Source organism: Lolium perenne, chromosome 3 (assembly GCF_019359855.2).
Source record: "Lolium perenne isolate Kyuss_39 chromosome 3, Kyuss_2.0, whole genome shotgun sequence".
In the NCBI taxonomy this organism is placed as follows: Eukaryota; Viridiplantae; Streptophyta; class Magnoliopsida; order Poales; family Poaceae; genus Lolium; species Lolium perenne.
In genome coordinates this window covers 87790628-87845384 of record NC_067246.2, presented here as the reverse complement: position 1 = coordinate 87845384, position 54757 = coordinate 87790628, and the positions used below count along the sequence as shown (strand labels likewise).

The 54757-nt window shown below is 45.5% G+C and overlaps 1 protein-coding gene and 1 long non-coding RNA gene across 2 annotated transcripts; both read right to left on the bottom strand.

The window, feature by feature from the left end:
* Window positions 1-25914: 25914 nt before the first annotated feature.
* On the bottom strand, window positions 25915-42757 carry LOC127321228 (uncharacterized). Its single transcript, XR_007863906.2, has 7 exons — window positions 42679-42757; window positions 42169-42285; window positions 41686-41753; window positions 40453-41503; window positions 39073-39171; window positions 38189-38280; window positions 25915-25991 (listed from the first exon to the last, which is right to left on the bottom strand). It is a non-coding gene; the product is annotated as an uncharacterized lncRNA (long non-coding RNA).
* Window positions 42758-45375: 2618 nt separating this feature from the next.
* On the bottom strand, window positions 45376-47573 carry LOC127321218 (cationic amino acid transporter 5). The gene has a single exon (XM_051350259.2). It carries the CDS (start codon window positions 47442-47444, stop codon window positions 45603-45605), a length of 1842 nt encoding a protein of 613 aa, XP_051206219.1. The 5' UTR covers window positions 47445-47573; the 3' UTR covers window positions 45376-45602.
* Window positions 47574-54757: the final 7184 nt, after the last annotated feature.

Below are 54757 nucleotides of genomic sequence, written 5' to 3'. Positions count from 1 at the left end.
CTTCGAAACGACGAGTCTTAGCAACGATGCATACTAAGGACGATCACTTCATGGATATGCGAATATCGTTAGTGCCCCAAAAGTTGGAGGATTGGGACGCCTTGCGTCTTCAACCTTCGTACATTCCCATAAAACTTATAAGTTTATTTAGTCTCACCAAATTATACTCTATCATCTTGCAATAAGGTCTTAGATATCACATATATCTCATACCTTGATTATTTCTGAAAACTAAATTTTCAGCTCCTTACTTTTCAAACAGATTTGAACTTCAAGTTTTATGGAGACAAGATGACTTTAGGTACTAATTGAAACCATAGCTCTCTGAATCAACAAAGTGAGGTTTACTAAAAGTTTGCAAAGAGGACTTAATCATTTCTTGATTCTTTAACAATACGGTACCAGTCCGTAAAGTTTCTTGTCAGACTTAACAATATTTCTATCTCAATTACAAGACTAGCGCATGGTAGAAAAAACGGATGCCAATACTACAAAATTAATTCAAAATACTACTCAGACTATGTTTATGATAATTAGTTCATGTTTTAATCTAATTACTAATGAACTCCCACTTAATACAACATCCCTCATAGTTGTTAAGTGGTACACGACCCAAATCCACTACACCAAAACCGATCATCACGTGAGATGATGTAGCTTCAATGGTGAACATCAACATGTTTATCATATCATCCATATGACTCGTGTTCAACCTTTCGGTTTCCGTTGTCCCGAGGCCATGTCTGTACATGCTAGGCTCGTCAAGCAAACCCAAGTATTCCGCGTGTGCAACATGGCTTACACCCGTTGTTTGTGAACGTTGAGTCTATCACATCCGATCATCACGAGATGCTTCGAAACGACAAACTTTGGCAATGGTGCATACGAGGGGAGAACACTTTATTATCTTGATATTAATGTGAGGGATCATCTTATAATGCTACCGTCGCGTTCTAAACAAAATAAGATACATAAAGGATTAACATCACATGCAATTCATATGTGATATGATATGGCCCTTTAGTCTTTGCGCCTTCGATCTTCATCTCCAAAGCACGGATATGATCTCCATCATCAACGGGCATGATCTCCATCATCGTCGGCGTAGCGTCAAGGTCCATGGCGCCGTCTTCATGGTTGTTCACTTCATGTAGCAACTATTACAAGTACTTTGAAATACTACTCAACATGAAATTTAAAGACAACCATAAGGCTCCTGCCGGTTGCCACAATACAATAATGATCATCTCATACATATTCATCATCACATTATGGCCATATCACATCACCAAACCCTGCAAAAACAAGTTAGACGTCTCTAATTTGGTTTGCATATTTTACGTGGATTAGGGTTTTCGAGTGAGATCTAATCTACCTACGAACATGAACCACAACTGTGATACTAGTGTTGTCAATAGAAGAGTAAATTGAATCTTCACTATGGTGGGAGAGACAGACACCCGCAAAGCCACTTATGCAATACAAGTTGCATGTCGAACGTGGAGCAAGTCTCATCAACGCGGTCATGTAAAGTTAGCCCGAGCCGCTTCATCCCACCATGCCACAAAGATGCAAAGTACTCAAACTAAAGACAACATAAGCATCAACGCCCACAAAACAATTGTGTTCTACTCGTGCAACCATCTATGCATAGACACGGCTCTGATACCACTGTAGGGATTCGTTGCATAGAAAAAAAAATTCCTACCGCAAGAACGCAATCCAAGCCAAGATGCAATCTAGAAGACGGGAGCAACGAGGGGATGATCGAGACTCACCCTTGAAGATTTCCAAAGCCTATAAGAGTAGGCTCTTATTGCTGCGGTAGACAATCACTTGCCGCTTGCAACAGCGCGTAGAAGATCTTGATCACGGTGCCACGATCGGGCAGCACCTCCGTACTCGGTCACACGTTCGGTGTTGATGAAGACAACGTCCTTCTCCCCGTTCCAGCGGGCAGCGGAAGTAGTAGCTCCTCCTTGAATCCGGAAGCACGACGGCGTGGTGGCGGTGGCGATGGAGAACTCCGGTGGAGCTTCGCTAAGCGTGCGGGAGAGGTGGAGGAGAGGGGGGCGGCAATGGTTTGGGAGAGGGGTGGCCGGCCACTAAGGGGGTGCGGCCAAGCTAGGGCTTGTGGTGGCCGGCCCCCTCCCCTATGCCCCTCATTATATAGGTGGATCCCCAAGTGTTGGACTACAAGTCTTCGAATAAGACCCCAACACAAGAACCTTCCATGTAGTAGGGAAACCTACCCAAGGTGGGACTCCCACCTCAAGTGGGATTCCCCTCTTCCATGTGGGAGGGTGGCCGGACCCCTTAGGTGGAGTCCACCTTGGACTCCCCCCTCTAGGGTTAGCCGGCCATGGGGAGGTGGAGTCCCTCCGGGACTCCTCCTTCCTTAGTGATTCCTTCCGGAATTTTCTAGAACCTTCTAGAACCTTCCATAAAATCACCGGATCATTTTCAAACTTATAAAATGACTTCCTATATATGAATCTTATTCTACGGACCATTCCGGAACTCCTCGTGATGTCCGGGATCCCATCCGAGACTTCGAACAATACTTCGAACTCCATTCCATATTCAAGTTCTACCATTTCAACATCAAACCTTAAGTGTGTCACCCTACGGTTCGCGAACTATGTGGACATGGTTGAGTACTCTCTCCGACCAATAACCAATAGCGGGATCTGGAGATCCATAATGGCTCCCACATATTCAACGATGACTTAGTGATCGAATGAACCATTCACATACGATACCGATTCCCTTTGTCACGCGATATTTTACTTGTCCGAGGTTTGATCATCGGTATCACTCTATACCTTGTTCAACCTCGTCTCCTGACAAGTACTCTTTACTCGTACCGTGGTATGTGGTCTCTTATGAACTTATTCATATGCTTGCAAGACATTAGACGACATTCCACCGAGAGGGCCCAGAGTATATCTATCCGTCATCGGGATGGACAAATCCCACTGTTGATCCATATGCCTCAACTCATACTTTCCGGATACTTAATCCCACCTTTATAACCACCCATTTACGCAGTGGCGTTTGATGTAATCAAAGTACCTTTCCGGTATAAGTGATTTACATGATCTCATGGTCATAAGGACTAGGTAACTATGTATCGAAAGCTTATAGCAAATAACTTAATGACGTGATCATATGCTACGCTTAATTGGGTTTGTCCATCATATCATTCATATAATGATATAACCTTGTTATTAATAATATCCAATGTTCATGATTATGAAACTAATCATCTATTAATCAACAAGCTAGTTAAGAGGCTTACTAGGGACTCTTTGTTGTTTACATATCACACATGTATCAATGTTTCGGTTAATACAATTATAGCATGGTATATAAACATTTATCATAAACATAAAGATATATAATAACCACTTTTATTATTGCCTCTTGGGCATATCTCCAACAGTTTCCCCTTAGCGATGGTTATAAATAATCGCTAAGGGGTGATGGTTAGCACCGCTTGGAGCCAACGATGGCAGAAGTCAACGCGGCTCTACCCCGCGCGGGAGCGAGCGTCGAGCGCTGGTGGCGACTGGCGAGCGAGCGGCGCAAGCATGGGTGAGCGGCAGCGGAGCTGGGCTGTGGTGGCCTGCGCGCGGGGTGGCCCATCAAGGGGGCGGCGTGAAGGAGATATGCCCTAGAGGCAATAATAAAGTGGTTATTATTTATATCTTTATGTTTATGATAAATGTTTATATATCATGCTAGAATTGTATTAACCGAAACATTAGTACATGTGTGATATGTAGACAAACAAGAAGTCCCTAGTATGCCTCTTAAACTAGCTTGTTGATTAATGGATGATTAGTTTCATAATCATGAACATTGGATGTTATTAATAACAAGGTTATGTCATTGTGTGAATGATGTAATGGACACACCCAATTAAGCGTAGCATAAGATCTCGTCATTAAGTTATTTGCTATAAGCTTTCGTTGCATAGTTACCTAGTCCTTATGACCATGAGATCATGTAAATCACTTATACCGGAAAGGTACTTTGATTACACCAAACACCACTGCGTAAATGGGTGGCTATAAAGGTGGGATTAAGTATCCAGAAAGTATGAGTTGAGGCATATGGATCAACAGTGGGATTTGTCCATCCTGATGACGGATAGATATACTCTGGGCCCTCTCGGTGGAATGTCGTCTAATGTCTTGCAAGCATATGAATGAGTTCATAAGAGACCACATACCACGGTACGAGTAAAGAGTACTTGTCAGGAGACGAGGTTGAACAAGGTATAGAGTGATACCGAAGATCAAACCTCGGACAAGTAAAATATCGCGAGACAAAGGGAATTGGTAATGTATGTGAATGGTTCATTCGATCACTAAAGTCATCGTTGAATATGTGGGAGCCATTATGGATCTCCAGATCCCGCTATTGGTTATTGGTCGGAGTGAGTACTCAACCATGTCCACATAGTTCTCGAACCGTAGGGTGACACACTTAAAGTTGGATGTTGAAATGGTAGTACTTGAATTATGGAATGGAGTTCGAATATTTGTTCGGAGTCCCGGATGAGATCCCGGACATCACGAGGAGTTCCGGAATGGTCCGGAGAATAAGATTCATATATAGGATGTCATTTTATGTGAAATAAAATGTCGCGGAAGGTTCTATGGAAGGTTCTAGAAGGTTCTAGAAAAGTCCGGAAGAAACCACCAAGGAAGGTGGAGTCCACAAGGGACTCCACCTCCATGGCCGGCCAGCCCTAGTGGGGGTGGAGTCCCAAGTGGACTCCACCATAGGGGGCCGGCCACCCCCACATGGGAGGTGGGAATCCCACCTTTGGGTGGGAGTCCTAGTTGGGCTAGGTTTCCCCTCCTATGGAAGGTTTTGGTTTCGGGTCTTATTCGAAGACTTGGACACCAACACTTGGGATCCACCTATATAATGAGGGGCCAAGGGAGGGGGCCGGCCACCCCAAGACCATAAGCTGGCCGCCCCCCTTGAGTGGCCGGCCACCCCCTCCCAAACCCTAGCTTTGCTCCTCCACTCCATATTGCCCGCGTAGCTTAGCGAAGCTCCGCCGGACTTCTACACCGCCACCGACACCACGCCGTCGTGCCGTCGGATTCAAGAGGAGCTACTACTTCCGCTGCCCGCCGGAACGGGGAGGTGGACGTCGTCTTCATCAACAACCGAACGTGTGACCGAGTACGGAGGTGCTGCCCGTTCGTGGCGCCGGAACCGATCGTGATCAAGATCTTCTACGCGCTTTGCAAGCGGCAAGTGATCGTCTACCGCAGCAACAAGAGCCTCCTCTTGTAGGCTTTGGAATCTCTTCAAGGGTGAGACTCGATACCCCCTCGTTGCTACCGTCTTCTAGATTGCATCTTGGCTTGGATTGCGTGTTCGCGGTAGGAAAATTTTTGTTTTCTATGCAACGTTATCCTACAAAGGGTATCGTAGCCGTGTCTATGCATAGATGGTTGCACGAGTAGAACACAATGGTTTGTGGGCGTTGATGCTCTTGTTATCTTTAGTTTGAGTACTTTGCATCTTTATGGCATAGTGGGATGAAGCGGCTCGGACTAACTTTACATGACCGCGTTCATGAGACTTGTTCCTCGTTCGACATGCAACTTGTATTGCATAAGAGGCTTTGCGGGTGTCTCGTCTCTCCTACTATAGTAAAGATTCAATTTACTCTTCTATTGAAAACATTAGTATCAACGTTGTGGTTCATGTTCGTAGGTAGATTAGATCTCTCGAAACCCTAAACCACGTAAAATATGCAAACCAAATTAGAGACGTCTAACTTGTTTTTGCAGGGTTTGGTGATGTGATATGGCCATAATGTGATGATGAATATGTATGAGATGATCATTATTGTATTGTGGCAACCGGCAGGAGCCTTATGGTTGTCTTTAAATTTCATGTTGAGTAGTATTTCAAAGTAGTTGTAATAGTTGCTACATGGAGGACAATCATGAAGACGGCGCCATTGACCTTGACGCTACGCCGACGATGATGGAGATCATGCCCGAAGATGATGGAGATCATATCCGTGCTTTGGAGATGAAGATCAAAGGCGCAAGAACAAAAGGGCCATATCATATCACATATGAACTGCATGTGATGTTAATCCTTTTATGCATCTTATTTTGCTTAGATCGCGACGGTAGCATTATAAGATGATCCCTCACTAAAATCTCAAGATAATAAAGTGTTCATCCTTAGTAGCACCGTTGCCAAGTCTTGTCGTTTCAAGCACCTCGTGATGATCGGGTGTGATAGATTCAATAAGTACATATGACGGGTGCAAGACAGTTTTGCACATGCGGATACTAAGGTGGCCTTGACGAGCCTAGCATGTACGTACATGGTCTCGGAACACGTGATACCGAAAGGTAGAGCATGAATCATATGGTTGATATGATGAACACTTTGAGTGTTCGCCATTGAAATCACACCTTTTCTCGTGATGATCGGGTTTAGGTGCGGTGGATTTGGTTCGTGTGATCACTAAGACAATGCGAGGGATATTGTTTTGAGTGGGAGTTCACTTAGGTTTTTAATTATGTGAATTAAAATTTGAACTCAATTTGTCATAAACTTAGTCTAAACTATTGCAAATATATGTTGTAGAGATGGCGTCCCCAATCAATTTTAATCAGTTCCTAGAGAAAGAGAAACTTAAGAGCAACGGTAGCAACTTCACCGACTGGTTCCGTCATGTGAGGATTTTCCTCTCTGGCAGAAATCTGCAATTTGTGCTTGATGCACCGCTAGGTGACCCTCCTGTAAGATGAATCCGATGAAGTAAAAGCTGTTTACGCAACTCGGAAAACTCGGTACTCTCAAGTTCAGTGTGCCATCCTGTGCAGTCTGGAATCCGATCTTCAAAAACGTTTTGAGCACCATGATCCTCATGAGTTGATGAATGAGCTGAAAGCTATATTCGAGACTCATGCGGCCGTGGAATGCTATGAAGCATCGAAACATTTCTTCACTGTATGATGGAAGAAGGCAGCTCCGTTAGTGAGCACATGCTCGCCATGACCGGCATGCGAAGAAACTCAAGACTTGGGAATAGTGATTCCTAACAGATCGGGATTAATCGTGTCCTTCAATCACTGCCACCAAGTTACAAGAACTTTGTGATGAACTACAATATGCGTAACATGAACAAGGAGTTACCTGAACTTTTTGGCATGCTAAAAGCTGCTGAGATTGAGATCAAGAAAGAGCACCAAGTGTTGATGGTCAACAAGACCACCAGTTTCAAGAAACAGGGCAAGTCTAAGGGAAAATTCAAGAAGGGTGGCAAGAAAGCTGCCACGCCTCCTATGAAACCTAAGAACGGCCCTAAGCCTGATGCTGAGTGCTATTATTGCAAGGAGAAGGGACACTGGAAGCATAATTGCTCCAAGTATCTGGCTGATCTGAAAAGCGGCCTTGTCAAGAAGAAGAAAGAAGGTATATCTGATATACATGTTATAGATGTTCATTTCACTGGTTCTCGTTCTAGTACTGGTATTTGATACCGGTTCGGTTGCTCATATTTGTAACTCGAAACAGAACTAAAGAATAAACGACAACCGCTGAAAGATGAAGTGACGATGCGCGTTGGAAACGGATCCAAGGTCAATGTGATCGCAATCGGCACACTTCCTCTACATCTACCTTCGGGATTAGTTTTAAGCCTAAATAATTGCTATTATGTACCTGCGTTGAGCATGAACATTATATCTGGATCTTGTTTAATGCAAGACGGTTATTCATTCAAGTCTGAGAATAATGGTTGTTCTATTTTTATGAATAATATCTTTTATGGTCGAGCACCACAAAAGAATGGCTTATTTCTCGTTAGATCTCGATAGTAGTGATACGCACATACATAACATTGATGCTAAGCGAATTAAACTTAATGATAATTCTACTTATATGTGGCACTGTCAGTCTTGGTCATATTGGAGTGAAACGCATGAAGAAACTCCATACTGATGGATTACTTGAATCACTTGACTTTGAGTCACTTGATAGATGCGAAGCATGTCTAATGGGAAAAATGACAAAGACTCCATTTTCTCAGAGTGATGGAGCGAGCTACCGACTTATTGGAAATCATACATACCGATGTATGTGGACCAATGAGCGTAGCATCGCGCGGTGGTTATCGTTATGTTCTAACCTTCACAGATGATCTGAGTAGATATGGGTATATCTATTTCATGAAACATAAATCCGAAACTTTCGAGAAGTTTAAGGAATTTCAAAGTGAAGTAGAAAATCAACGTAACAAGAAGATCAAATTTCTACGATCTGATCGTGGAGGTGAATATCTGAGTTATGAGTTTGGCATGCATTTAAAGAAATGCGGAATACTTTCACAATTGACACCGCCGGGAACACCTCAACGAAACGGTGTGTCCGAACGTCGTAATCGAACTCTCTTAGATATGGTTCGTAGTATGATGTCTCTTACTGATTTGCCGTTATCATTTTGGAGTTATGCATTAGAGACAGCCGCATTCACTTTAAATAGAGCACCATCAAAATCCGTAGAAACGACACCGTATGAATTATGGTTTAATAAGAAACCTAAGTCGCTGCTCCTGAAAGTTTGGGGTTGCGAAGCCTATGTAAAGAAGTTACAACCGGACAAGCTAGAACCCAAAGCGGAGAAATGCGTCTTCATAGGTTACCCTAAGGAAACTATAGGGTACACTTTCTATCACATATCCAAAGGCAAAATCTTTGTTGCTAAGAACGGAACCTTTCTTGAGAAAGAATTTCTCACTAAAGAAGTGACTGGAAGAAAAGTAGAACTCGATGAGATTGATGAATCTATACTCGTTGATCAGAGTAGCGCAAGATCGAAGTTGTACCTGTACCGCCTACACCGGCAACAGAGGAAGCTAATGATAATGATCATGAAACTTCGAACGAGGAAACTACTGAACCTCGCAGATCGACAAGGGAACGTGCCACTCCTGATTGGTATGATCCTTGTCTAAATGTCATGATTGTAGATAACAATGATGAGGACCCTGCGACGTATGAAGAAGCGATGATGAGCCCAGATTCCAACAAATGGCAAGAAGCCATGAAATCCGAAATGGGATCCATGTATGATAACAAAGTATGGACTTTGGTAGACTTACCTGATAGCCAAAAGGCTGTCGAGAATAAATGGATCTTCAAGAGAAAAACAGATGCTGATGGTAATATTACTGTCTATAAAGCTCGACTTGTCGCAAAGGGTTTCCGACAAATTCAAGGAGTTGACTACGATGAGACATTCTCACCTGTAGCGAAGCTAAAATCTGTGAGGATTTTGTTAGCAATAGCTGCATTTTTCGATTATGAGATTTGGCAGATGGATGTCAAAACGGCGTTCCTTAATGGTGACATTGAGGAAGAGTTGTATATGGTACAACCCAAAGGTTTTGTCGATCCTAAAAATGCTGACAAAGTATGCAAACTTCAGCGTTCAATCTATGGACTGAAGCAAGCATCAAGAAGTTGGAACCGACGCTTTGATAAGGTGATCAAAGACTTCGGGTTTATACAAAGGTCATGGAGAGGCCTGTATTTACAAGAAAGTGAGTGGGAGCTCAGTAGCATTCCCGATATTATATGTAGATGACATATTATTGATCGGGAATGATATAGAACTATTAAGCAAAGTTGTTAAGGGTTATTTGAATAATAGTTTTTCAATGAAAGACCTTGGTGAAGCATCGTATATATTAGGCATCAAGATTTATAGAGATAGATCAAGACGCCTAATAGGGCTATCACAGAGTACATATCTCGGACAAGATTCTAAAGAAGTTTAGAATGGACGAAAGTAAGAAAGGGTTCTTACCTATGTTACCAGCAAGGTATTGAGTAAAACTCAAGGACCGGCTACGGCAGAAGAAAGAGAAAGGATGAGTAACATCCCCTATGCCTCGGCAAGAGGATCTATCATGTATGCCATGCTATGTACAAGACCGGATATAGCACATGCCGTTAGTTTGACTAGCAGATATCAAAGTGATCCAGGAATGGAACATCGGACAGCGGTCAAGAATATCCCGAAGTACTTGAAAAGAACTAAGGATATGTTTCTTTGTTATGGAGGTGACCAAGAGCTCGTTGTAACAAGTTACACCGATGCAAGTTGGAACACCGATCCCGATGACTCTAAGTCACAATCTGGGTACGTGTTTATATTGAATGGTGCTGCAGAAGCTGGGCAAGCTCGAAGCAAAGGCACGGTGGCGAAGTCTTCAACAGAATCGTAGTACATAGCGGCTTCAGAGGCTTCATCAGAAGCGGTATGGATGAAGAGGTTCATTGTAGAGCTCGGTGTGGTTCCTAGTGCATTGGACCCATTAATCATTTACTGTGATAACATGGGTGCCATCGCCAATGCACAAGAGCCAAGGTCACACAAGAGGCTGAAGCATATCAAGCTGCGTTACCACTCGATTCGTGAGTACATCGAAGATGGAGAAGTAAAGATTTGCAAAGTACACACTGATCTGAATGTAGCAGATCCGTTGACTAAAGCTCTCCCTAGGGCAAAGCATGACCAACACCAGAATGCCATGGGTGTTAGGTATATTACAATGTAATCTAGATTATTGACTCTAGTGCAAGTGGGAGACTGAAGGAGATATGCCCTAGAGGCAATAATAAAGTGGTTATTATTTATATCTTTATGTTTATGATAAATGTTTATATATCATGCTAGAATTGTATTAACCGAAACATTAGTACATGTGTGATATGTAGACAAACAAGAAGTCCCTAGTATGCCTCTTAAACTAGCTTGTTGATTAATGGATGATTAGTTTCATAATCATGAACATTGGATGTTATTAATAACAAGGTTATGTCATTGTGTGAATGATGTAATGGACACACCCAATTAAGCGTAGCATAAGATCTCGTCATTAAGTTATTTGCTATAAGCTTTCGTTGCATAGTTACCTAGTCCTTATGACCATGAGATCATGTAAATCACTTATACCGGAAAGGTACTTTGATTACACCAAACACCACTGCGTAAATGGGTGGCTATAAAGGTGGGATTAAGTATCCAGAAAGTATGAGTTGAGGCATATGGATCAACAAAGTGGGATTTGTCCATCCCGATGACGGATAGATATACTGGGCCCTCTCGGTGGAATGTCGTCTAATGTCTTGCAAGCATATGAATGAGTTCATAAGAGACCACATACCACGGTACGAGTAAAGAGTACTTGTCAGGAGACGAGGTTGAACAAGGTATAGAGTGATACCGAAGATCAAACCTCGGACAAGTAAAATATCGCGAGACAAAGGGAATTGGTAATGTATGTGAATGGTTCATTCGATCACTAAAGTCATCGTTGAATATGTGGGAGCCATTATGGATCTCCAGATCCCGCTATTGGTTATTGGTCGGAGTGAGTACTCAACCATGTCCACATAGTTCTCGAACCGTAGGGTGACACACTTAAAGTTGGATGTTGAAATGGTAGTACTTGAATTATGGAATGGAGTTCGAATATTTGTTCGGAGTCCCGGATGAGATCCCGGACATCACGAGGAGTTCCGGAATGTTCCTGAGAATAAGATTCATATATAGGATGTCATTTTATGTGAAATAAAATGTCGCGGAAGGTTCTATGGAAGGTTCTAGAAGGTTCTAGAAAAGTCCGGAAGAAACCACCAAGGAAGGTGGAGTCCACAAGGGACTCCACCTCCATGGCCGGCCAGCCCTAGTGGGGGTGGAGTCCCAAGTGGACTCCACCATAGGGGGCCGGCCACCCCCCACATGGGAGGTGGGAATCCCACCTTTGGGTGGGAGTCCTAGTTGGGCTAGGTTTCCCCCTCCTATGGAAGGTTTTGGTTTCGGGTCTTATTCGAAGACTTGGACACCAACACTTGGGATCCACCTATATAATGAGGGGCCAAGGGAGGGGGCCGGCCACCCCAAGACCATAAGCTGGCCGCCCCCCTTGAGTGGCCGGCCACCCCCTCCCAAACCCTAGCTTTGCTCCTCCACTCCATATTGCCCGCGTAGCTTAGCGAAGCTCCGCCGGACTTCTACACCGCCACCGACACCACGCCGTCGTGCTGTCGGATTCAAGAGGAGCTACTACTTCCGCTGCCCGCTGGAACGGGGAGGTGGACGTCGTCTTCATCAACAACCGAACGTGTGACCGAGTACGGAGGTGCTGCCCGTTCGTGGCGCCGGAACCGATCGTGATCAAGATCTTCTACGCGCTTTTGCAAGCGGCAAGTGATCGTCTACCGCAGCAACAAGAGCCTCCTCTTGTAGGCTTTGGAATCTCTTCAAGGGTGAGACTCGATACCCCCTCGTTGCTACCGTCTTCTAGATTGCATCTTGGCTTGGATTGCGTGTTCGCGGTAGGAAAATTTTTGTTTTCTATGCAACGTTATCCTACACGGCGGCCTAGCAAGGGGCGGCGGCCCACTGCGGGGCTGTGGGGCATCTGGCTGGGCGTGGGCTGGAGTGGGAGTTGGGCCACGACCTGGTGGTGGCCTAGTTCGCTGTGAAGGGCTGTGGAGGTGGAAGAATGGGGCGGGCCAGTAGTTCTGGGCCCGGTACCGGTTCGGTACCGGTCCGGATCTAGGGGCTCTGGGAGGCCCGTGCGGTATTGAGCCGGTACACACACGGAAGTACCGCCCTTCTTTTTTTTCTTTTTTGCGACACAGAAACCTCGACAACTTGAGCTAGGAAACTCGGAATGCGGTGAAACCAATTTTGTAGAAAGAGGACGACAAAAGTTGCCTCCACACAAGGTGAAAACATGGGAAAGAGTTGAGGATGATTTTCTATGCATTTAGAGGAGCAACCTCTCAATATGGTAAACTGGGAAAATCATCTAACTCGAACACGCAACATGAGATGCATCCGGAATCCGTTTCCGATGAGTTAGAGCTTGTCATGAGAATGAACACAAGCATTAAAACATCTCGTGGATAAGAACCAACAACAACCAAAAAATACGATGCAATGCATGCAAGATTTGAGCTCTCTCCGATGATGCGACCCAATATCCTATCGAGCACAAACCTTGTCCTTGCACGTTCCACTCGAGTCGGCAAGCTCTGTCTTCACCCTCTTCATCATTGTACATGCCACCATCTTCTTCCAACATACATGCCACCATCTTCATCCATCTTCTACGCACGCCACTGTCTTCATCTCTTCTACACCGTCTTCGTCCCTCTTCATCTTCTACACCGTCTTCATCCGTCTTCCTCATTGTACTCAATCTTCTTCATCTTGCAACCTTGAGACCAACATATGGCTATGAACATGTCCTAAGATAGATTCTCAATACAACCATTAGTCCATAGGAATTATCATCAATTACCAAAACCACACATGGGGGCTCCATGCCCTTTCATCTATGTTTTCCATCGATTTGGCGTCACCAATTTTAGCCATCAAATATGCAACAATTTAATGTCAAATAAATTTATCCTCTCAATTATTTTGATCAATGGGATTTTGCATATTTCTATAGAAAAATTCATGTTCATGTATTTTATACCCTTTCATTTATATGAAAGAGTTTCTTAAAATATTACCTCTCCAACGCGTGGGGTATCCTTCTAGTATCTACATAAACTTCATAAGTCCGGTAATAGCAAAACATAGCACATAATTGTCACCTTTATTCTAAAGGGATGTGAGATTGGTGAAAAATGGATTAATTGGGCATTCATGGTCTTGAACTATGGTACTTCATATATTCTCTTACATAGAGCAAGGATAAGAATTTTACTACGAAGACGATCCTCCTTTTCTCTTCATTTTGTGATGTCTAATGATTTTTACATAGAGCAAGGATTTTTATTTGAAAACTCAAACCAAGTAAAGTTTAACCGAACTTTTAGAACAATCTATCAATTAATATAATATTTTGTAGATACCATAAGAAAATATATTTTATTATCAAGTTTGATGGTAATAAGTTGGCATTCTTTTATGATAACTTCCATCTCGTCATAGACAAAAAGTACCCAATTTCATGTTAAGAGACAATGCAAGGGAGGGTGAGCTCTGGACTCCTCGGTGTCGCTCCTAGAGCTCATGCTTTATTAACATCTTGCCACAGGGGGCTCTTCTCTAATGTTGGTCTTGTTTAAAAAATATATTGATAAGATCATCACCGATGCAAATCGCTATTGACAAATTTAGCACCATACATAATAACCAACTTCCTAAGATACACACATATGTTCATGATTTGCACACCTGAGCATCAGTGTGCCCTTTTTCTTTAAAAATAAAATTTATACTTTTGAGTTTCAAAAAGTTCCAAAAATATTGGGAATAAGTATGCACGACCCGTATATGCGTGCGAAGTTACAAAACTCATTATGTTGCGGTCTATAGAAAAAAAAAAGAAATTTGTGACAGTATATAGGACTTATAGACGGATAATTTGTCCTTTTTCTATATTCCAAAGTACAACGTAATTTCAAACAAATTTGTGACACTATATAGGCGTTATATATACGAAATTTGTCCTTTTTGTATATTCTAGGGTACAACATAATTTCGAACAAAGTTTCCGGTGTACAATATCGATGTATATATGTAACTATACATTCTTTTGGCATAATTTTCTGAGGACCTAAAAGTGTGAGTTTTAATTTTTTAAGGAAAAAATTCACTAGTGCTCAAGATCACCGATGAGTTCTCATCGCACATATCGCCTACTGAAGGGATACTTGGAGCAAGAAGATCCGTACACAAATAATAAAATCATCAAAGGTCATATATAAACTGGCCCCTAGTGGATTATGGAGAGGGTTGGAGTTGATGCCCTCATCCCGCCCCACAAAAGAGAAATTAGAGCAAAAGGAGGAACTAGATTAAATGAGGATAAAGCAGAACTTGAACAAACACGACTCCCGCCTTCCACCCCACTTGAACCTCTAATTGTGGATAGAGTTACCTAAGACGCTCGTGCAACGGGTCCATAAAATATGTTGTTCGGAAACAACCGTTAATGGATCCAACATTCTTTATCAAAAAATGGATCCAACATTACGATAAAAAAAATTACAAATAATACTAACTTCTAAGCCACATTTAACCATTATAACTTGCAAGCCATCCGTGTAGGGTATCATTTTTACCTAGTCATATGCGAGAAACATCTATTTTAATATTTTCTAGGTGGTACGCTTTAGAATATTTACCCCCTCTATATTTGATTATAAGATACCTTTTTTTGTGAAACATCATAATATCCAGTTAATGCCCTTGTGGAATGATGCTTATTAATGTGAATGTTGCAAGAGACACAGCAGAAAGAGCTTCCATTCAACATATTTAATTAGCGTGAACACAATAAAGTTTGCTAAGCATTTGAAAACACACATATTGTTTAGTTTGATTTCTTGCTACCCGAAAATAATATTATGACATTGCATATGTAGACTGAGAGGTAGATAAATTGTGTTGTACATTTGATGCAACTGTAAAAAAACAAGAATGAACCTTTCATATGAGTTAGAATTTAATATTTTCACAATTCAAGTTTATTTGAGTACATACATTTTAATTCTACATATTTTGGAAGCATAACTATGTGGTTAGCAGTGCCAAATAAATAGCAAGTGATGTACTTAGTGTAACATGAAAAAAAATCATTTATAAAAAGTTTAAAATTTCAATACAAATTGTGACCATGAAATTATGCCATCAATCTATATATTAGTTTAAAAGGTGGGCCGAGCAACAAGACAACAACTCTCAGGATTTCATTAGATCATTTGTCCTATATAGAATAGGAAAATATTGACGCCGGATAACACATGGCTATGTTACCCTCAATCTCACCGCCGCACATCACGGGCATGGTGGCACTCCTCAAGGGCAACCACACCCCAACCGTTCTCCTACTTTCATAATATCGACCATCGTGACTATGGTGGACACGGGGGACAACAAAGACGGGTTCATTCTGGAAGCCAAGTTCTTCGTGCGATTGTCAAGTGAAGCGTTTAGAGTGGCACAAGGTTGGAGACCGGCGATACAGCGGCTTGCATGGTGAAGAAAGATGGAGCTGGACGTTTGCTTTTTCCTGTTGAGACCTGTTGCTATTTTGGATCTTTGTACTTCCTTCTTGTCAGGGAGTTTGATTTCACTGGACTAGTCAGCTGTCCGTCCCCCAGTTTTCTGACTAGAAATTTGTGAGGATGTTAGGATTAGTGTTTTATTTTCTTATTTGTCCCGTAGAAGACACTATGGTTTTAACGGAAACCGGGGAGAAATCCTTTTTCTTAACCAAAAAAAAAGAGCTCCATGTAGCTGAGTAGTGGCTTGTTTCATTGTCTCTGTCGGTCGATCGGCGTAGGATAGCAAGCACGGCAGAAATCAAACTGCCCGAGCAAAAAGTTCTCGTAAGATCGTCTTCATGAAGGGATATTAGAGCATCTCCAGTCACGTCCTCCAAACCGTCCCCCAAAGCGCGCCGGATCGAGTGTTTGGGGGACGTGTTTTGTTCGTGCTGCATTTGGGGGACGTCGCTACCCAGTCGCGTCCCCCAAACGCAACCCCCAAACATTAAAAAAAGGGTTTTCGAAGACGCAACCATTTATTAAATATGGCATACAAATAAATATGTTTGCGGAGATTGTTTTCAAATTAAAATACAACGAATAGTAAAACAAAAAATAAATAGGGCTACATCAATGTGCCACGACATTTCCTTTGATCATCCACAAATGCTCAACGAGATCAGCTTTAAGTTGATCGTGAACATTGTTATCACGGATCTCTGTGTGTATGGCTAGGAAATCAGCAAAATCTGCAGACAACTCATGATCAACTTCCGCAAAAGGGCCTTGACACTCATACGGACCAACATGTGACCTGGCCTGATTTTTACGGTCATCCTCGATGATCATGTTGTGCATGATCACGCAAGCCTGCATCACCTCCCACATTTGGTCGTGAGACCAGCTTAGAGCAGGGTACCGAACAATTGCAAATTGAGCTTGAAGCACCCCAAATGCCCGCTCGACATCCTTTTTGCAAGCCTCCTGTCGTGTAGCAAAGTGGAAATTCTTCTGACCTGATGGATTCGAGACCGTTTGACAAAAGTGGCCCATTCTGGATATATACCATCGGCTAGATAATAGCCTTTGGTATATTGGTGGCCATTGATCTCATAGTTGCATGGTGGAGCATGCCCTTCCACTAGTCCGCTGAACACCGGAGACTGCTACAACACGTTGATGTCATTGTGTGATCCGGCCATGACAAAGATAGAATGTCAAATCCAGAGGTCATAATCTGTCACAACTTCATGCACCACACTGCAATATCTATGACGCCATTTGTATATACCTTGTCAAGCAAACGGGCAGTTCTTCCATTCTCAGTGCATGCAATCGATGCTTCCAAGAATTCCAGGGAATCCTCTAGCAACATTTTTTGTGCCATGGTCCTTGCAGTCTCTTACTCAGTTGGCCCTCTCAAGTAGTATTTGCCAAACTGTCCCACCACAACTCGGTAAAACTTGTACATGCACTCAATGACAGTAGTCTCACTCATGCGAAGGTAGTCGTCATGTGTATCGGCAGGTGCTCCGTATGCAAGCATCCTCATGGCGGCGGTGCACTTCTGAATCGACGAGAACCCGACATCGTCTACAACGTCGTGCTTGAGCTTGAAGTAGGGGTCGAACTCTCGAACGCCGTGGAGGATATTCATGAACAGACCCTTGCTCATCCTATACCAGCGACGAAAAGATGTTGAGAGTGAGCATAAATCAAGTGTTCAAGTGGAGCATGTTATTGGTTCAGGCGGCATGTGTTGCGTCATCTACGAAGTAGTCGTTGTGCAGCATGGTATGCCCCTCCATCCTCTGCCGGGGCTTCGACTTCTTTCTCCCCGGCCTTGATCCTCCGCGGCGCGGCCTCTTCCTCTTCTCCGCCTCAACGTTAAGCACGTCCTGGAGGGCCGCGATGATCAGCAAATGCTCCCGGGAGGTCGTCGTCGAAGGCTTGCTCGTCCTCCAGCAGTAGGGCAATCATCTCATTGTCGCTATCCATGTCTGAAGCAAAATCAATGGTTAAAATTGCGCCGCGGCAATGGACAGCGGCCAATCGCGCATACCTGGAAAGTCGTCGAGCACCTTGTGTGCGCGGAGGTGGGGTGGATTTGGCGCCGCGTTCTGGGACGCGCAGGAGAGGCGGCGGCGGGACGACCGGCGAGAGTGCCAGCCGCGACGATGATGCCGACTCTCAGAAGAGATCAATCATCGAAGCGGCTGGCAAATCCAGCGGCGGTGGAGGGGTGGGAGACGCGAGAGGAAATGAGCGACGAGAAAAAAGGCGCAAACCAACGGTTAATGGAAATAGTCCCCGATATGTGGGAGCCCGCCTCTCTTTTCGGTGCGTCCGGCGTCCCCGGTGCGTCCCCTGTGGGGCGGGGACGGCCTCGGGGCGCCGGACACCCTATCGAAATGCGCCGGACAAAAATCGGCTGTAGCAGACACGGCTGAAAACATTTTTTTGTTCAGGGCGCCCAAATTACTTTAAAGAATGCTCTTATTCTATTCACAATGAACAAGCTCTCCCGATCATGACCAACCGTTCGGTCGGGCAAGCAAAAACGTGACGTGTTCATTCGTCCCGGCGCGCGAACGAATCCAAGCGCTAGGAGACGCACCGCGAGCACCCGACGACGACTTTGGGATGGGCGCGTCTTGGACCCTAGCTCGTCTGCCGGGACGTTTTGTTTGAATTCTCGCATCAAGCTCGTGCTTCCAAGGGACATAGAGCCAAGAACCTCAGCTCAGCTGCCGTCGATCCCGGTCGCCTGACATCAAATCACATCCATAACAACTTGTTTACGACTTGCAGGCTTGTCCTGTTGCCCTTACCTTCTCCTCCCCATCTCGCTGTGCGCAGCGTAACAGGATATTCCTGGATTTTGATAGACGACCCATTTACATCTCTGTCACGAAGATACGTGTGATTAGTTACTGTGCTCCTATATATATTGGTGGAGCCATCAAGCAACGGTGCACGCCACATAAAAATTAGTACTGTACTATTTTGGGCCATGCACATGCTGCATCTGTTGATCGGTTAAGAAACATGCCAAGAACATAAAATAGATCCAATCTTGTATTTTAAACCGTGGCGATGATGGAACCCTTCCAATTTTAAATAGATCCAACCTTGTATTTTGGACCATGCTGCATCAGTTGATCGGTTAAGAAACATGTCAGTGTTTTTTGTTGCATCATCATGCATCATGTATCTTTTGTTGCATAGTTTTGACCATAATCTTTTTTGCTAAACCCTCACTATGATTGCTAGAGTATCCCCTCTTTAATCAACTTAAAACAGTATTTTTCCTTTCTAAAAACTAAATGGAAAATGATTTCAAAAGAAATTTAAAATAACTTTTTTTTGTTAAAAGAAAAGGAGGGATGAGAGAAAACCCATGCCACCGAAAAGTTGCAATCGTACGGTGGAGGAGAAAATGATCGTGGGGTCCATGGGACTGCAGGATATGAAACCATTTTGAGTTGCTCAACATCGGATCGATATATGCCGTCTGATACGGCACAATACGTTCTCGGCACAGACCCAGTTGCCGTCGGCACATATTGGCCATCGGCACAACGGCAAAGCCGTCGGCATAGAAATAACGCCGTTTGCCAATTTTGGTTCGAATTTAAAAAAAAAATTAAAAAAATTATGTTTTTCCTAATTCTTTTAATCTCCCACATGGATCATTTTAACTCTAACTACACTTAATATTAGGTTAAATTCCACTCATGGTAAAACTTCCCAATCGGGAACCCATCCTCACACTACTCCACCCCTAGCACGCTTAACTTCTTTGTTCCAACTAGACTACCTTTCATGAAAGAAATGACACCTTGTTGATAATACTACCATACCAATCCTATTAACCTCTATTCTTTGATGTTGCACATCTTTATTTTTTTTGAATTTCAACCAATTACCCACATAAACTACAATGAATAATTATATTAATGTTGAATTCAAATGACAATAAAATGATTTTATTTTTTTCTTTTCTATTTAACATGTAATAATTAATATCTTTAAATCCGTAAAGCAGAATTTGACAAATAATATGTCTAAATCGATCATAAAAATGAGAGGAACCCAAATATGACATTTATATATTATATTTTGAACCAAAAAATTATTTTTCCAAAAAATCATGAGGATTAGATATGTTCCTGTAGTTTGGCAGGAATTTGTCTATTTTCACGAGGGTTGGTAGAAAACATTTAAGATGCCTTGGTTGGGAAATTATGCATTTAAGGTGGTCTAGTATTTTTTAAAAATGGAGTGGTACCATTGTGAAACTTTAATTTGCTGGCTGCTTCACAAAATACTCTGTTTTCGGCAACTAAAAAATGGAAAATCCCTTTTTCGTGTGATGAAAAGGAAAACTTCGTTCTGCAACATCGTAAGACATTCCAAGATGCACATGTGTGCATAATATGGGCACATTATCACAAACTATAACGCGATTCTATCCATAACATTGGTTGTTTGACCTAAATGTCATGAAACCTCGAACATGATAGCTCATTTTGTGAATGATTTTGCAATTTTTCAACTTTAATATTTTTCCTTGAAAACATGAAACATAATATGACACCACGCGAAGGTTTCACATTGTTTGGATCATTTTCGAATTTTTTATGCCCGTTTCAAACTATATTCAAAACGGCGAGCAAAAAGATCCTTTGCCCGGGGCTGAGGCTCGCCAAAATTGCACTAGATCTCTAATGCAATAGCATGTTGTGAACCTAAAAATGATTTTTACAAAAAATCCTGATCATTATATCATGTACATGCAGTTCAAATCTGGTCGGCCTCCTACCGATTCGGCAAAAATTTGTCTTTTTCATGAAGGGTGGACGAAAGGTTCCATGTACACCGGTTAAGAAATTTTCCATATTATATGGTCTAGTATTTTTGAAAAATATATTGGTACCAATGTGAAACTTTAATTTGCTGGTTGCTTCACAAAACACCCCGTTTTCGACACCTCAAAAATGGATAATGGTTTTTCCATGCGATGAAAAGGAAAACTTCCTGCGGCAACATCGTAAGACATCCCAAGATGCATATGTGTGCACAATATGGGCACGTTATCACAAACTATGCCATGATTCTATCCATAACATTGGTTGTTTGACCTAAATGTCATGAAACCTCGAACATGATAGCTCATTTTGCGAAGGATTTTTTTGTGATGTTTGCAATTTTCTAACTTTAATATTTTTCCTTGCAACTATGTCACATAATATGACACCACGCGAAGGTTTCACATTGTTTGGATTGTTTTCGAGTTTTTTTTATGCCCGTTTCAAACTATATTAAAAACGGCGGGCAAGAAGATCATTTGCCTGGGGCGGAGGCTCGCCAAACTTGCACTAGATCTATGATGAAATATCATGTTGTGAACCTAAAAATTAATTTTACAAAAAATCCAGAGCATTATATCATGTACTTGTAGTTCAAATCTGGTCGGCCTCCTACCGATTCGGCAGGAATTTATCTTTTTCATGAGGGGTGGACGGGAAGGTTCCAGATACACCGGTTAACAAATTGTATATATTATGTGTTCTAGTATTTTTAAAAAATGTGTTGGTACCAATGTGAAATTTTAATTTGGTGGTTGCTTAACAAAACACCCCGTTTTCGACACCTCGAAAATGGAAAATGGTTTTTTCGTGCGATAAAATGGAAAACTTCCTCCTGCAACATCGTAAGACATCCCAAGATGCACATGTGTGCACATTATCACAAACTATGCGACGATTCTAGCCATAACATTGGTTGTTCTGTGTGAAAGTCATAAAATATCGGACATGATAGCTCATTTGTTGAAGATTTTTGAGATATTTGCAATATTCCGTCTTTGATATTTTTCCAAGATAGATCTTATTTTTCTGAAAATTTTAATATATTATTTGTATTTTTCTGAATTATAATGATTTAGTTTTTATTTTCGAAGATTAATGTGGTAAAATGGAAAATAGCTATGCCGACGGCTTTGCCGTCGGCACAAGGCTGAAATATGCCGTCGGCACAGGCCTGACGCTGTTACCTCGCCGTCACGGCGGAGAGGCTGTGCCGACGGTTTCCGTCGGCACAGACCTTCATGTGCTGACGGTTTTCCTGTGCCGACGGCTAACCTGCTGGCCTGGCCGGAACGGGTCCTGTACCGATGGCCCCGATATTTTGCCGTCCGCACAGGATCTGGTCGTCGGCACCTCGGCGCGTTCCCTTAGTGATAGAGATATGGGAAGCCATAAACAAGAAACGATGGGATTTTGATATGTACACCACCGTGCAGGGTAAACTTACAACATTCCACCAATAAAAATCAGCCTAAAGACCAAGAGCTGAAAACAAAAAAAACTTATCTACTAAAACCTAGATAGCTGCACGACGCCTTATTTCAGCTCTTTGAGATCTTCTTGCACCAGACACTCCACCTATTCTACAGCTCATTCAGTCCTCGTGCATACAGATCATAAAATGAATTTTCTGCACTTCAGTGGAATCGAGGGATCTCTCAGAGTTGTAGACATTGTTTTCCTATTTCTTAGAGGACCATGTTCATACAACTGGCTGCACTTACACATTTCTTCGAAACGGGGAAGCCCCAGCGTCTACATCAATTGATGCATACTACATTTTTATTAATTTATTCAGTAGTTCGACATAGTGGGGAAACTTATTACAGCTCACGGATCACACAATGTCTCCAGAAAAATGAGCCATCTAAAAAGCAAAAATAACATGAAGGGCCTTTGCATCAACATGTCATCCATTTATTAGCACACCATCCACACTAGCTGTATAAATTAATAAACTACTATTGCCAACCGGTTGCATCCAATATCCATAGTCTGGCGCTCCTCCTCTGGCTAGAGAAAGGACGACATATGGATCCAGTGAGTAGTCAAAAATATAACCTGCAAGAATGCTGGGATTTTTTTTTGTTAAAAATAAAATCATTACGAACATTCCATATAGCCTATAATATAGCGCACACACACCGACTATAATCTGGTATCTATCCTTTTTAGCTAGCCCATTCAACCAATGCCAAATATTGATACTAGAAGGTGGTATATTAAAACTCATATAAATAATTCTCGAAAGTATCTTTGCAAAGGGACATGAGATGTTGTATTGTTTCATCTTGATGACAAAAAATAAAATTTCACGCAACCTTTGCAATTTCGTTTCACTAAATTATCCTCGGTAAGAATCACTTTCTTATGAAGAAACCACATAAAGATATTTATTTTTAGTGGTACATTCATTTTCCAAACGTATTTCTTAAGATGTACTATATGATCATTAAGCAAACTAGATTTTGATGTGCGCCTTGGCGCACGACCCCGCATGAATCGTGTGTAGGTGGGAAAATGATAATAAATCTTAGATTTTACAAAACATAACAACCCACAATAGATTAGAAAGACTAAACAAACATTTATATACAACCAGAAAAATTTGAGGGTAATATATTACATCAACTAACAGTTATTGATTTTGTCGAGAACAACAAAAGCAAGGAAGGAACCCCAAATAATCATCTACATAGGCAAGCGCATTGTCGCAACTTATAAGAGCATTTCTCAAGACCGCTAATGTCATAGAAAAATTCAGACTCGTGAACTTGTTCTGAGGAAGAAGAGAGGTATTTAGGAAACCAAGAAAAGGATGTAGCTTCGACATACGAGGAAAAAAACTTGCTAAAATACTGAACGGGAATATCATGAACAATAAAACATTTCGAGCATACTTTCTAGTATTGCAGCAGCAAGGAGATGAGGTCCACGCTTCAGTTCTGAAGAACCGACCCTCGCACCCGTTCACAATCCCGGCCACCTGGTGCACCTCCTGCAGCCTGTGCACGTGGCCGCGAGAGCGAAGCAGGTCCTCCTGGAACTCCTACACTTCGAGCGACACCAGGCTCACGACTCACGCCCACCGTTGCCATGACAATATGGAGTAGGTACCATCGTTAAACTTTTGAAGTTTGGTAAGGACTTACAGAACATAGCCTTTGTAGGTGACTGATATTTTAATCCATTGAAAAGTTATGAGAATCATGCAACAACAAACAGACATAGCAGATGCATGCGCTATAACCCCCAGGATGGTATTAATTATGCATTATTTGATAATTTTTCGTGTTTCTTCGCCCGTTGGTAAAAAGTCTGTATACTATTGGCTAAGCTACAGTTGGTTTGCTGGTATATTAGGATCCAGTGTGGCAAATTCTTCGTTTTGGTAATGGAGGAGTTGTTCCTCCTTTGTAAATTGGATTCAAGTTCCATCAGTGTAGCTCACTAAAAAACAGTGTAACTCACTATCCTCCTTTTCGAAAAACAGTATAACTCACTAAATGTGGTAGATAAACTGAAGAAAGTTGACATGATTATATAGAGACACCACAACAATAGTCAGTGATAAACAGAAGATACTTGAGATAATTATACAAAGTTATTTAGGCACTTAATATTACATAATTCCGAGAGTATAGATGATTAGTAGTTCTAGAAGCAAATAATACTACACGTGATATTTCTGGTAACAGTAATCAGGACAGTTGTTCTGAAACAAAGCTTCCGTTTCACCGGTGCGGATACTTCCTTATTTTCACCAGTTGGGTCTGCCTGATGTGTGAATGCATGCATTTATTTTAGATGCTTACTTGCCAAGGTGGAGCTTTTTTACTTAGGTGGGAATAATTTCTTGGTGGATTTCTTTTTTTCCATGCGTTAGGATGGACGGGTGATGACAGTAGTCAGGACAGTTGTTCTGAAACAAAGCTTCCGTTTCACCGGTGCAGATACTTCCTTATTTTCACCAGTTGGGTCTGCCTGATGTGTGTGAATGCATGCATTTATTTTAGATGCTTACTTGCCAAGGTGGAGCTTTTTTACTTAGGTGGGAATAATTTCTTGTTGGCTTTCTTTTTTTCCATGCGTTAGGATGGACGGGTGATGACTCTATGACATGAGTGTAATCAATTGTATTATCACTAGTTGAATACCCGTGCGTTGCCACGAAAAAAAACAATACATACAAATTTAAAAGTGCCAAATTTTAGAAATGTGTGTCAAAGCATGATGACACGTGGTTTCTATTTATATAGGACAAATAAAGATTCTCTCCCGCTTGTTTCGTCCCGTGCACTCGTCTTGTATCTCCTAAACTATCATTTCGCTCAAAGAAGACAAAACAAACATCTTCCTTCCCATTCCTCCAATTCCAGTTCTCCTCAGCTGCCCTTGTTGTAGGACAACAATCACTTCAAATTTCGGCATCTCTTCTTTCCAAAGCTTGGGCACTTTTTCAGAACTTCAGCAAATTTATGAAAATGTTCAACACAGATGTTTGATTTAACCCGTTAACCATGATCCCATAACGAATTGGTTGTGCCAGACTGTCTCCATTATCTACACCAGGTCGACTCTAGGTCACAAAACACCATTAACATCGCATAGCTTGACCATGGATCATGGAGCATGGGGGCGCGAAGCTTGCCCATGGATGTATGCATGCGTGTAAAAGTATATATTTAGGAATAGTATATATAGAGAAATAGGCCAGTATAGCTTGATACGAAACATCTGCAATTCTTAAGATGACGAGAAATTTTAGATAATAGTATCCCCTCCTCACGGTCGATGCCAAGTGGTATATAGTTTTTGGAACTGTATGGCAGGAGCTCTGACTTTGTATTATAGAAGGGGGGAAACCCACATATTTACAAAAAATTACACAAATGTTGTTCAGCCATGAGCTTCGGAACGAAACAAAAAAGGCAAAAGGACCAGCAGCTCAAACTCTCAAGCTACCCGATGAGCCAGTATATACATCTCAATCTTCCGCTTTGCTCTATTGGCAACAGCCTTAGCTTGCCTTTCCATGCCCTGCAAAATGTTGTTTCTCTCATTCTATATATTTGTAAGTACACTAGTGGAAAACAGGGCTTCCGTGGGAGCCTTTTGTCGCGGGCGCGCCTGCACCCGCGACAAATGGCCTGGCCACGTCGCCCCGAAACCATGTGGAGCGGGCAGGGCCTTTTGTCGCGCCCTTTTGTCGCGGGCCGTATTACGACCCGCGACAAAAGGGGTCTGAGGGCTGGCGCCTCCTGTCGGCACCCCTTTTGTCGCGGGTCGTAATACGGCCCGCGACAAAAGAGCCATGCCTATATATATAGAAGCAGCCAACCACCCCCCACCTCATTTTTTCCTTGGTGGTGAAGGTGGAGGTGTATGCTAGCTCATTTTTTCTACATGTGCACAAGAGGTGTTTGATGAAATGCTTGTGAGAGGGATGCCACTTGGTTTTATTTGATAAGATTTCTCCTCTTTTTGATCCTAAAAGGTTAGCAACTATTTTCTCGACTATATATATATGCATAGTCCGTACAATACTAATTTTAGCAAGGTGATTGCATCTGATACATATATAATTGTACTTATGATGCAGATGAGTCATCCATGGATGTACGGTAACCGATGTGCTCCCGCTTTCAGAGAGGGCGTGAATTCTTTCCTGCTTGTGGCCGAGGCCAACAAGTCGAAGCAAGGTTTTATGTGCTGTCCATGTCTAAAATGTAAGAACGAGAAGGATTACTCTTGCTCAAGAGACATTAAGAGCCACCTGCTTCGGTTTGGATTCATGTCCAGCTATAATGTTTGGACCAAGCACGGAGAAGAAGGGGTTATGATGGAAGACGACGATGAAGAAGAAGATAATGATGATAAGTACCGATCTATGTTCTCTGAATGCTTTGATACCGCAATGGACGACAATGAAGAAGAAGGAGGTGAAGAACAGGCATCAGATGATCCTGTTGATGATGATCTTCGTCGGGCCATTTCTGATGCAAGAAGAGACTGCGGCACGGATAAGGAGAGGTTACAGTTCGACATGATGTTAGAGGACCACCACAAATTATTGTACCCAGGTTGTGAAGATGGTCATAGAAAGCTGGGTAGCATATTGGAATTGCTGAAATGGAAGGCAGAGGTCGGTGTGACTGACTCGGGATTTGAGAAATTGATGATAATATTAAAGAAGCTGTTTCCAAGAAATAATGAATTGCCCGTCAAGACATATGAAGCAAAGAAGCTTGTCTGCCCTCTAGGATTAGATGTGCGAGAAGATACATGCATGCATTAATGACTGTATCCTCTACCGCGGTGAGAAGTACGAGAATTTGAATAAATGTCCGATATGTGGTGCATTGCGGTATAAGATCAGAAAAGATGACCCTGGTGATGTTGAGGGCGAGCCACCCAGGAAGAGGGTTCCTGCGAAGGTGATGTGGTATGCTCCAATAATACCACGGTTGAAACGTTTGTTCAGAAACAAAGAGCATGCCAAGTTGTTGCGATGGCACATGGAATAACGTAAGAAAGACGCGATGTTGAGGCACCCCGCTGATGGTCGGCAGTGGAGAAACATCGGGAGAGAGTTCCCGGATTTTGCAGGTGAGGCAAGGAACTTATACTTTGGTCTAAGTACAGATGGCATGAATCCTTTTGGGGAGCAGAGCTGCAGTCACAAAGACCTGGCCCGTGACTCTATGTATCTACAACCTTCCTCCTTGGTTGTGCATGAAGCGGAAGTTCATTATGATGCCAGTGCTTATCCAAGGCCCAAAGCAACCGGGCAACGACATTGATGTGTACCTAAGGCCATTAGTCGATGAACTTTTGGAGTTGTGGGCCAAACCAGGTGTACGTGTGTGGGATGAGCACACGGAGCAAGAATTTGACCTACGAGTGTTGCTATTCGTAACCATCAATGATTGGCCTGCTCTCAGTAACATTTCAGGACAGACGAACAAAGGATACAATGCATGCACACACTGTTTAGATGAGACTGAAAGTAAATATTTGGGAAAAAGCAGAAAAGTTGTGTACCCGTTCAATCGTCGTTTCCTTCCGCGCAAGCATCCCTTAAGGAAAAAAGGCAAGCATTTCGATGGCGAGGCAGACCGCCGTCCGAAGCCTGTCCCCCGTAGTGGTGCTGATATATTTGACATGGTCAAGGATTTAAATGTTATCTTTGGAAAGGGTCCAGGCAGTCGACCTGTTCCGAAAGACTATGACGGACACGCGCCCATGTGGAAGAAGAAATCTATTTTTTGGGAGCTAGAATATTGGAAAGTTCTGGAAGTCCGCTCTGCAATCGACGTGATGCACCTGACCAAGAATCTTTGTGTGAATATTCTAGGTTTTCTGGGCGTGTATGGAAAGACAAAAGATACACCAGAAGCACGGGAGGACCAGGAACTTCATAAAGGACGAAACGGCAATCATCCAGGGCAGTTTGTAGGGCCTGCCAGCTACGCTCTTACCAAACAAGAGAAGGAGATCTTTTTTGAAGCCCTATTCAGTATCAAGGTTCCGTCTGGTTTCTCGTCGAATATAAAGGGGATAGTAAATATGAAGGAGAAAAAAATTCCAGAACCTGAAGTCCCATGACTGTCACGTGCTTATGACACAATTGCTTCCGATTGCATTGAGGGGACTTCTACCAGAAAATGTTCGACTAGCCATTGTGAAGATATGTGCAATCCTCAACGCAATTTCTCAGAAGGTAATGGATCCAGAAACTTTGTCAGGATTACAGGAAGATGTGGTCCAATGTCTTGTCAGCTTCGAGTTGTTGTTCCCACCATCCTTCTTCAATATTATGACGCACCTCCTCATTCACCTAGTTGAAGAGATTAGAATTCTCGGTCCTGTATTTCTACACAATATGTTCCCCTTCGAGAGGTTCATGGGAGTCTTAAAGAAATATGTTCATAACCGAGCTAGGCCGGAAGGAAGTATCTCAAAGGGCTACGGAACTGAGGAGGTCATTGAGTTTTGTGTTGACTTTCTTCCTGACCTTAAGTCGATTGGTGTTCCTGAATCTCGGTATGAGGGGAGGCTGACTGGAAAAGGCACACTAGGAAGGAAAGTAACGGTGTGGAGGGACAAGATTTCTTTCAATCAAGCACACTACACAGTTCTATACAATTCCAGCTTGGTGGCTCCGTACATCGAGAAACATAAGAATGTTTTACGAGAAATAAACCCGGGCCAGCCCGAGTCCTTGATTACACGTCAACACATGAATACCTTCGGCAGTTGGTTGCAAAGACATCTCATTAATGACCCATCTGTTGTGGAGCAGCTGTACTTGTTAGCCAGGTTACCATCTTCAAACATATGTACATTCCAAGGGTACGAGATAAATGGGAATACATTTTACACGATCGACCAAGATAAAAAGAGCACCAACCAAAACAGCGGTGTCCGCTTCGATGCAAAAGACGAGAATGGGCAGACCACCACATATTATGGATACATAGAGGAGATATGGGAACTTGACTATGGTCCCACTTTTAAGGTCCCTTTGTTTCGGTGCAAATGGGTGAAGCTCAGCGCTATACATATTGACGATAAGTACGGTATGATAACAGTGGATCCCAACAATCTTGCATACCTGGACGAGCCTTTTGTCCTAGCCAGCGAGGTGGCTCAAGTTTTCTACGTGAAGGACATGTCTAGCAAATCAAGAAAAAGAAATCAACAAAAGAATACATCAACCGAGGAGCCAAAGCGCCACATAGTTCTTTCGGGGAAAAGAAACATCGTGGGAGTGGATGACAAGACAGACATGTCAGAAGATTATAATAAGTTTAAAGAAATTCCGCCCTTCACGGTGAAAATTGACCCAAGCATCTTGCTAAATGATGAAGATTCTCCATGGCTACGGCGTAGAAGATCACAACACTAGATGGCGATGTAATAATGTATTCTTCATATATAGTTCCCAAGACAATCTCTACATTTATGTAATAATGAGAACCCTTTCCCCAACACTGTTAGAGGAGACGGAGTCTTTCACGGGATTGCATGGAAATTTTTCCGAGGAGCAGCTTCCGAAGATGCCGTAGGGCGTGTGCACCAACGACATCTTCGAGAAGCTGCGCCACGGGAGATTTCCCAACCCTTTCCTTCATCCATGGGAATGAAACTGTGCTTGGCTTGTTGATCTGCTTGGCAAGGCGTATCGATGCTCCTTTTATAGGAACGGCACTGCTTCTACTTTGTCTTATTCCTTCGACAGGCCGTCGTGCGCTACATGCTTTATCTCATCGAGCAGTGCGTCCACCCACGCGTCCTTATCCTGCCGACACCTTTAGTCGCTGTTGCAGCCACCAACCGTGACAAAAGGTTACCAACACATCCTTATCCTGCCGACAGCTTTAGTCGCGGTTGCAGCCACCAACCGTGACAAAAGGCCCTCCTAGATAAGCCTCCCCCAGTCTTTTGTCGCGGTTTGAGCCTCCACCCGGGATGAAAGATTCGCGCGCCACTTCGTTCCCGCCTTTTTTCTTCCCGCATTCCCGCCATTTTTCCACTATATATATGTAGGCTTGGACTCATATCTGCAAACCTCATCACTCTCTCCCATGGCTTCCATCGTATGTCTAACACCCCGGGAGGCGGAGGCGCTTTGCGCCTCGAACTACCCCTGCCCGCCCGGCTACCGCGTCCCGACCGGCTGGTTGCTGAGCGTCGGAGGCGTACCGGTCCCTCCTATCCCTCTTGGTGTGCCACGCGAGATGGCCATCACGAACCACTACTATTTCGAGCTCACGCCTGAGCAGCGGAGGAATCCCCAGTGGCATCCCGACTGCAGCCCGACTTGGGACAGCTTCTTCATCAATCGGCGTGAGAGGGCGGTTGCCAGGTACGAGGAGGACGGCCCGCCTCCTTCGAACTTCAACGAGGCCGGCTGTCGGATGTGGTGGCGCGGCCGGACTCTCCAGAGCGTCCTGGCCTATCGTGGCCCCCGCCTGCGCTACCCTCAATCCCAGCCCACGCGTGCTCACCCGCCGAGGTTGGACAACCGCGACCCCGATGCTAGCGACGATGACGTCGGCGACTATGATGACTACAGTGGCGAGTATTATAGGGCTAGGCACGACTATGATTAAATGGCTCCAACATTCAAATCTGGCCATGTATCTTAATTTTCAGTTGAGCTCTGTACTTTAATTTCAGTTCAGTCGTAATAAATTTCGTGTCAATCACTTTATTGAACAAACAACCGTCAACGACTTTATAAACTAAATTTAAACTAATAGAACCGACAACGACTTTATTGAAATTACAATAAAATAGATAAATTACTAGTCTAGTCTCAGTCGTCGTCGGAGGTTGTCTCCATCCAAATGTCATCCCACCGAGGGTCGTCTTCGGTCCAAGTTGTATTCGGGTTCTCGAGCTCGAAGTTGGCGACGGCCCGACGGTGGCGCCTGGTGGACCTGCGTTGTGCCCTAAGGATAGCGAAGAACGCGTCGGTGTTGTCGACGTCGTTGGGGAACTGCGCCCTCCACTGGCGCATCAACTGCTCGTCGTGCTCGGCGATGGTGATCCTGCGCTGCACCTGGCGGTGCCGTCGACGGTCCTCGTCGTCGACGAGGCACGGCGGTGGTGCGAGGAACTCTGCCTCCTCTAGCGATTCAACATCCGGGAAGTTCATGTCGCGCCGTGGCCGCCGAAAACGCCACGCCGCCGCGTCGTAAGCGCGCGCCGCCAGCTCCGGCGTGTTGTACGTGCCGAGGGTGAGGCGGAAGCCACCGGCGCGTATCTCGGCGTAGAACCTACCGCTCGGACGCACTCGAACGCCACGGAAACCGGACGCCCCTCGACGACGTGGAGGCATCCCGGAGATGAATGAGCAGAGGCGGTGGAGACGTGTGGTTGCGCCCACACTCGTCGCTCTATATAGCGCACGCGGGCAGCGAAGGGGCGAGGAGCGTGGAAGAGGCGGCGACACGTGTAAGCCACGGCTACACACGTCGCACGCCGGCAGCGACGGGGCGAGGAGCGTGGAAGAGGCGGCGACACGTGGCGAGGCACGTGTAAGCCACAGCTAAACACGTCGCACGCCGGCAGCGACGGGGCGAGGCGCGTGGAAGAGGCGGTGACACGTGGAGAGGCACGTGTAAGCCACGGCTACAAACGTCGCACGCCGGCAGCGACGGGGCGAGGCACGTGGAAGCGGCGGCGACACGTGGCGAGGTGAAACCTTACTCGGTGTCACTCCGCATATCATTAGGGGTGAAACATACACGACTATGTTCGTTGTGAGATGCAAATAGTTATATGGATGTCATATTCATGTTCATTGTATTTTTCTGACAAATTTTCATATATAACACTTTTCTATTTGATTTACCATTTAAAAGTTATTAAAATAAGAAAAAAGAAAAAAGAAAAAAAAAACAGAGCTGATCCGTGTCCAACGGCTCCAGGCCGTTGGATTCAAACAGCCGGAGCCGTTGGATGCGCAGTCCCACGGATCGGCCAAACCCCCCTTTTGTCGCGGGTGGTGGCTCAACCCGCGACAAAAGACCCCCCCTTTTGTCGCGGGTGGTAGCTCAACCCGCGATTAAAGGGGGGTCTTTTGTCGCGGGTTGAGCCACCACCCGCGACAAAAGGGGTGGAGGTATAAAAGCCTCCGCGCGTCGCGGGCGAAGCCACAACCCGCAACTGGAGGCCAACCCTAGCACACCTTGCCGCCAGGCTGCCAAAATTTGGAGCGCCGCCGCCGTCGCCGACGCCGACGCGCCGCCGCGCCCTCGACGTCCTCCTCGACGTCCTCCTCTGCCGCCGCGCCCTCGACGTCGCGCCCTCGACGTCCTCCTCTGCCGCGCCCTCGACGTCCTCCTCTGCCGCCGCCGCCGACGCCGACGCGCCTCGCCCTTGGCCACCGCCGCGCCTCGCCTCGCCCTCGGCCGCCGCGCTGCTCGCCCTCGGCCGCCGCGCTCGCCTCGCCCTCGGCCGCCACCGCCGCCGCCGCCTCGCATCGCCCTCGGGCCGCCGCCGCCTCCTCGCCTCGCCGTCGGCCGCCGCCGCCTCGCCCCTACAGAGAGGTAGCGCCCTGGCCGCCGCCTGAGCACTTTTTTTTTCTTTTTTTAATTACTGTAATTTTGTTTTAGTTTATAAATTTTTGTAATTGTTTTAGTTTTAGTTTTTATGTAATAATTAGTTAGTTTAATAGTTTTAATTTTTACTTGTTTTAGTTCTTTTAGTTTTTATGTAATAATTAGTAGTTAGTTTAATAGTTAGTTTAATAGTTTTTAGGTTTTACTTGTTTTAGTTTTCTTTTAGTTTTTATGTAATAATTAGTAGTTAGTTTAATAGTTAGTTTAATAGTTTTTAGGTTTTAGTTGTTTTAGTTGTTTTAGTTTTTTCCTTACGCGACGTGCACATACCGTATCAATATAGGTGGGTATATATATATACATGGGCTCGATATGGGTTTCGATACACCTCTCGCGAACACCCCCGACGCTGACACCCTCTCCTCTCCCTCCCTCTCGCGCTCGTCCCGTGCTCCCTCTCCCTCTCGCGATCACTCGACGCCGCAACTACCCTCTCTCTCCCTCTCCTCTACCTCTCGCGAACACCCCCGACGCCGACACCGGCCCTCTCCTCTCCCTCTCGCGCAATCGCCCTCGTCCCGTGCTCCCTCTCCCTCTCGCGATCACTCGACGCCGCAACTCCCCTCTCTCTCCCTCTCCTCTACCTCTCGCGAACACCCGAGCCTCTCGCAAACACGCGTCGCTGACACCCTCTCCCTCTCGCAAACACATGTCGTCGATTAGGGTTAGGGTTTGGTTTGTGTTTGATTAGGGTTAGGGTTTGGCTTGTGTTTGATTAGGGTTAGGGTTAGAACATGTACTTATCGATTTAATTCTTTTGCAGAAACAATGGATCCATTCGAACGGGACTTGGAACAGGAAGACATGTTCGCGGACATAATCCGTGATGGTACAGAAGCCGACCGAGAAGACCGCGACTCCGGTGATGGAGAAGCCCGCGGCTCCGGTCATGGAGAAGCCGACGGCTCCGGTCATGGAGAAGCCGACGGCTCCGGTGACGGAGAAGCCGATGGCTCCGGTCATGACGAGATATTAATGGAATTCTATATGTACATATGTATTGAGGCATTAGTATAGAGGCATTAATGCAATCCTATATGTATTCTCTTAGGCCTCCGAAGATAAGATAGAGAAACGAGGCCCGGCAAAGAAGTTGACCAAAAAAGACCACTTCACAATTGAAGCTATATCACCGGAAGGCCAACCGGTGGTACCCTCGAATGTCGGAGTGACATTCAAAAATCAGTGCGGAGTTGTGGTTAGAGATCGTATCCCGATCACTGTCAGAGAATGGAACAAGACCAAGAATGTGTCCGAAAATCAGGTTGCCGATAGGTACAAAGACACACTTTTCAGAGACCTCATGGCACATTTCACTTTGCCAGATTTGGGATCGGAGTCTGAGAATGCTAAGCAGCGGGCGCTAGTGAAGAAATGGGCTCTTAAGAAGATGGGGGAACTTTTCCGGGCGTATAAGAACCGGTTATGGAAAAATTATAAGAAAGGCAAGAAGCCTCCATTATTCGAGAACTACCTAGCGAAGCAGGAGCATAACTGGGAAGAATTTGTGAGGTACAAAGAATCAGAGGAGGCTGTGAACCTGTCAACGAAAAACAAGAAGAATGCAAGCGAAAAGAAATATCACCATCATACGGGGCGAGGGGGCTACGGAGTAGCCATGCCTAAGTGGGATGCACAAGAGGCTGAGATGGAGCTGAACGGGATCACTCCAGAACCCACGCGAGAAGGATGGGACACTAGGGCTCGAAATTGGTTCCTCGCGCATGGCTGTGAGTATGACATGAAGACAGGGAACATTGTTGAAAGTGACACCAGGGTTAGGGTACCCAGGAAAAAATGGATTGAAGTGACGACAGATATAAAGGCGGGAAAACTAAAGTTTGCTCCCGATAGAGAGAAAGACTTGCTGACGCTTGTCCTCGGTAATCCTGAGAAGGGAGGACGAACAAGAGGCTTCGGCCCTAGTGTTCCGTGGTCGCTTGGGTTTCCGGCCGACGCGGAGACTTATAGAAGCCGAGCGAGAGCTAAACAACGCCAGCTGGAGGTGCAGAATGACCGGATGGCCGAGTTCCAACGCCGACTTGACCAGCAGCAGCGGGAGCTTCAGCAGCAGCAGCGGGAGATAAATGAACTAAAAGGATAGCGCCCGCCATATAATACCGCTGACATATCTCAGCGACGAGACAGCAGCGTGGCCGACTCGGAGGCCCCTCCTACACGGATGATGATAGATGCCGGTCCTGGCGACCCCTTGGATGGAATCAAGGAGCAAACACCTTGTGATCTCCATGAGGTGTTCAGGAAGGTTTCTGTTAAGGTGGCGGTCGGCTATGTCTTACCGGCATTTGGACCTGAAGGTGAGCCGGCAACATGGCATGGCAATCCGATTCCAGCTGGCTATGCTCGTGTCGGGGTGGATTCAGTTGTCCCGTCGTGGGAGACATTGGAGCTCGATATCCCTGGAGGTGATGGGGGGCTTACACTCAGAGAGGTGCTGGGAGAAATCATTCTCTGGGAAAAGAAGAACATCAGGCTGCCAGGCTGGGTAGCACCTAGTACCAGTCGTCCCAGCAGGTCACCATCACCTCCTCCAGGTGATCGCAGGCCACCATCACCTCCTCCTACTGATCACATGTCGCCACCATCACCCCGTGGGTACGACGTCGACCACGACATCGGTAGTCCATCTCCATCTCCAGCGCCGCCGCCTCCGCCCACTAAGACTCGGAATGCACCCAGCCGGAAGCGTTTCAAGAGTCCTGTCCGCAAGATGTCGCCCCTCCCAAAAGTACCAAAGGTTCCTACCCCCCGTCCTTACGATCGTACCCCGGAGGAAAATGATGCCATTGTTAAGAAATACAATTATGATTTTTTTCATAAGCCAAAACCTCCTGCGCCAGAGCCATACACAGAGAAGCAAATAGAATATGCTACTAGTTTTCTGAACACACCATCGCAGTATGAGTTACACGAGAAGAAGGATGACTATACACGCACTCTTGCGAAGGTAATTGACCAAAAGAAGGATGAAAAGGCTAAGGAGAAGGACATTGCTGGCACGAGCAAATCATCAGCTAGAAGTGCAGCTGAGAAAAAGTCAAGTTCAACAAGTGCACCCCTCAAGGCCAAGCAAACGACAAAAGGCAAAAAGAGAAAGGAAGTTCCCCTCCTCGGTGCTCAGCCCAAACAATCGATCCTAGCACTCAAAGTGCTTAATGTTCCCAAGGTGTACCAGGAACATGGTGGTATCGATATGGAAGAAGCTGCAAGGCTAGCGGCTTCATGTTCAGTTACCGTGGAGGAATTGCTACTTGCAGCAGATGCTGCACTACCCATTGCTGATATAGCTCCTAAATTTGTCTACGGGGCCGACTTGGTCAGCAGAGAGCAGCTGCATAAACTGCCAACACATATGCGGAATTTGCATCAGTGGTACCTTGATGCATGCAAGGAGAACATAATGTACATCGTGGCGAGTATACCATGGGAATATTACTACCGAAAGGAGGAGATCCATATTGAGATGAATGAACTCTGGCAGTTATTCAATCTAGATGCCCTCGACAAATCTCTCATGAGTTGCTATTGCTTGTAAGTTGTTAACTACATATAAGTTCATTTTCATTCAGTTCATGTTCGTTTTCATTGCATATATATACTCATTATATCTTATGTGTTCTCTTATGCAGACTGAAGATCAGTGAATGCAAAAGTAATAATATTATCAATGTTGGGTTTATTGACCCAGATAAAATACATGTTGAAACGGTGAAGCATAAACACGAAGAAACGGGGGGAAACCTACTAAGATTTTTGGGGGAGCAATATTTCTGTGATTCAATATTGTTTCCTTACAACTACGAGTGAGAGTCTTAATGATCTTTTATGCACATTCAATTTTTCTTACTCGATGTTAAGTGTAATTCCTGACGTATATGTATAACATGTGCAGCTTCCACTGGATTCTACTAGACATTCAACCTGATAAGGGAATAGTTGAAGTAAAAGACCCACTGAGTAGAGGCGTGGACGGGTTCCAGGACTTGCAGAAGTTGCTCCAAGTGTAATTTCCTTCATCGCCGCGCTTTATCTTTCGTGAGATATCAATTAATTTTCCACTCATTCAATCATTCTTTTGCCTGGCAGGGCTTGGCAAGCTTTGAAGAATCATCATAAGGAGATTACCTTTGCAAAGAAGCTAACATTTACTCCTGTACCGTGCCCCCAGCAGCCAGAAGGGACGAATCTATGTGGATACTACGTTTCTGAGTCCATTCGCATGTTAACCACTGAGAAGCAGAACAAAAATAAATTCGACGTAAGCAATAACATTCACAACTTTATTTATTATCATCAATATTTCGTTATCAAGACTGATATAGTCATACTCATCTCATTTTCGTATATAGGTCGACTTCATGCGGGACAGACTCCAACCAAAGGAACACGCACTAGGAATCGCGGAGGAACTGGCGGGACTTTTGGTTAGAGAAGTAATAAACAACAAAGGCTTGTTTAGTCCAAATAGACGGTCGTTAGTACCGCTTGTCGATCGTGAGCTCCATGTATATATGTAGGGAATCTACGAATATGTGTAAGGGGAATCGACTTTTGCTTCCAATATTTGTTTGATCGATCTATATATATATATAATGAATGAACGTGTACAACTTCTAGTAGCGTACAAATATATGCAACTTTTATTTTCGAACGAAAAAAATGAAATAACAGGCGGTCGGTGGCGGGGGGAGGGGTGCTGCACCCCTCAAACCCTAAAGCAGCAGCGTTGTGCGCGCGCCACGTAGAGGGCCTTTTGTCGTGGGTGGTAATACCGTCCGCGACAAAAGGGCCTGTGCCCTGCGCGCCCCGCGGCTGCCACGTGGTGGACCTTATGTCGCGGGTCGTAAGCGACCCGGGACAAAAGCTTGACCCTTTTGTCGCGCCTCTCTTGTCGCGGCTGGCCGCCCGCGACAAAAGGCTCTTACCACCCGGATCAAATGGCCTGTTTTCCACTAGTGGTACATAGACTTCCACCATAACCTCCTTAGTATGGGCAGCTGACAGACTACAGAATCGTGGTTGGAATCATGATGACAAATATTATCTTTGCTACCAGGTCCCTGAGACTGCCACACATCTCACCTTAAGGTATCATTTTGCTAAACTGGTGTGGGCTGAATTCAATTCGAGCGATCCGGCAGTGATTCAGGAATTGTTTATATCAAACTTAAATCCTGCAATGTAGAAAGAAAAAACTTCAAATCCTGACCGCTACATGAACTCACCTCATGCAAGTTAGCTATTAAGCAACAAAATAAAAATTTGCAAGTCACTGTAATCATCTCCAGAATTGGTCTGGTGCATAACTCTTTTCTCCATCTCGGAATGACCTCCCACTTCTCCATTACCATCTCAGCGTGTTAATCTTTCATAAGATTATTAAAAGTGATTTATTCTCCTCTTTGTATGTTATGTTCTTCAACTATGAATGATCTTTTCCATTCAGAATGAGTTCAATGGTCAGTTTTTATTTCCAACTCGGGATGTACACCACGAGGCCACATGTGCAGCGCGGTGTTCAGTTTGAGTTTCATGACCTGGTTAGGCACAACTTCTAGCGAAGTGGTGCCCATGATATGCAGCTTCACTCTAAAACGATATATGAAATGCAGTGTACTGGACTTCTCTACAACAACCCTTGTACCATCCCATGGACTTATTCTTGGGTCCTCCCTTGTCCCTGCCATCATGATTCCAGTTTTTGGAAATTGAGCATACAAGCTTTTAACAGGTGTGCTTACATAAATAAACAAATATCACCAGGAGATCTTCTCAAAATGGATATCTGCCTTATCTTAACTATTGTTATTGTTATTTTCCAATAGAAGCACATTTCCAGTGATAAAGCCCATGCCCCACTTGGCCCAAAAGCATTTGAATAAAGTACTACGAAGGAAACTGGAACATAAGAGTAACAAAAACAAACGCGCAAAAAAGTATGTTCATGCATATAGAAATGTGTGTACCTAGAACCAGAAGGCAGTGAGCAGTATGGTTAGAAAAAATAAGGTAGTTTGATGGCCATATTGTTCGAAATGTTGTAAGAACATCAGCTCATTAAAATCCTGTAAGAAGAAGAAACATGGAATCGGAATAAAACTGCCCAAGAAAAGAGTATGGAGATAGAGGAGAAACATACGAGACAATTTTAATAAAAGAAGGTATTTACAGTAGACTTATAGTAAATCAATATGCATGAGACAACACAGAAAGGAATTAATTTTGCACAACACTGCCAGAATGACAAAATTATTGACCTCGCATTTGTTTTGGTGTCTGTATTCTCTTCTTTCTGGAATGCAAGACATCAACAACACAAATTGGATCTCCAATATCACATACATGTTGTCAAGTCTAAGATCTCCAATGCCACATTGAATATTAAATGATTGCCAGTTTCTTTACCAAATCATTTATAACAAAGTTGTGTCTACATAAGTCCTTCTATATGAAGATACCAAAGTCAAACTAAGCCAACATCAAAATGTAATATTTCGTGCAGTCCTAAGTAGGAAGCATGATCACACCTATGCAGCCCAAGGACTTCCAAAACTGAGCAACAGAACTTATGCCCCTGACCTTAATTGGGAAAATATATATGCACTGGTATAATTGCAGGGTGCAGGGAAAAAATATAATTCATACACTATTCCTCCACAACAAAACTATATGAAATGAAGTGCACTAAGCATAGTTTAGATTGGCAAGACAAAATTGCAGTGCCAAAGAAAGGGAATGGCATACTGAGTACATTTTAATACCACACATATGAAGAGCCTTCCTATGAATACAGTTAGAAGCTTCGCATACAGTGGATAATGTGTAAACCCTTCGCCAAATCAATAGCATAAGGAAACAATATACATGGCTTGCACATATATACCCTCACAAAGCAGCTTGGAAGTACCATTTAGGCTGCATTTGTAGGTTTTTTCAGTTCGAAACATAAAGGTTAGGGAGCATGCTAGCGTATTTGGATTGATTTTGCTAATAAAATGCTGACTACCTTGGTACAGGAAGGCAATGCAGTCAAGATTGAAGGATCCTTTCTTTTAGCAGAGTTCAGCAACCGTAACAACAATAAGTTAAAAAGCTTGAGAGCAGAACAAATCAGTTTCAAAATCCCCATGGAACTAAAATGAGAGTGTGTGCACTTTGTCTAATGCAAAATTAGTTCATAAAAAATGTTTACATGCAGGTACTTGGAACTTTCCAACACATCTGAAGTAAAAAAGCGATAATATAACATAACGATATTTGGACGAAAACATATAGAAAAATAGTTGAAATAGAAAGTAAATGACCTTAAAGCACAAAGAACCAACATACAGGTGGGTATTGATTACCTAACTAATAAAAGGCTGATTCCTGTCGAACAAGCATGCTCGAAGATTCATCATCGGGCATTTTCACTGCCATATTGCCGTAACTCATTGCGCAAGCATATAGTACTGTGTATTTACAATCATTGAGAAAGGAGCCATGGGACATACCATGTTCTTGAATTCAACCATTTTGGCCGCTGAGCCACTAAAGCCACCCACAACCTTCATGAAATTTGACAAGAGCATCCATGATGCGTCGGCGGCCACACATGCTTGACCACGTTGGCAGAGTCATAGAAAATAAAGGGCCCGTGCATGAATAGGTGGAAGTCTTCCAAGGATCAATTGCGTGCCTTGACAAAAAGTAATAGAGGTTATTTATTTTCCTGTTGCTTTGCTTGGGACTGCTAGCTCCTCCTCCATCTTCTTCTTGAGCTAATTTTTTGTAAATAAAGATTGCCGAGTAGAATTTCTTTTAAAAAATGGAAGGAACAGTGTGTCAGCTCTCACAATGGAGACTACACTCTGTCAACGTGGTAAGACATAATCTGAACTATGGAGGAGCTAGCAGTCCCAAGCCAAATTCCTCGTCCATCTCCTTCTTGATCTGATAAACTGACTTTTTTTTTGTCAAACCCACATACACTGTGTTAAAATAAACTCTTACCTTTTTTTGTCAAAACCACATACACTTTGTTAAAACAAACTCCATTCAGGATTTAGTGTGCAGAGTTAGTATTTTATCACAAATAGATAAATATCACTGCAAGGCTCCACAAAGAAATAAAAGAAACAATATCTCTCGTGAATATATTTGTACTATCATTGCCAGATCGCCATAAAAATTACAGATGGCAACAAACTATATGCAATGCTTAGTAAAGGTGAATTTTTAAAATGAGAAATACTAAAAGAAGTATTCTTCACACCAAAAAAAAATCCTATGTAGCACATCATCACATGCATGGTACTAATTATAGATATGCTTGGAAGAATATTCATTACTCTTTTTCATGCCTTGCTTCTTCAAGTGTAATTATCCATATTCCGAGAAATACATCAATTTTCTTGCCTGCAGTTAATGAAGAACGAAGGTTAGTGCAAGAGATTGGTGGAAAGGTATAAGAAATATTCAAGTGTGGCAAAGAATGGGCGGGAATAAAGAACCCCAAAAGAGCCACTTGACTTGAAAGATGCAGCGAGCCGGAAAAATAGAGGCGAACTAAAGAAACAAAGAAAGGAAGGACAACTAACGTAAAGAATAGGCAGGCATTTCCATGTCTGATACTTTGATCCAGGATACTCCTCACAGATGATCTTAGCTGAAATAATGACAATCACTGATCTCCCAAAATATTAACAGAGAAAAGGAGACATATATGGGAAAGTAACTTCTACTAATCTGCTATTGAAAGAAACATAGGAGGTAAAGGTTCAACGTATTTTGGATGTGTATATGTTGAAGCTTGTACTCTTCACCATAAGGGGGCGAGTAATATAACTTCGGGAGAAACAGTATAAACTCAATATCAGTATGTCAACCAAGAAATAACTCTTGTTCAGTACCTTTATTCCATTACTGGGAACTATTTCTATCTATTTGTTCCATAGGTCCTAGCAATTTTTAAGTAATTAATGGTCTATCATCGGCGGCAGTGTTGGTTGCTGAAGCGCACTGGTATAAAAAGATCATAAATAGTAGATGTGGTCTTAGAAGGGGTTGAGAAAGGAACATACCAGACTGTGTCACGTAAACATGGTTGAAGCTTCTTAGTTGCTAAACAATTACATGTCCCTCTAGCATGAAACATCAAGGCCAGCTACATACTGCATTTTATATGCTAATTCCCTGGACTGTACAGATCATAAGTCATGTTACTTAACGAAACTCTATCAAAGAAGTGAAACAAGGAAAGTTGCATCACGTGATATACACACAACAACTGCATCATTATCCTTGAAATATAAAATACACAAAACAACTATGGTTTACACAGCTAGGGTAACAACATCCGCAATAACAATTCCAAATAATGACTGGCCACCTGCACAAAAGTGTATGTGAACTCTTATGACACCTGAACATATAATAATTCTAGATGTACCGATATACAATGATGGAGAAAAACCATTGTCAATGTTGCCATTGTGAGATGCCATTGCTTATTTCCTAACTACCATTACGATCTAATGAGCTCATCTAGAAAGCTAAGATATGCTCTTTTAGCTTCAGTACATGTTTCACACCTGTCCACTGCCTCAAGGTTCCAACACGATTTTTAGCAGCGGTAGCTTCACCTCGCCGCTTGGTTGATGAGCGTGACGGCAAGCATTGTTGCTGCACCAACAGAAATAAGGGTATTAATAATTAACACACACACACGACAGAGAACCGCGAATCGACAACATACATGAATCAACAGAGGAGGAGTCCATGTATGCTATTGGTTTTTTTTATTAGCCACTAATCTGCGGATGCATAAGACTGAAACTAATTAGTGGCTTCTTGTTTTTCGAGTGTAAAACTAATTAGCATTGATATTTCTTTTACATACACTAATTTGGAGTAATTCCGACCAAATTCAATACAAAAAGTGAATCTTACCCGAGAGAGTGGATCCTCAGATCCTCATCGTAGCAGCACCATTATCAGTATGTGTAAAAGTAGCTCTTCCGCAACGAATCTAGGCCTGAAACACAACCCATAAATATTCATGTACAAAGTTTGAATATGGAAGAACTGAATCAATCTTGTCATGTGAAAAAAAGGCAGGGAAGGGATGGCAGGGGATTGAGAGCAAAACTTGAATATCGAACAACATGCATCTCCACCGAGAGCAACCCACCGGCACAACAACATCTGCATGAGAACACAAAATATCCAATATCAAACAACACAAAGCAATGGATGTTGTCAATCTGAAAGGATGCCAAAGCAACCAGCATGGAAAATAGCATCATTGGCGCTCATCCTCTACATGATATTTAGAAATCTGAGTGTTGCAGCATTGGCTAAATTGCTTCATCATTTAGTTCCGAAGGTCCAAATCCACCTTCATGAAAAAACTGGAGAAGACCAATCAGCCAAAAATATCCATAAAACTCATGCATCGATAAATTAAATGCTCTGTAGGATATGACATCAGGGCATGCCAATATATTTGTAGCATCTGAAAGCTACTCTAGTTTAACCGTGATAACGTCCAGTCTAAAAATCTAGAAAAGATGCCGCTTGAACCTAAGCTGCATTTAGGTACTGCACGTACCAAATGTATATGTATTCTATGACAGAGAATGACCGAGAAAACTGTAAGCAGACCCTGTGAGATGTTAGCATGTACATTCGTCTCATACATTAATCTTATCTAGGATTTTCATCAAACAGTTTCCATGCACAAGTAAAAACAGATCTACACAAAACAATATGAGATGTTTTAGGGGCTAAATCAAACAGGTAGAGTCTGCCTCCACTTTTATCCTAGATTCTTGGAGAGCAGCGTTTAAGAGAGAGAAAGAGAAGAGAAAAAACCTGTAGATCTTTGCAAAAAGAATAGGCAGAAGAGAGCTGGCCGCTGTGCTGTTGGCCAACATCTTGGGCTGCTGGTCGTCGTCCGACCGGCCAAAACGGAGCCGAGCACTCCTTCCCGGATGCGCCCAAAAGGGATGTCTCGGGGGCGGATCTTCACGGCTCAGCGTCGTTGTCTGTCTCCGGGCCGCCGTCTGGTCATGCTCTTCCTGAAAAAAAATGCGCCCAAAAGCATCAAAGCCTCTGCAGCTTGCCAGCTCCAGTGATGGTGACAACCCATTGAGATCTGGGCACGAATCAGCAATTGACGTACCTCAGCAGGTTTTCCTCGTTTCCATCTCTTAGGTGGCGGCCTCCGTCTCCAGGCCAACCGCTAAGCAGCGGATGCCGCCGTGGCTGTATATCACAAGGGCGCCTCGCCGCTGACCACAATCGTTGGGTGCTCCGCTCTCTGGACGTCGCCGCTCCACCGGCGCGCCTCTCCTGCGGCGTTGCGCTCAACCGCCGGCGCCTCTCCCACGCGCTCGTGCCGCGGCTCGAGGCGGCGGCCGGTGACGAGAACGGGGCAGGGACGGGGGCGCGAGGAGGCGGCTCGAGGCGGCGGCGGCGGGCGACGAGAACGGCGCAGGAGCGGGGGTGGGGCGGGGGAGCGAGGCGGCGGCGACGGGCGACCAGAACTGGGCAGGGGCGGACGCGCGAGGCGGCTAGGGTTTTCTTTGCCCTGGGGGCTCTATTTATACAGGCCGCGCTGAAATACCAAAAATACCCCTGCGGGTTGAGATCCACTGCCAGACGCCAATGCACACGGACAGAGATCCCAGCCGCAGTGACTGACGTGCGGGGCCCGCAAAGGTGGGGCCCACATGCAGCCGGAGGCGGGTAACAATTGGCCATTGCATGGGGTTAGCTAGTGATAGGAGTGGCCAGAATAAACGGCTGAGATTTTCCCAATGGGTTGATCCGACGGTTGAGAATCTCAAATCGTTGTGAAGCCCCATGGGGGCAGCTATTATACCTTTAGATACATATACATGGATTTAACAGTAAACAAACCCGAGGATGATATCTCCATTGGACGACTTCATTACTATGGGTTAGCTGAAACAATATTAGCTAATGACGGAAATGAGTCCATCTTCCCACTTGTTACCAAGTTGCACTTGCACATGGAACACTTACAACTTCCTGGTCACAATTCTATGCACCAAGTGCACTGCAGAAGTGTTTATCTTCAAAGACTAGTGAACTGGCCATGTTTTTCTGAACTCCAATGCTACCTGATCTTCCCACCAATTGAACTGTTTCAAACGATCCATCAATTGACTACACTGTTCCATTCGGGTCCAATAACGTTTGGATCTGGACCGAATATTCAGCCAATCAGTGCAGAAAATAAAAGGAGCATATACACCCAAGAATCAAAGCATCACTCCGGGACTAAATCTTCAAACATCTGTATACATTACAAAGAAACAAAGTCGAGTCGAGTCTGTGCACATTACAATCCTGTGGAAGATTATTCATTTCGTGATACAAGTTGCATTTTTTTGACAGTGTATGGTCCAAGCAATGACTTGCACCGTACCACGCATGGCCGCCGCGCGCGGGCAGATCGACCGGCCTGTTCGGCAGACTCCGGTCATCTTTAGCGCTCACCATCTCCTGCACTAGCCTTCTCCACGTCGGCCGTTTTGACCGTCGCCTTCTCGCCGGCAGACTCAGCGGTGTTGTCTTCACTGTAGTCTATCCCCTCGTCTTCATCGTGCGCGACGTCGTAGGTGGCGTGCAGGCCGACCAGGACGTAGTAGATGAGCATTATGGCGGTACAGACGCCGAAGCGGACGAAGGCCACGGAGCCGAGGGAGCCCATGAGGAAGAGGTTGGTGGCGATGGAGAGCGAGGGCAGCCACGGCACGAGCGGCACGCCCCAAACCTTGGGCGCGCGCGCCGTGGGCACCATGAGCTGGATGCCGAGCGTCCCCAGCACCCACGCCGGCACCAGCACGACATACCCCTCCCACCGGTCCGGCGCCGCGCCCCAGGACGCCGCGATGCCCGCCGACGACGCGATGATCACGAGCAGGAACACCACGAACCGCGTCGCATGCGTCCGCGTCGTCACGCCCCTGACGTAGTACCTCCGGACCAGCAGCGCGGTGGCCATCATCATGAAGATGAAGAGCGTGCTGATGGACAGCAGGCTGGAGAGCACGTCGAGGCTGGAGAAGAAGGCGATGCAGGCGCTGCAGATGGCGATGAGTATGTTGGCGTTTACCGGCGTGCCGGTCTTCGGGTGCACGAGCGCGAACACCGGCGGGATGATGTGGCTCCGCGCGATGTGCGTCGTGTACCGCGCCTGCCCCAGCGCGCCCACCAGCATCACCGTAGTCATCCCCTTGAGCGCGCCCAGCGCCACCACGTACTGCGCCCAGTGCATCCCCACGTTGCTGAACGCCACCGAGTAGGCCGCGCTCCGGTCGATCGCCGTGTACGGCTGCATCATGCTCAGAACCAGCGCCATCAGGCAGTAGATGACCGTGATCACCGACATGGACCCCAGGAGCCCCAGCGGGATGTCCCTCGACGGGTTCTTGGTCTCCTCCGCCATGGTCGCGATGTTGTCGAACCCGCCGTACGCGAAGTACACGATCGCCGCCGCGTGGAACACGCCCGGCACGCCGTGCGGCATGAACGGGGTCAGGTTGCTCGGCTTTGCGTGGATGAAGCCGAACACGATGACGAACAGTATCACGACCACGTGGACCGCGGAGGCGACCCAGTTTATCCGGGAGGTGCCCTTGGCGCTCAGTATGGCCATTGTTGCGGTGACCGCGATCACCACCACGGCGACGGGGTCCAGCTCGTTGTACCCCTCGGCGAGCGACGTGTGTATGCGCAGCGCGCTCGAAGGCTTGTTGATGAGCGATGCTAGGTACGACGTCCAGGATCGCGCCACGGCCGCCGTGCCGATGATGCTCTCAAGGATGAGGTTCGCGGCGGCGATGAAGGCGGCCACGTCGCCGAGCTCGACGCGGAGGTACGCGAAGGAGCCCCCGGCCACGGGGATCTCGACTGCGAACTCGGTGTAGCAGAACACCGAGAGCATGGCCGAGAGGCCGGAGACGACGTAGGAGAGCACGATGGCGGGTCCCGCGTGGTCGTGCGCCTCCTGGCCTGTGAGCACGAAGATGCCGGCGCCGATGACGGAGCCGAACCCAAACCAGGTCAGGTCCCACCACGTGAGGCAGCGGCGCATCTCGTTCTCGCTGCGGCGCCGAAGCGCGCCGAGCTCGTTGGCGTCGGTGGAGCGGCCGGTGAAGCGGTCACGGAGCCTCGAGGGGGTTGCGGCCAGCGCGGAGCGGTACGCGCCCCAACTCGCGAACGACGGCTCAGGGAAGAAATCGTCCTTGTGCCACCGCCAGTAGCTCCTGCCCGCGGCTGCTGGCTTGGTCGCGTACTGTTCTTGCGGTGTCTCCACGGACGCCATGGCTCCGAGACGCTCAGTGCTCAGGGCTTCGTCTGGACTTGAAAGAGGAGGGGAGTGTGGTGAGCTCAAGCTGCAGCTTCAGCCGTGGATATGTGTGGGTGTCAAGAGTAGTTTGGTCAGTGAGTGAGAGTGAGACCTGATCGTCCTTCTTTTGTAGCTTTGCGCCGGAAGAGTCGCATTATCCAATTGGGATGCATTGCATAAGCTATCCGATTTTTTTTCATGGAAATCGATCGGCGAGTCGTTGTTGTTATGGCATATCCAACGTGGGACCATTTGCATCCGCGGGGAATGCGGCTGCACTCTGCTCCAGGGGGACGACGCATCGTGTCCGGGGCGTCCGCAGCGACGCGAACGCGGCGCAAATATGCGGCACGTTTGCGTCTCCGCGGACGCTGCGCGATCGCGCCGAGCGTTCGCGAGCTTTCCCACGGGCCAGTCTGGCAGCGACCCTGGCTCGATCGGCGCGAATTAAAGCGCAACAACTGCCGGGGAGGTCAACCGTCGGAGTGGCAACCGCATCGATCAACCCGCCACCGCCAGAATGGAGCGATGAACCGCCGGGGAAGAGCAACCGCAGGCCTCTTCGTTATACGCGCCGCCATTAATCTCTGCTAAATTTAACCTCTGCGTCTGCTATAATTCACGTCCAACCGGTTGCCATTCTTCTTCTTCTTCTCCAACACCGGCTAGCCACCATGAAGAACTTGTCGTTGCCATCGGACACGGACAACGAGGGGAAGCCGCCAGGATGCTGGCATTGGTGGGATAGGGCTGCGACGCCCAACAACCCTAGCTCCCCCCCCCCCCCCCTAGCTCCCCGCCGACGAAGGTCGAGGAGGAGGGAGGCGCCGTTGGCCTCGATGGCCAGGAGGAGGAGGACTCCGACGCCAAGTGGGCACGGCTGGAGGCGCTGGAGGCGGCGGACGATGCGACGGTGGCCAGGAAGGAGGCAAGGGCCCGAGCGAGGGCGCAGGCGCACGCGCAGGCGGAGCGTGGTCGTCCGTTCACCGACGACGAGGAAGACCCCACTGACCAGTCGTCCGACTGGAACTCAAACTCGTCGGACGCGTCGTCCGGCAGTACCTTGTCGGAGGAGGAGGAGGTGACAAGCAAGAGGCGCGTTCGTGAGGACGACGAGAGCGGGGCCTTCTAAGAAAAGGCAAAGAATTAGTTTATAATCTGTTTGTTTTCGCGTTTGTTCTCTAGTTTGTATGTTAAATATGTTTGAACTTGTTCGATTCGAGAAAGTATGGCATGATCAGTACAACTTATTTTTGCGTTTATTATCCCTGCTCTTTTATAGATTCATTAACCGACGTTGAAATTGGAGGATTCTTCAAAGAAGGAAAACAAGAAGCAGAAAAACAAAATATTGGGGTGTCCAAATAGCCCCGGCCCTATGTATTTTGGTGCCCTTGGGCGACGTAAAAAAAGGGCCCTTTCAAAACGATATGTAGTATAACTAAATATATATAAACTCTCAGTTTGTTCGCATATTACAATGAAAAAAATTATAAAATGGCAGCAAAATATAAAATGTATTTTGCACTAGTTTCATTACCTCAAATAAAGACCAAATTACCATGAGTACTTCAATGCTTCTCCAAAAAGCTTCTCCGCGCATTCCTCGATGCAAAATCATTGATAATTGTTTCAAGATCAATGCTTTCCAAGATATCCTTCTCAATACAACATGTAGCCAAGCCATTCAATCTATCTTGTAACATAGTTCACCTCAACATCTTCCCCTTTTCAATCAATATATCCCGTTTGGAGTTGTCAAGATTATCCCATGTTCTTGGATCATACATAGATAAAAGAGAATCATCTTGATCATCACCATTAGGATTAGATGAAGGCTGCAAATTTTCTTCCTCCATATTGTCCTTATTAACATTATCATCATCATCTGCAATTACATTCAAAAAAATATAGTTACTTACTTACATTTGGAAAACGTGATGCTAGTTTATTTGAGGACTGGCTAGTTAGTTACTTACTATTATTTGAGGACTGTTCATGGACCTCAACATCTTCATCTGTATTATCCTCATCAGCTTGTCCCGGATCAGATATTTGGCCTCTGATTATTGTTGTTGACATCAACATTACTTTTAACTGGAAAATACTTATTCAAATCGCCTCTTTGGGATTCCCTAATCTTTTCATCTTGCTTTCTCTTCCTTTTTTTCGCAGCACCAGACAATTGTTTTGGCGGCATTGTAACACCTATAGTGATGAATGAATTTACCAAATTAAAACCCTAGAAATAGTTCTAGATTAGAAGAAAGAATTAGCCGGGAATCAATTGAGGACTTACAAAGAGACCGGACGAGTACGATGGCCGGGCGAGCCGAACACACGGAAGACCGGAAGAGATCGGCGTAGCCTGTCCAGGAATCGGCCGGCTGGGCGAGGCGACTGGGCGACTGGCGAGGCGAATTGGCGATGCGAGGGCAGGGGCGCGAGGGCGAGGCGATACGCCGCGTACAGCGCGAGGGCGAGGCGATACGCAGGGACTCTTCGTCTGGGAGGCCGATCGCGAGGGGGCGTCTGGGCAGCGTATCGCGAGAGGCCGATCGCGAGGGCGAGGCAATACGCAGCGGGTCTGGGAGGCCGATCGCCAGACGCAGGGAGCCGATCGAACGCAACTTCTGTTTCGTTATACTAGAGTTGGGCCTGCTGAGTGCTGACCAATTTTTTTTTTCAGCCCATATAATATAAAATCTTGGGCCCCCCAGGCCTAGGCCCTTGGCCACCGCCCAACCCTGCCAAGGGTCAGGGCCGGCCCTGTGTCCAAAATACGTCGGACCGCTGGAGGTGTCCCGGCGCTAACCGACAATTTGCACCTCGCGACCATTTTCGCGTCCATTAGACGACGGAAACGGACAATCGCGAATAATTTAAGCATTCAAAATGCGTCGCCGTTGAAGATGCCTTTAGAGGATGTGCAAGTACAACTAGATGTAGTGAACTGCGTAGCGGATAGCGGCAGAGTAGGGCAGTAGCTAGTATGGAGTATAGACTGGGAAGTATGTCGGTGTCAACTTGGCATGTCTCTCAACTACAGATGTGGCCTGCGTTTTCTTTGTTCTTATATGTTTTAACGGTTGATGTATTGCACCGATTGGTTGATGGACCCAACAATTGCACTGATTGGTTGAATATTTAATTAAGATCAAAGGTCCTTGGAACCCAAAGAAATTGAACAGTGGAGTCAACTGATGGATCGGCTTGAAACAGTTCAATTGGTAAGAAGATCAGGTAGCCTTCGACTTATGAGAAACATGGACAGTTCACTAGTTTTTTTTTTTTGAAACGGAGGCAAAAGTTTTGCCTCATCCATTAATTAAGAAGAGGGTGTTCGGTTTTTAGGAGAAAATCGGACGAAAATCTACAATAATCGGGCCAAGCCCACACAAACAACACACCCACATAGCGACACCAACAAACACTCAGCACGACACTCCAACGGCGCGCCACAAAGGACAGGCCACGACATTGGAAGACACCCGTCAACTAGTTGCGGATCCAGGGAAGGCAACGGGCAAGGTGGCGAGAAAGTCGCAAACCTCTCTGGCGACGATAGCTCCGGGCACCGTTGGCAACAACCCAGACTCAGCCGAGGGAGAGACCACAGCGTCAACATCACCACACTTCTCAAAGGCAAGTGCCTGACACGGTGGAGAAACCACATCCGAGAACTCGTGTGAGCCGGTCCTCACTTCCTCGACAGGAGGAGGCGTAAGCACACCACCACACAACTCCAGGAGCTCGGGCATGATCTGCATGACCGGAGCCTTGATCGTCGAGCACACCCTAGCACGAGGAGAGAAACACCCATGAAGGCCCGCTCCACTCGCACCCACTTTGCCAACATCAGGCAGAACCAAAGACTCGACAGGAGTCCGGGAGATCCTACCCAACACAGCTTCCGCTCGCTCTAAGAAGCCCCCAATCGCTAGCATCCAGCCATGCAAGGAAACCACAGCCTCGTGAAGAGGACGGACGGCCTCCTCAAAGAACTCAGCTTGCTTCTCCAAAGCAGATTGCGTAACTGCCGGGGTCAAAGAGCCAATAGGAGCGGAAACAACTGACGCCCATGACCGATGACGAGGCGCATCGGCTGGGGGCAAGACCTCAACCTGGACCCGACGTGGAGCCTTCGCTTGGCGAGGCGACGACCCGACAAGGCCTGCCAACAAGCTAAGAGGCCGCCAAGCGTTACAGCAGTCACGTGCCCGATTACCGTTCTCAAGGCATCGAGAGCATCTGAAGGGGTCACAGCAAACCGCGGCGCGGTGACCAGGGGCAAGGCACCTGCAACATCTACCCTTGAGCCAAGCAGGGATAGGACGACGAGCAACTAGCGGGGATGGTAGAGCCGGGCGACACGGGCCGCGTCGCGGCATCACCTCCTGCCATCCATCACTCGCGCCCGCCACACACTCCACCTCCTTGCCATCAACCTTGACAACAGGAGCATCATCATTGAAGAACTTGGCGGTCGGCGGCGTCTAGGGAACCAGCTCCTGTTCATCGTTCTGATCGTCGTTGTCCGCAGCAGATGCCCAAGATGGAGGCCACAGTGCGGCAGCGAGGGGGCTGCACCCCAAAACCCGCATCACCATCGACAGCAACAGCCCGCCTAGCCAGCTCCTCTTCGGCTTCCTCGGCGACGTGGCCATTGGGGATAGCCAAGCGCATTCGCGAGGCCATCTCCACCTCATTGCCTTGGTCGACAACAGTTGTGGTACAGTCCTTGGCAGCAACCGGCGGCATCCGGGGGGCCAGCTCCTCATCGGTATCCTCGTCATCATCAACAACGGATACCCACGAAGCAGGCTGTGGTGTGGCAGAGGGGCACATTTGAAGTACTGTACACTTGATGAATAGAATGTGATCAGGAAATTGTAAGTGTTCCATGTGCAAGTGCAGCCATACAAAGGAGCATCTTCTCCTCCATGGTCCAGTTGCAGCTTTTGTGTAGTGTTGTATGAACATGGATCTGCAATGGGGTAGCCAGATAGGAGAATATTGCGTGTTAGTCTATGTTTTTTTTTGGGAATGTCCCCACCTTTCCATCAAGCGATGCACACATTTTTTTTCTTAATTAGAAGTCCACATTGGTCAGTGTTTTACAGCTCAGGATTTACATAAGGTCTATACATGAATCAACTAGTAAATAAAAGAAGTGTCCAACATCTATCCATGGCTACTAGCATACTACCAACCAGCAGACAGTAAATATCTTAAGCAACCATCAGCACCCGGTTGCATCACTACTGAACTGAAATTTGCTAAGTATCGAGTTGTTTGCCAAGTGTTTTCATCCTCCTTTCTATTCTCCGACTCCAGCTATCCTGGGTAAGTTCCATTTGATCTCTTCCTAAGGGAAATAACGCGTAGTGCAGCTAGGAGCTTTTTTTAAAAAAAATGGTGGCAAAAGCTTTGCCTCATCTATTAATTAAGAAGAGAGTGCCCAGTTTTTAGGAGAAAACCGGGTGAAAATCTAAAACGACAGAGCCAAGCCCACACAAAGAACACACCCACAAACAAGATACTCCAACACTTCAACACCGCAACACTAACAAACACTCACACAAGACACTCCAACATTGAGCCGTCAAGGACATGCTACGACATTGGGGGCACCCGTCAGCCAACCGCAGATCCAGGGTAGACAGTAGCCAAGGTGGCGAGAAAATCGCAAACTTCCCTGGCGACGATAGCTCCAGGCACGAAAGCCAAGGTGGCTAGGAGCTTTTGGCGGTGTTTCAGTAGCTATGTGTTTTGTGCTGCATCTGTTCTTCAGGCCAATTTAGCTTTCTAGAATGTTGAAATTTACACTGGTATACACAAAAAAAAATCCAATCATTTATTGCTTGTAGCTTTCAATATAAGATAGGGCGCTGCGTTACATGCCCTGCTGTAATTCTGTAAAACATATTCAGAGCAGAGAAATTAAACACAACGTCCAGAGTCCTGACTATGGCCGTAGTGCAAAAAATTGGTCCAAGAACGGGCCGATGAGCTGAGATAGCGTAAAGATTGATAAAAAGAAATTGAAATTTGGTAGTACTAAAAGTATATTTTTGGTACTATGTTCTTGGCCCGGTTCTGAACTGATCAACTTATGCGGCATGGTCAGTATTACTTTATGGCGTGCATAATTGTTTGATGGCTCCAGGAATATATTTCCTTTCAACAATAACACATATCTCAGAAATGTAATGGGTCAGGTGGGCCCTATTCACCCATCCTAGTTTTTTATAAATAGAGACGAAAGCTTTGCCCAGTTAATTTACGAAAAATTAAGCGAAAACCGATTTGAATAGACAAAAGCAAACTACTCAGAAAGAATGAAAATCCCATGCCCCTGGCACTTGAACAACGCAACGAATCCATCGATTAGAACATCTCAACGAAATGTGATGGGGAACACCAAAGCCACAGTACGACACAACCAAGAGAACAAGCCGAGAATTGAGGATCATCTTTCGAGCAGTCGCGAGTGTCTTTCCTATGGCACCAATCTTCTTGTACTTGCACCTATGTCAGAATAAGGTCCTCCCGCCATATCCTCGCTCCGGCGGTGTGTCTTGCATCGACGGAGGCGTGTGGAATCGTGTGTCCGGCGGATCTCATGGGATCCGGTCGGTTTTCGTGATCGTTTGTGTGGTTTCAGGTCAGTCTCTTCCGATTGTCATCTTTGGCGACAGTTGCTGCTCTAGTGCGTTGGTTTTTCGGGGCCTTAGCACGACGACTTCCTATTTGTCTACTACAACAAGTTCTACTACGAAAAGCTTTACCTGGCTCCGGTGATGGAGGGGCGAGGACGGCGGCGCGCCTTCGGCTCGCGTCAGTCGTCGCTAGGTGGTCCAAAGAACTTTTTGTAATTTTTATTACTTTTAGATCTATTTATACTGCTATTGATGATTATTAATAGATCAGCGGAATTTTCGCAAAAATAAAAAAGCTTCTCCTTTCTGACGCTGGACCGATGAAGGTCTTTTTTTTTTTTTTTTTGAAACGGGCAAAAAACTTTTGCCTTATATTGATATAGGAGAAGCAAACAGCTACAGGGCCGATGAAGGTCATTGACCTTTTGTTTTTGCCGTTGATTGCTTTGCCCATTAGGAGGCAAGCAATCGCTCTTCCAGATCCAAAACAAACGGCCTCCAAGCTGCTAAGTAAGCAGCAAAACGCTTTTGCAAAGAGAGTATTAGGATCATATGCTGGTGGGGATGGAATGAGCAGGGAAGCCACATCTGATCGGGCAGGCGACCTCCAGGGCCCATGAGTCCACC

Coding starts and splice junctions, on each gene's coding strand:
- LOC127321218 (XM_051350259.2), bottom strand. CDS start 47,444: ATGGCGTCCGTGGAGACACCGCAAGAACAGTACGCGACCAAGCCAGCA.